Source organism: Gigantopelta aegis, chromosome 14, assembly GCF_016097555.1.
Source record: "Gigantopelta aegis isolate Gae_Host chromosome 14, Gae_host_genome, whole genome shotgun sequence".
Taxonomy (NCBI): Eukaryota; Metazoa; Mollusca; class Gastropoda; order Neomphalida; family Peltospiridae; genus Gigantopelta; species Gigantopelta aegis.
Window position 1 is genome coordinate 49,403,033 of NC_054712.1, and position 72,089 is coordinate 49,475,121.

Below are 72,089 nucleotides of genomic sequence, written 5' to 3' on the forward strand. Positions count from 1 at the left end.
ACACAAAAAACTCCCGACAGAAACAAAATAACCGTGAACGTTTGAGAACTAGAAATGATCCCGACTAGTTTTGAAGCGACATAGTTTACTGTTGTCACTCAAGAGTAATGATTTCCGGGTGTGTTGATCACAGCTGTAACCTCGCAAGTTTTCAGCAATACGGAAGTGGTATACCTCTCTGTGTATGGAAACCATCGACAGGTGGCAGTACTTGACCCGGAATAGGATTCCATGAACTGGCCAAACGGTTTGCTGTTGAGAAACGATTGTTTTGTAAACACCATTATATTACTGTCAAGAGTTTGATACCTACCATCCTTAGAACCCATATTTTATATTCATTGTTGTGCCCTTGTGGCCACCTGTAACGAGAGAATGTTTTAAACGTAATTTCCCTCGTAATAAACGGGTCCCTGTCTAACGCGACCAGCGGTCACTTAAATGGATCCCAACGACACATTATATATTTACTGTTTCTATAAAATGATTATTTTAAATAACAGCGACGAGTTGCAACAAATAAGCGAGCTTCACACCTTCACGAATACTAGCACCCATTCAGTTCCGATATCCTAGTATGCATGTAGCAAATACGATCCTGGAATGCATATAGGCAGTACTAAACCAAATAATTACCGGCTGGGTCAAAGTTCGAGGTGCACTGAACTTTTGATACAAAGATTAACACCACAAGTCCTGTGATTGGTGATAAACGTGAGTGTGTTGGGTGTAAAAAAAACTAGTTTCATCTGGGCTAAAGTGTATGCAATTTTATTTCATCTAGTACCACTGTGTCAAGTAGCCTTGTGCTTGAAACATGTATGGGATACATTTTAAAAAAAAGGTACTCAAATTTTGTGCGAAACTAGGGGTGTTGTAAAAACATCTGGTTACACCGAAAATGAGTCATGAAAGGTACCATTAATACTTTGAGGTAGGGGTTGTAGTACTGATATTTATGGGTCATAGTTTGGTTGATATATTGCATATAGTGTTTTTAAACACAAACGTTAACATGGTCGCCTATGGGATTTTATTTAGTATAGTCATACCTCTAATTGTCTCTGGATAGGCTAAGCTTGACATTTAATTATTTTTGAAAGATTTTTGACTTCAGTTTATATTGACCAAAACGACATTATTCACCAAGCGTTCATAATGAACTAAAGAACAAACATCCATTAATTAGCAGGAAAAAGGAAGGAAGGAAATGGTTTATTTAAGGACGCATCCAACACATTTTATTTACGGTTATATGGCGTCGGACATATGGTTAAGGACCACACAGATACTGAGGAAGGAAACCCGCTGTCGCCACTTCATGGGCTACTCTTTTCGATTAGCAGCAAGGGATCTTTTATATGCACCATCCCATAGACAGGATAGCACATACCACGGCCTTTGATGTACCGGTAGTGGTGCACTGACTGGAGCGAGAAATAGCCCAAATGGGCCCACCGACGGGGACCGATCCCAAACCGACCGCGCACAAAGCGAGCACTTTACTAAAGAGTCAACATTGTAACGACATTGTATATGTGGCAATAATATATAATTATTTACCTTTTATTCGAATGATATATAGAGAATAATACACGGGTAGCCGTTAGATACCATTTATCTTACAAGTTATTTTAAAGTGTATCTAACGAGAGAAAGGGAGTTTGATACGTTTTTAAACAACGAGTTGTAAGATAAATGACATCTAACGGACACGAATGTATTATTCTATTTGTTACAGGTATATCCTAAAAAAACACAGATTTTAAGCAAATTTTAATATTTTTTTCGATTAAACATTATCTACAGTTCTTGCACTTACGCGTCACCGACAAATGATTGTCAGGTTAACTATACGTCACAGTGTAATCTATTTCGATCGTGCTGTGTTTTAATTGGATGTATGACATTGGTGAACTGGACATAACCTATGAGCAGTCAGTCGAATGTCTTGAAATTGTTAATACACGTACATGTGTTAAACAGGTATGTGTTATCAAAAATAACGAATGATGTTCTCACCAACGGGTGTGTAAGAAACAGTGATATACCTTCGTATAAAAATAACTAATTTTCAGTTTTGTTTAAATAACTTTCCTCCTCCGTTTGCAGAAGAGACGAAAACTACCAGTCAGTCATATCATGCGAAAGAAAAACATTTAACTTCAAGGAATATTTCAAATGTGTTCTAGTAGTTTCATTAAACAAAATTAAATATATTAAAATTACAACCTTTTTGTTTTGTTTTATGCACCAGTCCCGTAAAATACCGTGTCGAATGGTGGGGGTGTATATATCGGAGATGGTGGTGGGGGAGAAGTATTAATACAGATTACTGTTGAAAAGATAGTGAAAGGTATGTGTATGTGTGGTTTGGGGGTGGTGAGGGTGGTAGGGGGTCGAAATAAATTACGATAATTATCTAATGTATTTCACATCTTTTGTCTTAATGGTAAAGTACTCGCATGGTGCGCGGTCGGTTTTTGTTTTGGTTTTGATCACCGTTGAGCTATTTTTCGGTCCAGCCAGTGCATCACGACTGGTGTAACAAATACCGTGGTATGTGCTATCCTGTTTGTGGGATGGGACATATAAAATATTCCTTGTTACTAATGGAAAAATGTAATGCGTTTCTCCTCAGAATTACAAAATGTTTGAAATCCAATAGCCGATGATTAATAAATCAATCTGCTTTAGTGGTGTCGTTAAACAAAACAAAATGTTACCTTTTTTTTTTTAATGTGAGGAAGAGGAGGGGCGTAAGCCAATGGTCAAGCGCTCGCCTGATGCGCGGTCGGTCCATGATCGATCCCCGTCGGTGGCGTTAAAGAAAACAAGAAAGGAATAACTGAGAAAACAAATTACTGACGTTCATTCACTGGCAGCAGAGGGGCGGAACGTAGTCCAGTGGTACAGCGTTCGCTCGGTGCGCGGTCGGTGTGGGATCGATCCCCGTCGATGGGCCCATTGGATTATTTCTTGTCACAGCCAGTGCACCACGACTGGTATATCAAAGGCCATGGTATGTACTATCCTGTCTGTGGGATGGTGAATATAAAATATCTCTAGCTGCTAATCGAAGAGTAGCCCATGAAGTGGCGACAGCGGGTTTTCTCTCTCAATATCTGTGTTTCTTAACCATATGTCTGACCGTATAACCATAAATAAAATGTGTTGGTTTGCGTCGTTAAATATAAAATTTCTTTATTTCCCATGCCCTACACCTTAGTGGTATAGGGGCATGTTAAAGGGACATTCCTGAGTTTGCTGCATTGTAAGATGTTTCCGACAAATAAAATATTTCTACGATCAAACTTACATATTAAATATATTTTTCTGTTTAGAATATCAGTGGCTGTATATTCAATGTGTTTCTGGTCGTCTTAATATTAGTAAGAAGCCCAAACTGGATTTTGTCTTCAAATAATTTCGTACGTACGAAAAAAGATATTTTAGGAAATAAAATCAAATTTAACCTAGTACAAATATTAGAACGATCAGTAACACGTTTAACATACAGACACTAATATTTTATGCAGAAAAATATACGTGATGTGTAATTACAATCGCTAAAAAGTCTCTGTTAGTCGATAACATCTTAAAAATTGCAGCACCTTCAGGAATGTCCCTTTAAAGAGGTACTCACTCACTCACTTACTCACTCACTCTCTCACTCTCTCTCTCTCTCTCTCTCTCTCTCTCTCTCTCTCTCTCTCTCTCTCTCTCTCTCTCTCTCTCTCTCTCTCTCTCTCTCTCTCTCTCTCTCTCTTTCTTTCATTGGAAGCATCATCAGCACACGCCGGTGGACGAGAAAACCCCACCGTGAAGTTTCTTATCGTTTTAACGAACGAACAATCAATTCACTTTGTCATAATAAAGCGAGCGTCATAGCCGTGACCCTTGCCGCACACCGCGATAAGAATGAAAAAACAATAACAACAAAAAAAACCTAGTGCCGTCAATATTGACAACACGAGCAAAAGATTCCTCTGGCATTTTGTAAGATTTCCGACTTTCGTTTATATTGACCGAAACGAAATCTCGTCAGGCGTTTCTCCGTGTCCGTTCATTTATTAAAGATCCACTCGAGCATTTATACACCAAAACTACGTCCTTCTTCGAGCTAGTCACGTGCTGGTGCGTAAATAAAACCAGGCAGCACGGCGTGCTGTATTGACTAAAGCTTTTATTAAAGATTTATTTGAACAGGAGGGCATTCGCTTTCTGTGCAAACGGAGCTTTACTTCTTTATTTGACTTGGAGAAACCGAATCGCCAGATAATTAGTAGGACATCTTTGATCCGCCGTCGTATAGCGTTCTACCTATTTTAATTGCCCTCGACATCTGTTTTGATCCAGTGTACACGTCGATGTCGATCCTACAAGTGATGGAGACGACGTGGGACAGAGAGGTGCAAATCGCTTTTTGATTTGTAAAACGAGAACTTAGTCCCCTATAAACTGCGCCGTGTAGTCCGTCTTAGCTGAAATGTTTCTTTCATGTCGCGCGAGGCATTGAAGTCCGACTTGTTCCGGTGGGTTTCGTTTAACGTGTAGGTTTTAGAACAAACAGTCAACACGAATGTCAAAGCATAAAGAACAGCCATGGGCGTAAAATGAATAATGATTTAAAAGCAGACAGTTTTTACTCTGAGACGCGAAATGAACTTAATATAGTGCGAAACGCGAAACAAAAAATCTTACAATTATTTTAATATGTACAGGCGCTTAACGTTGTCTGAACCTGGGTTGGGGGGAGGAGGGGGAGAGGTTCGAATATAAGCCTAACGGATCCCTTTGTCGACATTGTGACTAGACACCTACCCTTCGAATGCTTCCGCCAAGTCTACGTCCTTGGTGTACTAATTTTAAAGCAATAATGAACTAGCTAGTAAACTACGACGTGTGCTATAGAATAGAATATAATGTTTAACGACACCCCAGCACGAAAAATACATCGGCTGTTGGGTGTCAAACTATGGTAAAGGCAAATCATTAAGTGATGATCAACATCAATATAAACATTCAACAGTTAAATTAAAACACAGTGTAAAGAACTGTACAAAAAATACAAATATTACAGATAATTAAAATTTAGAATAAAATTCAGTATCACGAAGAAATTGCAATATACGTTGGGATGGAATGTGTTATAGAGACACCATAGTCTACGATGGTTTTACGAATTCGTAGCACTAGCTTGGAAAATACCCTAGCTGAAGTCCCAAAATTACCAAATGTTTCACGTCCAATAACCGATGGTTGATCAATGTTCTTAACTTGTTACGTTCCACGAAGCTATCTTAGGCACTTTGTGAGAACAGAAAAACCAAACTAAAAAAATAAAATCGCAACAAATTTGTAGTTGTATCCATATTGGCTGGTTCTTTAAATACTAATATCATAATAATGAACCAAAAATAAAATTAAAATAAAACCAAAACTATGCTCAGATCCTGCAGTTTATTTTACAACACAAATATTTACACAGAGTTTTCACGTGTTTCTAACAATAATTAAGAGTGTGGCGAACTTCTCATTCCAAGAAAACACGTTAACATGTTTGAATCCTATAAACGGACACTAAATACTCAAGTCTATATTTCTAAAGTTGTACACTTTGACCTCATTACCAACACAATCTGCTGAAAACTAAAATCCTGTATAGTCAAAATGATAAATCTAGTACTAGATTAAAAGTCGTAAATCTGCACATGCTAGGCATTAAGAAAGCTGACTTTGAACTTGGTCATTCATTTAAAAAATAAATAATAATAATAAATAAAAAATTAAATGACGCTGTCAACTGTCATGCCAAATCGTTAACAAGGTGTGTTTTTTCTGTGTACGTACAAACCATATGTTTAAAATGTGCCAACGTGTCCTTAAGATGTGAGTATATAGTACAGTGCCCTTTTTAGTTACATGTCATTCGCAAACACATCATGGATTGGTCCCTGATGACGTTATTTGTTATAAATGATGTAGCTTTAAAGCCGCACACCCTAGTTCCATCCAGCGAAAATAAATTATAATTTGGTTAATCTACAAACCTGTAACACACTTAGATCACGTTTTTATCAAATGGAGTGAAAAAGCAGGTTTTATATCGATAAATACCATGGGAATCCCCATGTCCCAATTGCTTGAAATAATTTTGAAAGTTAGTATTCTGATGTCACCGGTAGATGTCGCTCGAAGCACAACAATGCCTACGTCACGACAAATTTCACAGACTTGGGGTGCGTTCGTTTCACCTCTCCTGGACATGTTCCAACTGTTCTGCCCTGGTTGTATCCCCTCTCCAGATATCGTAAGACTTAGCAAAATTATTGGTTTTAAGGGTTTGTAACGTTTTGTATTGAGACACTTACTTGCCTGAACTTTATTGTTACTGAAAATGTTCACGAACTGTGAAGAAAAATCTCACAAATGAACAACAACAAATCGGATGTTGATTGGGCGAACCGTGCACGAGAAAACAAACCGAACCAAAATTATAACGGTCACGTGATATACCAACGTCTGTGACATTGAAATGGAAATATCCCCTCTAAAAATAGATTGGACCTCGCTTGCTTAACGGTTTTTTCTCGACAACACGTCTTGTGAAAAAATGCAAAAAATGCATTTCGTGGTTTTACAAACATCAGGATTACAAAAAAGCACTTCAGGTGAATGGAAATGTGTATTCTAAATAATAAAATGTAAGTAAAGTGCAATTTTATTTGTGAAAAATGGGGTTTAATAGCGAAAAACAACGCCGTAATGGTTAACAACTAGCCGTAACTAGGGTGTGTCCCTTTAAAGGGACATACCCCAGTTTTGAAACACTAAGGCATATTCGTTTACTATTAGAGCCGTTTTTGATAACTGAAATCATACTTTACTTTGATTTTATTGTTTAGAGTATCCATTTCCGTACATTTGAAGTGTTTTTGGTCATCTTGGTGTTTTTAATATCACAAAATCCATTTCTCATATTTGAAAAAACGCACGTGCGTCTGAGAAGTAACAGTTATGGAGTCGAGTTTTAGTCTATGTTTAGAGGGTATTTCACCATTTCAATGTCAAAGACTCATATTTCACTCAATTGTAACTTTATCCAAATGTGTTACAGGTTTGTAGATTAACTAAACCTAGCGTTAATTTTCACGGGTTGAAACTAGGGTCTGTCCCTTTAACCTTTAAAAAAAGAAAAACGAGTTGAAACTACAAAAACAATGAGAGAAAAAAAGATGTAGCTGTGTTGCAGTGATGATTTCCATTACAGTCTATCTTGTACATAGATACATTTTTTTATGTGATAAAACTTCGTTCAGAAAGTTATTCAGCCACACCAACGTTACATGTATCAATAAAATATATATACATCAATAACATATACACTGAACATTGATGGTGCCAATTTTCACGTTATTTATCTCAGTTAATTATAGGCATGCTCCGTCGTGTTTTATATTCATTTCTATACAGAGAACACATTTCAGTGTTTTATTAGTTTAAGAAACATGAACTAGATTAATAAAATAATAATGACCGGATACATCAGTTGAGGTAGGTGATATGCAACAAAAGGCACAATTTGGCACAGGAAATTGTTGAACCATATGTGATGTTATGTTATAAATATAAATTTAATATTTAATCAAGAAGAGTTGTCGATAACGAAAATATGAACAGCGATCATTTAAACACAACTATATATATATAGAGAGTTTGGTCGTCATTAATTAATTACTGCATGCGCACACAACTAATAATTAATTTTCACCAGATCAGAATTTTTGAAAAATATAGCTGTCGTTTAAAGATATTTTGTGAATTTCTTTAGTGATTATATGCCTACAAAGGATCTGTTGTAACTACTTCAGTGCCACATTGCAAATTTGTATATATACAGAGTCAGATATACGTAATCTGTAACATATATACAAATATAATATGGAACACAAGAACACTTTTAAACATCATTACATCTGAAAATATTGACATGTCACACCATCTACATGTATCATAGTGTTCAAATTAACAACACGGGTAATGACACATCGAATGTCATGTATTTTCCAATATATGTCAGTAATTTACATATTATTAGCGATCTTACCTTTGATAATGCTAGTAACTTTAATACGTACTGATATCAAAATATATAAATATGTACATACCAAAATATCTAATAAAGAAATGTGTCGCAGAAAACTCTTAGAAACCAAAATATCTAAAGATGACCATGTAGCAATGCATTGTTACTGACTGACTTTTTGCGATGAAATCTTGATATTTTAAATCAATGTTTATGTTTACAGCCAAATCCAATAGCCGATGATTAATAAATCAATGTGCTCTAGTGATGTTGTTAAACAAACTGAACGTTTTCAATCAAGAATGTCAAATGCATGCACACAGCATGCTAGTGTTTGCTACAGTTCGGACAGCAATCAATGTCATTGTTTTAAGGAAGATTAACAGTACAGTTAGATGTCGATGATAAATATAGAAGCTTGAGGTCAAAGCAGATCTAACGTTGAAACCAGACAGTTGAGGTATGTTAGCTAGGTATTTCTTAATGTTAGAGGTAAAGAAAACCTGAATATTTTCTTTGGTTTTGGTGTATTTGGCATAATCGATTACAATCCTGGTTCTTTTCCGTTTCATCATTTGATGAAAAAGCAACATCGAACACTAAAACTTGTCAGATTGTGTTCATCATTTGATGAAACAGCAACATGGAACACTACATCATGTTGTCCGATTCTGTCATGAACATAGAACATAGAACACTACATCATGTCAGATTCTGTCATGAACATAGAACTTAGAACACTATATCATGTTGTCAGATTTTGTCCGTTTCATCATTTGATAAAACAGCAATATAGAACACTAAACCTTCTCACATTTTGTCCGTTTCATCATTTGATGAAAAAGCAACACAAAACACTACATCATTCTGTCCGATTCTGTTCCGTTTCATCATTTGATATGAAACAGCAACATAGACCACTATATCATGCTGTCAGCTGTTGTCAGATTTTGTTCCGTTTCATCTAACAAGAAACAGTTCAAAACAAACACACACAAGGAGGACCACCCACGCTGATGACACTGACGCGGCGAGGGACGAGGATCGGAACTCGCCCGCCCTCAGCGGCAGCGCCTGGCCGCCGTACACGGAGTTAATGTGCATGCCCATGCTGACCGAGTCGCACTTGACGAGCGGCTCCTGGAACGAGGTGGGCCTCTTGTCCCGGAACCTCCTCACCGGCTCGTCCGTGAACCGCTCGCCCACGTACAGATGCAGCTTCCTGTGCACCACCTCCATCTTCAGCACCTCCTGCTCGATGTTCGGCAGCTGGATTCCAAGCGTGACACACCCGTTCGTGAACGTCACGTCCTGCTCCACCCCCAACTTCCACGTCTTCGCCTTGCCGCACTCTCCACCGCTGTAGTAGTTCAGATGATCCGTGACTCTGATGTCCTTGGGAGTGATCTTCAGGCGCGTTACCTTGAAGCTGTAGTCCTTGGCGTTCGGGATCAGCGACGATGCTTTCCCGCCGGCGTAGCTTCCCTTGGCGAAGAGTGTGAAGCTGGACTCGGTGCACAAGGGATCTTGGTAGTAGTCGTAGCGGCCCTGCCACGATTTCTCGTCCGACAGGAAGGACAGCCATCTGGTTAGGAACATCCCGCGCTGTCGAGACTCGCATCGCGTGCTCACCCACTCGCCCTGTAACGTCATGATGCTTCCGTGATGCGTGCGCAGCTCGGGAGGATAATAGTCGTTGGAGTTAGCCACCCTAGAACACACACCACATCCCTCAGTCTGAAAGGAAAAAAAAAAATGAGTACGAAATGTAATTACATACAGGTCAAGGGTGTATTTGGCAACACATCCAGTACAAATAATAAACACACAATAGTAACATTGATTCATTGTAAATATTTGTACTACTACTAATACTACTAGTACTACTACTAGTACTACTACTAGTACTACTACTACCACCACTATTACTACTACTACTTCTACTACTACTACCACTGCTAATACTACTACTACTACTGCTACTACTACTAGTAGTACTACTACTACCACCACCACCACTACTACTATTACTACTGCTGCTGCTGCTACTACTACTACTACTACTACTACTACTACTACTACTACTACTACTACTACTACTACTACTACTACTACTACTACTACTACTACTACTACTACTACTACTACTACTACTACTACCACCACCACCACCACCACCACTACTACTACTACTACTACTACTACCACCACCACTACTACTACTATTACTACTACTATTGCTACTACTACTACTACCACTACTGCTACTACTACTACTACTACTACTACTACTATTGCTACTACTACTACTATTGCTACTACTACTACTACTACCACCACCACCACCACCACTACTACTACTACTACTACTGCTACTACTACTACCATCACTACTACTACTACTACTACTACTACTACTATTACTACCACTACTACCACCACCACTACTACTACTATTACTACTACTACTACTACTACCACTACTACTAACTACTACTACTACTACTACTACTACTACTACTACTACTACTACTACTACTACTACTACTAATAATAATAATAATAAACAAAATCAAACGAACAAAAACAAGCAAACAAACAAATCAAACAAGCAAAGATGCCAAATTAGCTGTTCCTAACTACAGGAATTATACAATTGGGTTAATGGCGTGTTACGTCGTGTCCCTCCCATACCCGTTAGTTACGATATTGCCGTTTATATGTTCATATGTAAATGCCTGCTTAACAAAAACGCCCTAGCCCATCCACAGAACAAATAACCGACATCTTAAAACCCTAGGATCTCCGTATGCAATCACTATGAAATCGGGAGGCAGTGCTTATTTTAAAATGTATCTCCATATGCAACAAAGTCCAAGAGATAGTTAGGAAAACGTGCCTACTCCACTCTGTCCCATCATAGTGGAGATAACCCATAGCTTCACATAACTATGACCTGCGTATGCAGTCCCTGTGATATATATATATATATATATATATATATATATATATATATATATACATACACACACACACACACTCACACAAAACAAAACGTGAGTTTGTTATGTTTAACGACACCACTAGAGGACATTGATTATTAATCATCGACTATCATCATTGTGTTATTTTGACACAGTCTTTAAAAGAAAACCCGCTACATTTTTTCCATTGGTAGCAAGAGATCCTTTATATCCACCATCCCACAGACAAGATAACACATACCACAGCCTTTGATATACCAGTCGTGGTGCACTGGCTGGAACAAGAAATAATAAAAGTAAATCCAAAAGGCCCACTAACGGGGATCGATCTTAGACCGACCGCGCTATACGTCCCTTCCCCTATACAAAACAAAATCAAAGAGATTATATTTAAAATTCGCTCTACCCCACCCACAGGGGAGACAACCGACGTCTTCCCAGAACTCTGCGACCTGTGTTTGCGATCACTATGCAATCAGAGGTAGTGCGTATCGCTTCAGACGGTGAAGTGATTTATCGTTGGAATCCGCTCACCCCGTGATCGATACACTCCACTTGACGGATCAAATTTATGATCTGTAGCGGGTCTGGTGTTTAGTGGTGTTTTCCGTCTTGTCTCGAGTGTATCGTTTACAGGACTTAAGACAAATCGCCGGTTATATCACCCACGATGTCACTGCGAGGAGTTAAATGTGTCGTCTTATAGCACCAAACACAGCGGGTGTTCTGTGGTGTGTGTGTGTGGGAAGAGGTCAAACATCACCATTATTCATTTGTCAAACGTGTGTATGTGGATGGGTTGTGGGGGGTTATAACTAAGTAGTAAGTCGCTCGCAGAAGGTGCGATGGATCGCAAGTCCGATTGCACTCAATGGACTCTGTGGGTGAGACGTAGCCCAGTGGTAAAGCGCTCGCTTGATGCACGGTCGATTTAAGATCGATCCCCGTCGGTGGGCCCGTTGAGCTATTTTTCGTTCCAGCCAGTGCACCACGACTGGTAAATCAAAGGCCGTGGTATGTACTACCCTGTCTATGGGATGGTGAATATAAAAGATCCCTTGCTGCTAATCGAAAAGAGTAGCCCATGAAGTGGCAACAGCGGGTTTCCTCTCTCAATATTTGTGTGGTCCTTAACCATATGTCTGACGCTGTATAACCGTAAATAAAATGTGTCGCCCCCAACAGCAAAATGACTCGATGCTGTGGCTTAAGAGTGTTCAAGTACAAATCTTCGTGGTCAACCTAACCTATATTGACTTTTTTTGCAAGGTAGTTGTCAACGGATAGTACTCCCTACAACTAACAGTCAAGTCTCTCTCTCTCTCTCTCTCTCTCTCTCTCTCTCTCTCTCTCTCTCTCTCTCTCTCTCTCTCTCTCTCTCTCTCTCTCTCTCTCTCTCTCTCTCTCTCTCTCTCTCTCTCGACCAAAATAACTTCATGTATACTATTATTATTTATGTTGCTCTGAGGTTAGACCATTAATTGCGGTTTTACAAGATGATCGGATGCACTAATGAGTGCTCTGCGCGGCCTGTGTGTGTTTTATGCGACACCCTCATCACCGTTCACTTAGACACATCTAGCAAGACTTTTGAGCGCGTTTCGCGTCAAGTGTCCAAGTGTGGAATTGCTCACATTTACATAGGATTTCAACACCTGCTTCACGTTTTCTAATGACGATTCTAATAGCGCTACGGATGTCCGTGTTTTTGTCGCCGGCTTCAGTCCTAGACTCATTACGAACCCGTAACTCACAGTGTGCCGTACACGCAAGACGACCAATAAGCCTTATTGACACACACCGCCATTGTGCCGGGAACGAGGTGACCAATTAGCGAGACCGACACACCTGCACATCCGGCCAAACAAGCACGATGAGATTCATCCAATCTGAAGACTTGTGGCCGCCATATTTGCTTGGACAATATTAGCTCTGTTCCTAAAGCAATGATTTGTACAAATATGTATCCATGGTATCAGCACTTTAGTGGTTGGGTGTCGATACCTTTGAGACTCTTTAGGCTGTTTTTCTTTCTGTGATGAGTGGAAGGCTGGGGTAACACATTGGTACAGACGTACTTACATCATCTGTCTAAATCTCGTAATATAATAGCAAAGGAAAGGAATGTTTGTTTGCCGAAACCATAACACCTTAGCGCACCTTAAACTACGGCTGTTTGATGTCTGACTATTTTGACGACGCACACACACACACACACACACACACACACACACACAGACAGAGACACACGCGCGCGCGCGCACACACACACACAGAGGCAGAGAGAGAAAGACAAAGAGACGGAGAGAAAGAGAGAGACAGAAACAAAGAGACACACACACACACACACAGAGAGAGAGAGAGAGAGAGAGAGAGAGAGAGAGAGGAGAGAGAGAGAGAGAGAGAGAGAGAGAGAGTATTGGTTTAATGACACCTCAACATATTTTAAACTATGATTATTTCGATATTAGGCCGAAAGAGAAGAAGAGCTATAGATGGGGAGGGGGAGCAGAGAGACAGAGAGACAAACAGAGAGAGAAAAGACACACACAGAGAAGAGAGAGCGAGAGAGATAGAGAGAGAGAGAGAGAGAGAGAGAGAGAGAGAGAGAGAGAGAGAGAGAGAGAGAGAGAGAGAGAGAGAGAGAGAGAGCATAATCGTAGGACACTAGAGGATGTGACCATTCAAGCGATCTATCCAAGGACTATTTCATCTTTACTTCCATTACGCCACATATCAGGGTGTACTTGCACATTCAATGTGTATATAACTGTAATTATAATACAATGATTATGTGTAAAACGTATACATTATTCATATTATTTTGTAAGGCAACCAACCAATGTACCTCAACCTTAAGCTTGGCATTGTCAAATGATCAGGAACCAGTTAAAAAAATAAGAAAAAATAAATAAAAGAAAGAAAAGACTATGACATTTCGTATTCACTTTTTCTCATTATCTCCACTCACTCTCTCCCTCTCTAGTTCTTCCCTCCGTCTCTACCCTGTCTCTGTATCTTTCGCTGTCTCTGTGTCTCACGGTCTGCCTGCGTATTTGGTTATGTGTTTGTGTACCTGCCTTTCTAAATCTTCTCCCTTCTGTAATTAATTAACATCTGTCAAAGACAGTTTTGGTTGGTTGGTGTACCCGAATTTTGCTCCATGAATCCCCTTTTATCTGGAAATACCCTTTTTTCATATACTATTCTGGGGAGTAGCCAGAGAGGGAGAAAAAAAAAACGCCGAGAAAAAACCCAGAGCTGTAAAATAAATATCAGTGTCATGGGAAAAATAAAATAAATCTGGAGGAATTCCAAACGAGGCAAGCTCCTCGTCTGCCTCATGCTAGCTACGCCATTGCTATTATGCCAAAGTTTCGAAGTCTGCGTTTGTTCCTTGTTAATTATTCATCAGTTTTCCTCAATCTAGTCTCCAGACAATAAAACACAAATCCTCTATTTTAATTTGTAAGATACAAACAACTTCATACTTAAAAGCTCATCGTTAACCAACTTCTTGGTAGAGACGACAACTCATTTTCAAAAGTGATATTCCTCGTCTTACAACAAGGTTAATCCACTTGTCTGTCGTGTAAGTATATTATACTCTAACTGTCAATCACAGGAGTCCGTTATCAACATCAAACATCAGTCTGGCGGATGAATTTCCCGTTGTGTCGTCTGTCACAAGACGTCTGCCATAATGGTCTGACGTAACGGTTAATCCGCAGACGGGCGCTTTAATCCCGCAATAATCCAGACCAATTCGCCAGGCTCTATCATTATCAATGTCAGACGTTCCAGGTAGTTCATGGTTGGAAACCAAAGTATCTTTAAGTGGACCCCCCCCCCCCCCTTCCGTATATATATATATATCAGGCCCGTAGGAAATGGTGGAGGGGCGGGGGGTGGCTGGGGGGGGGGGGGAGCACGTGCTCCCCCTTGTGAGTCTTTTTATTAGTATTATTTTTTTTTATCACATTACTGTTTGCCATTATAACAAAAATCTGATATAGAATGTGTGCCCGATCTGTCAGTGCCACCCACTCCCAAAGTCGTTCCTACGGGCCTATATATATATATATATATATATATATATAATATACTAAGACACGCATTAGATAAATCGGGGCGTGACGTAGCCCAGTGGTAAAACAATCGTCTGATGCACGGTCAATCTAGGATCGACCCCCGTTGGTGGACCCATTGGGCTATATTTCTCGTTGCAGCCAGTGCACCTCGATAGGTATATCAAACTCCGTGGCATGTGCTATTTTGTTTTCGGGATTACGCAAATTATAATAGATCCCTTGCTACTAATGGAAAAATGTAGCGGATTTCCTCTCTAAGACTATATGTCAAAATTACCAAATATGTAACATCCAATAGCCGATGATTAATAGATCAATGTGTTCTAGAGGTCTTGTTAAACAAAAACAAACTTTAACAATTCCAGCAAGTTGGTAACAACTATTTTTGTTAATATTTGTATTTGTAATCAGACAAAAGGCGGAATTAATGTCGCAAGACGTAACCAAAATGTTATATGACATAAGCAAAATGTCATATGACGTAATCACAATGGGTAATGCAGGTTCCCATTGGCAAATCTACCTTAACACTTTTACTGACATTGAAAGCGTGTGAAAATTGTCTGTATGGCGGAAACTCACAGGGGTATTATGCTGTAATGCTACATGCGCTTTGTATTTCAAGAAGAACAGATTTTAAAATATAAATTTGTGTGTGTATGTCTCTCTCTCTCTCTCTCTCTCTCTCTCTCTCTCTCTCTCTCTCTCTCTCTCTCTCTCTCTCTCTCTCTCTCTCTCTCTCTCTCTCTCTCTCTCTGTGTGTGTGTGTGTGTGTGTAAAAAGGCGTAAATACATATTATAAATGGTAGCCTAAGACACGCTCTTTCAATAAGAGTAAAAGAAAGAAATGTATTTAACGACGCACTCAACAAATTTTATTTACGGTTATATGGAGTCAGACATATGGTTAAGGACCACACAGATTGAGAGAGGAAACCCGCTGTCTCCACTATATGGGCTACTCTTTCCGACTAGCAGCAAGGGATCTTTTAGTTGCGCTTCCCACAGGCAGGATAGCACAAACCATGGCCTTTGTTTACACCTACCCATTAAGCTTTGCGGAGCTCTCACTTAGGGTTTGGAGTCGGTATCTGGATTAAAAATCCCATGCCTCGACTGGGATCCGAACCCAGTACCTACCAGTCTGTAGACCGATGACCTAACCACGACGCTACCGAGGTATGTCAATAACAGTAAATGCTAACTGATCTCAGTGAAATATAAGTTTAATGTAGTCGTAACTGTCTCTGGGCCCGCGGGGTGTATTTGAAAGTTCGATTTTTGGGGGAGAATTGACACACATGTACGTGACAGCCCGAACCTGTTCGGCGGCGGCGTGGGTGGGAGTAGCGGTCGAGGGCATACACTCCCCACGGCCCTGTTCCGCGGCCCTGTGTCTGACATAATTCAACAATATACAACAAACTCCTATTAAATCCGACCATAAAGACACTGGATTAAAGGGAATGTGAGAAACAATGTAATCGAAACCGGCGAGATACCGAGACTCGCAGCACACACACACGTTGCACTACCGGCCTCGGTGGCGCAGTGGTTAAGCCACTGGACTACAGGCTGGTAGGTACAGGGTTCGCAGCCCGGTACTGGCTCCAACCCAGAGCGAGTTCTCAAGGGCTCAATGTGTAGGTGTAAGGCCACTACACCCTCTTCTCTCTCACTAACCACTAACCAACTAACAACTAACCCACTGTCCTGGACAGACAGCCCAGATAGCTGAGGTGTGTGCCCAGGACAGCGTGCTTGAACCTTAATTGGATATACGCACGAAACTAAGTTGAAATGAAATTAATACGTTGCATTTCTACAGAGATTAATTCAATGTGTCGCCCTGAATTAATTACTTCTCTCACGGCGCTCTCACTATCTCACAGTTGCCCTCTGTCTCGAGGCTGAGCGTCTGGCGGGAGATACAAGAGGCCATTTGTTAGTTTGAAGTGCAAGGTGTGTGTTAAGTGAAAAATCACATTAAAGTTATGGACGCGACGTGTTCCACCGGCTCAATAATGTTTAATGTTACAGCTCTATACCCGGACGGAATCAGTTTACAAGTTTATACACACTGGCAACGGCGTGACATATCGGATAAAGATAAGAAAAAACACGATACTGCAACTAAGAGCTTCACATTCATACTTTCATTCATTCATTCATTCATTCATTCATTCATTCATTCATTCATTCATACCTTCATTCATTCATTCATTCATTCATTCATTCATTCACTGCAACCTATTTTCGTGCTTACCCGATATGTCACGCCGTTGCCAGTGTGTATAAACTTGTAAACTGATTCCGTCGACGGGCTTAAGCCTATGTTAGAACATTCCCCCACGCTTTTAGAACAGATACATTCATGTAAACAAAATAACGGTCAATTATAGTAACATATACAGCCTTATATATATATATATATATATATATATATATATATATATATATATATATATATATATATATATATATATATATATATAGATAAATAGATAGATAGATAGATAGACAGCTAGATAGACAGACAGAAAGATAGATATATTGTAACATTTTTAACCACATCTGGGGCTGGATGCAGCCCAGTGGTAAGGAGCTTGCCTGATGCGCGGTCGGTCTAGCATCGGTCCGTATTTATCATTGGGCTATGTTTCGTTCCAGCCAGTGCTCTACGACTGGTATATCAAAGGCTGTGGTATGTGCTATAAAATATCCATTGCTACTAATGAACAAATGTAGCGGGTTTCCTCTCTTAGACAATATGTCAAATTACCAAAAGTTTGACATCCAATAGTCGATGATTAATGTGCTCTAGTGGTGTCGCTAAACTAAACAAACTTTAACTTTGTAATCGCAGCAAGCTATAGTTTCTTCTCTAGCAACAACGTTTCCGCTGCCTAGGCAACCTAACGTCTTGGGTTTGAAGAATATCAATCTCAGTTTTTCAAATACATTTCTATAAACCGATTAATGGTCAATTTCACAAAGTAACTAAAAACTGTCGCATTCTCATTTATCAGCACAAAAGAAGACAAACAGAAAATCATTATCACAGAAAATCACAAAAATATGACAATCATTGTCCCAAGGGCTCCGTGATGATCGTAAATCAGTTACTTGCAATCACCTCCGCAAGCTTATTCATTTTGTCATATCTGGCCGCCTCTCGTTTCGCTATATCTTAGCCGAACAGTGATTGTACATTACACACATCAATCAGTTTTCATCGCCAATAACCGACCAGAAAATGACTGCGTGTCTCGAAATACCGTAATATATTTTACTCGACAAGAAATCGCACTTACGTCTCCTGACCTCCCCAAAATAGTAGTCTATTAGGCTAATTGAAACAGAAGAGCGTAGTCAAGGGAGACAATTCTATATAGAGACGACGCTACTCGTTCACCCAGAGGCTCGAGAATATGACAGCTAATCAACTGTTATAAATTATAAATTAAAGGCATATTCACAGATTTAAAGTCCGAATTTCGCCTCATCATAATTCAGAACACAAAAACTTTTTCAGTCTTAAAGCCCTAATTTTGTCTCTCTGTCATTTAACAAATACTGGAAACTGAATCATCTACGACGCACTCAACACATTTTATTTACGGTTATATGGCGTCAGACATATGGTTAAGGATCATACAGATATTGAGAGAGGAAATCCGCTGTCGCCACTTTATGGGCTACTCTTTTCGATTAGCAGCAAGGGATCTTTTATATGCACCATCCCATAGACAGGATAGCACATACCACGGCATTTGATGTCGTGGTGTACTGGCTGGAGCGGGAAATAGCGCAATGGGCCCACTGACGGGGATCGATCCCAAACCGACCGCGCATCAATCGAGCATTGTACCACTGGGCTACGCCTCGTCCCCCTACAACTGTAATAAACTGTATGCCTTTAAATATAGCTCACCGTAGTTAAAAATGTGTTGAGGTCAAACACATATTCCTTTAATTAATAGTTATTTGACTAGCTGTCATGCTCTCAGGATACCGGATGAACCGGACCCAACAATTTTTCGTATCTCCTAAGTTCAAGGGCAATAACTCTGTCAGAAATGGATGCATTGCCTTGATAGTTAACCTTGATCTGTAACAGTACATGACAAAGTTAAACACAAAATTTCAGCTTAATATGTTGAGACACTGCAAAAGAAAAGTATTTTTTTTTAAATCGTATTTCCTAACTTCAAGGACCATAACTTAGTCGACAAAAGGTAATTCGCCATGCAAGTCAAACGTGATCTGTAACTGTACATGATAAAGCTATAGTCAAACTTTCAGCTCAATATATTGATGCACTGTGAAAAAAAATGTCCGGAAAACTATATTTTAGACAGACGGACAGGCAGACAGACACACAGACAGTCAGAGAGACAGAAAGACGGACGGAGACAAAACTTAGAATCACCTCCGTAAGGACCGGTAGGGGACTAAAAATACATCTACGTCATATTTCATGAAATTCGGCCACTAAAACTCTAAATAAAAATAAATAAGACATCTGGTTTGTTTCAGCTTCTTATATTAGCCACCGTATCCCTATTCGTGCAATCACATTGGTGATAATGGCGTAGTTCCCACCTGTTCGGTTCACCTGAATGTAGCGGTGAACAGTTAACGAGTGATATATTCCTATCACATTTCGACAAGCAGATATTTAACACAGACCGCTAAGTATATTAGTGTGAAAATCTGGGTGGTCTAGCAAAACAGTAAATATTTAGCATAGCGCTTCTGAGTAATTAAAGGTCAGGTCTTGCCTTCGAGTTTGATCATTTAAAATAATATTTTACTAATTCAGAATATAGATATACAGTCTAAAAGCCCAATATTACCACACCATTATTTGACATATTTTACTAATGCAGGACATAGATCTAATCCTGAAGCTCAAAAATCGCCACACCTTCATTTAACATATTTTACTAATAATTAAATGCAGAACATAGATCTACAGTCTTAAGTTCCAATATCGCCACACCATTATTTAACATATTTTACTCATTTAGAACATAGATCTACAGTCTTAAGTTCCAATATCGCCACACCATTATTTAACATATTTTACTCATTTAGAACATAGATCTTCAGTCTTAAAGCCCGAATATCGCCACACCATTATTTAACATATTTTACTCATTTAGAACATAGATCTACAGTCTTAAGTTCCAATATCGCCACACCATTATTTAACATGTTTTACTCATTTAGAACATAGATCTTCAGTCTTAAAGCCCGAATATCGCCACACCATTATTTAACATGTGTTATTAATTCAGAACCGAGAAAATCTACAATCTTGAAGCCGTAGTCTCACTTCTCTATCATTTAGCATACTTTACTGATTCAGAGCATAGAAACATGTGCAACAACCGATCAACTATCGACTATACAAACGGTTAGAATTATATTTACACACGAACTTCAGTTATTAGGTTCTACAAATAGCTAAATTTATCTTTAATGCCTGTTCAATATTTGTTTTCTTTACGTACACATGGATACAAACCAAAACGACAGCAAATTTACACCAACTCCATCATTTAAAGGGACATTCCTGAGTTTGCTGCACTTTTTAAGATGTTATCGACTAATGGAGTCTTTTTAACGATTGTAATTACATATCAAACATATTTTTCTGCATAAAATATTAGTGGCTGTATATTAAACATGTTTCTGATCGTTCTAATATTTGTATTAGGTTACATTTCATGTTATTTCCTAAAATATACTTTTTTCGTACGTACGAAATTATTTGAAGACAAAATCCAGTTTGGGCTTCTTACACATATTAAGACGACCAGAAACGCATTGAATATACAGACACTGATATTCAAAACAAGAAAATATATTTAATATGCAAGTTTAATCGTAGAAATATTTTATTAGTAGCAACATCTTACAATGCAGCAAACTCGGGAATGTCCCTTTAAGAACGTAGGAATCCACTGGGTAACACAAGTCAAATACATTTTACTTCCAATTCATATACATATGTATGGATTCTAGAAATTGCCAACACGATAACAATATCCACCGATAACCATCACCAAACGCTAGCGTGCTGATTAAAAAGAGTTTGGCTTATCATTTGATTCCATTTCAACTTATTTTCGTGCTTATATCCAATTAAGGTTCAAACACGCTGTCCTGGGAACACACCTCAGCTATCTGGGCTGTCTGTCCAGGACAGGGATTTAGTTGTTAGTTGGTTAGTGGTTAGTGAAAGAGACAAGAGGGTGTAGTCGCCTTACACCTACCCATTGAGCCCTTAAGAGCTTGCTCTGGATTGCGGCCAGTACCGAGCTGCGAACCCCTGTATCTACCAGCCTGTAGTCCGATGGCTGAAACCACTGCGCCACCGAGGCCAGTTTTTAGCTTATCAATAAAACTGCATTACTTGCTCGTGGCCGCTCAATCCCCGCTACCTGTTGACAAGCTTGATGCATGACAACACTTGTAAAGTTTAAGGGTCGAGTGAACTCTGCCAATTGAACGTGACTCTGATTGAGGTGTTTGAGGAGGGAGATACCAGTCGATATCAGGCCGGTCGAGCTGTCACTCCCCTCTGATCAAGGGCTAAGATCCGGCGTGGTGGGGAGGCACTTAGCGAAATGAGCGACCCCGGTCGCTGAAAACGCGTCTCTCGATGCTGCTAATGGCAGTATCGTAGATCAAAGATATCACGGGAGATGACACGGAGATGCGTGTTTTATGGAGTGGCTAGATAGCAGGCGATGACATGGCGATGGACATTTGTGAACTACACAGATAGTAGACGTAGTTAAATTTTTTTTTTTTAGAAACACTGATGATCCGAGGCGTTGTTAAATGGAGGTTTTAGAAACACTGATGATCCCGGGGTTGATATTCTGAAGACCTAGCTAAATGGTGATCCCGAGTTCATATTCAGGAGACGTAGTTAAATGGACGTTTTAGAAACACTTATTATCCCGGGTTCATATTCAGGAGACGTAGTTATATGGACGTTTGAGAAACACTTATGATCCCGGGCTGTTGATGGTGATGGTTATTGTTATTGGTATTCAAAATACCACAGTCAATGTTTTTTGTGTGTGTCGTTAACTGGAAGTGCCACCATGATTTTGTTTTTTGAATAGAGGGCGTGCATGTATATGTATACAATGTTGTTGGTATTTAAAGTGCCATCATCATCATTCTTTATACAAATTTTCATTCAAATATAGTTCACTTTTATATTTACAGTCACTGAACCTTGGGATGTATGTACGGAGATATTTTATTTACAGTTACTGACTTTGAGTGATAGCCATTTATCACGCCAACGTAAAAAAAAAGAAGTGTCTGTATACTTTGTACTTGAAAACTTCTTACGACTTGCTTCACGCACGATGTGTCCCCGGGTCATCTGTACTTCACTTATTGTTGTAACAACTATTCTACCATCAGTATCATCAAATACCATGGTGTGTACTGTTTTATTTGAGGAAAAGGTATACGAAAGGTCCCTTGTAGCTGCTGAATTCAGAAGTGGCGTAGGTGAAAGAATGAAGGACTATTTTATTTAACTCACAATCGTTTAATTACGGCTATATTTTATGGCATTGGATATATTGTTATGGACCACACAGATAATAAGAGAGGAAACCCTCTGCTGCCACGCAATGCGCTTATATTTCCCATTGGCAGCAAGTGTTGTGTGAAGGAAGTAGATTTCTTTTCTGAAATTCGAGGTGACACTGTTACAGTGTTTCAACACATAATGGGTTATAAACAATGCACCGACTTGTCGTTAGGGCGGTTCTATAATTGATACCATGGGGAGGCGAAAGGGAACATAACCATTATTGTATATCTTTTGAAAAAGGTGCACCCCGAACTTTAGTTTAGTACTACCTTATATCTTATGTCATTTTTTGTCACCAGAAAGGCTTCGTTAGTCTGAAACGTCTTTCATTGGGAGCAAATTTAGGACAGTTCCTTTAACTATGTTAAAACACCCCCAATAATACTAAAATGTAGACCTAAATACAAACCTCGGCCATCTTTAACGGCGTCTGATAAGCTGACGGCCGATGCCGCTGTCGCTGTCGTCTGCTGGTGTGAACATTGCCTAGCAGCAACTCCTTAACGACTTTGATATGTTTGTTTTTCTTCGGTTGATTGTATTGTGAAACATGATGGTGTTTATAGTGCCGTCTGATCTCCGTCCTCACCAACTGAAGCTCAGACAGAGAGAAATTCAGCATCATTGAGCAATCGATATCGTCCACAAATGGAAGTTCCTTCTTCGCATCATCATCATCATCTTCCTCGTTCGAATCGTCTGGAGGAATACTCATAAACAACTGTTTCCGAAACGGTTTCAAGTCTTCAAAACTCAAATCGACGCAACCCGTTTTGAAATGAGAGTTCAACATGGCTGCCATTTCCTGTGTGTACGGAATAACATGCGCTTTGATCACCTGGTACTGGGCTTCCGTTCCGCCGGGGACGTACCACGATTCTCGGAGAAGCTGGTAGGACCCGTATGCGGAAACGGCGTACTTGGGCCTGCTGCAGTCGGGATCTTCGTAGAAGTACTGGTGCGCGTGGAACGTCGAGTTTCTGAAGACGTACTTTCTCAACAGGTACTCCGGACCTGCCCGGATCTCACACCTGCAGCAGAAACAAAACACATTTTAAATATCTTTAGCTGGTTATTTGCTAAAGTTTAAACAAGAAAAGAAAAACGAAAAACGATTTAAATGTGTTACAAAAATTATTAAAATTGAAACCCCCTCCACCTGGGCCTCGTTCCACAAAGCGATCTTAGCGCTAAAATCATCTTAAGTTCATAACTACCTTATGGATTTAAGGTGATCTTAGCGCTAACATCGCTTCGTGGAACGAGGCTCTGTTCTAAGCGATGGTTTATCTCGTCTTTTTTTTTCCCAGCACAATTTTGTGAAAAACATGACCCGATCCTCTTAAAAACTTCATTCGCCAGTCCCCTCCCTCCTTCGCACAATTACCTGAACACGTGCCTGCTGGGGGGGGGGGGGGGGGGGGGGAAGAGAACCACAAACAACAAAAACACAAAACCCCACTTATATTAAGGGTCGTGTTTATGAGCGCTGTTTTTGGTGCTTTGGATTTAACAAAAATTAAGCCGCACAAATTGTAACACACATAATAATGTATATTTCAAGTCACGTATTTCGTGCCACTCGCCGTTTAAAAATCTCTATCTAATTCTAGCAATGTCCATCAAGTAACATAACTAGTTTCGATCAATATTGATCGCGTTCTACTATCAATCACTATGTAGTATCGATCACTATCTAGCATCGATTAATATCTAGTATTAATCAATATTTAGTATCGATTCATATCTAATAACCTAAGATCATTGACAATGCAAAAAAAAAAAAAAAAAAAAAAAAAAAAAAATCAACGTTGCAAACTATTCACAGTAATTAATTTTCGTATCTTTTGAAACATTTATTTTCAATGTTAAGAATTATACTGTCAGCCGAGGCCAAAGAGCATGTATAATTGATATGAAAGAGAAAGGAGAGATGGGTAAGCCTTGACGACTCTACCAGACAGATTCTCTTTTCATTTGCAATTAAAACTATTTGCTCTGGGCTTTAGATTGGCGCATACCGCTGCAGTTCCTAGCAACGACCGAAGTTTGACATGGCGTCGGTAATATGTGTGCACATGACCAGTAACACAGAGACGACATGACGTGAATGTTATCTCAGCAAAACCCCAAAATGACAAATGTACAATTGTAGTCGAGGTAATACAAATAAACTAAGTGTGCTTGACTTCAGCCAGAGCGAGAAAACTTCCCAACAGAAACACCATACACAGACACACAGACACACACAGACACACAGAAACACCATACACAGACACACAGACACACACAGAAACACCATACACAGACACACAGACACACACAGACACACACACAGACACACACAGAAACACCATACACAGACACACAGACACACACAGACACACACGCAGACACACAGACACACACAGAAACACACATACAGACACACAGACACACATCGATGATCGCAAACGATTTCAAATAATTGTCGATATGAACGTGTACAGTTATTGCCTATTGAAAAGTGTGAGACCTTCCATTTAATTTAAAGACAAAACAAGAGAAAAGATGATGTTAATAATGACTTTTGTTACCAACTCTCAACTCGCAATTTCATGGATGTTTTTTTTATTGTACCGTTATTGTACATTTAAAGAAGAATGCCGAAAAAATATACTGGCCCTTTATTAATTAATTGTCTTCATACACCGTACAACTATGTCACCACGTTTACTTTATAATACAAAAACAAGGGCGGACCCATGAAATATTTTAGGGATGGGACCAATGACAGAAGGACACATGGATCAACGCTTGAAAAAGGAAATGAAGAAATGTTTTATTTAACGACGCACTCAACACATTTTATTTACGGTTATATGGCGACGGTTAAATGGTATTGAGAGATGAAACCCGCCGTCGCCACTTCATGGGCTACTGTTTTGGATTAGCAGCAGTTGTGGAGCACTGGCTGGAACGAGAAATATCCCAATGGGTCCATCGACGGGGATCGATCCTAGACCGACCGCGCATCAAGCGAACGCTTTACCACTGGGCTACGTCCCGCCCCTTGAAAAGGGCACTTCTGTAAAAGTCCAACATTCGTGAAATGAAAATTGTAAACACATTGTTAAAAAAGGAGACGCTTAAAATGTTGTGGGGGACAGCTCCCCCCCCCCCCCCCCCGTACCCTCCATTGGATCCGCCCTTGAAAAGTGTTAAAAATGGAGAGTGATACATTTTGGGTGACTTAGATTAGCGAGTATAGGTAAAGGATATGAAGGAATGGCGCCCGACTGTATGAAAATTAATGTGCATCGTCTGTTCCAAACAGTTAGATAATACAAATGTACCAGACACTGAAAGTGACAGATCCTAGTTTTTGAACACTATGACGTATGTTTCACTTACAGAATCATTTAAAAAAAATATAATTAAACACAGATATTACTTAGATTTTATTGTTTAGATTATTCATTTTCGTACATTTGAAGTGTTTTTGGTCGTCATGCCTCACGATGTGATTGTTTACCGTGAATCATACAAACCAGTCTAGCGGACGCTTTTTTTTCTGCTCCGTCTGGCTGAACACCACCGTAATTACCGCGAAATATATTTTCCGTAATTCTAAAAACGCACGTACGTCTGAGAAGTAATGGTTATGAAGACGAGCTCTAATCTATTTTTTAAAAGAATATTTCCCCGTGTAAACTTTACAGACTCTTTGTTTCACACTGTTGTAACCTTATCCAAATGTGTTACAGGGGCCAATTCCGCAAAACATCGTAAGTTTAAGTCTGCCACTAGCAGTTATACTGGGCATACGTTTAAGTGTGTTTGGCATCTATTTCCCGTGTCGGTGGACCCATTGGGCTATTTCTCGTTCCAGCCAGTGCACCACGACTGGTATAACAAGACCGTGGTATGTAACTATCCTGTCTATGGGATGGTGCATATAAACGATCTCTTGAAGTGGCGACAGCGGGTTTCCTCTCTCAATATCTGTGTAGTCCTTAACCATATGTCAGACGCCATATAACCGTATATAAAATGTGTTGAGTGCGTCGTTAAATAAAACATTTCCTTCTTCTCAATATCTGTGTAGTCCTTAACCATATGTCAGACGCCATATAACAGTATATAAAATGTGTTGAGTGCGTCGTTAAATAAAACATTTCCTTCTTCTCAATATCTATGTGGTCCTTAACCATATGTCAGACGCCATATAACCGTATATAAAATGTGTTGAGTGCGTCGTTAAATAAAACATTTCCTTCTTCTCAATATCTGTGTGGTCCTTAACCATATGTCAGACGCCATATAACAGTATATAAAATGTGTTGAGTGCGTCGTTAAATAAAACATTTCCTTCTTCTCAATATCTATGTGGTCCTTAACCATATGTCAGACGCCATATAACCGTATATAAAATGTGTTGAGTGCGTCGTTAAATAAAACATTTCCTTCTTCTCAATATCTGTGTAGTCCTTAACCATATGTCAGACGCCATATAACAGTATATAAAATGTGTTGAGTGCGTCGTTAAATAAAACATTTCCTTCTTCTCAATATCTATGTGGTCCTTAACCATATGTCAGACGCCATATAAACGTATATAAAATGTGTTGAGTGCGTCGTTAAATAAAACATTTCCTTCTTCTCAATATCTGTGTAGTCCTTAACCATATGTCAGACGCCATATAACAGTATATAAAATGTGTTGAGTGCGTCGTTAAATAAAACATTTCCTTCCTTCCTATTTCACGTAGGGGTGGGACGTAGCCCAGTGGTATAAATGGTTCAACAAAGGCCATGGTTTATGCTATCCTGCCTGTGGGAAGCGCAAATAAAAGATCCCTAGCTGCTAATCGGAAAGAGTAGCCCATGTAGTGGCGACAGCGGGTTTCCTCTCAAAATCTGTGTGGTCCTTAACCATATGTCTGACGCCATATAACCGTAAATAAAATGTGTTGAGTGCGTCGTTAAATAAAACATTTCTTTCTTTCTTTAGCCCAGTGGTAAAGCGCTCGCTTGATGCGCGGTCGGTCTGGGATCGATCCCCGTCGGTGGACCCATCGGGCTATTTCTCATTCCAGCCACTGCACCACGACTGGTATATCAACGGCCGTGGTATGTGTTATCCTGTCTGTGGGATGGTGCATATAAAAGATCCCCTGCTACCAATGGAAAAATACGTAGCGGGTTTCGTCTCTAAAAACTATATGTCAAAATTACCAAATGTTTGACATCCAATAGCCGATGATTAATAAATCAATTTGCTCTTGTGGTGTCGTTAAACAAAACAAACTTTAATTATTTCACGTAGAAAATTACATCCTTTCAGAAGATGGAGTATTTTAAGGAAGAAAGAAAATGAAATATGTGTACTTCAAACTATATTTGTTGTACTATAATACGTGCACAATTTGGCTTACGATGTTTTATGAAATAGGGCACAGGGTCCCGTTCCACGAAGCGATCTTAGCGCCAAGATCACCTTAAGTACGTACGGTAGTTATACACCTACGGTGATCTTAACGCTAAGATCGCTTCGTGGAATGGGGTCCTGGTTGGTAGATTAGCCATATTTGAGGAGCAAAATTCCAAAACGTGTTCAGTCACATTTTGCATATTTTTTTTATTATCTCCCTTATTTTATATGTATTATAGAGTCGCACCTTCTGATGAAATAATATTTTCCAAAACGTGTTCTGTCCCATTGTAATCGATGGTACAAAAAGTTGCATTTTTCCAAAACGTAGCCAGTCCAAAATATTAGATTTTCCGAAACGCATTCAGTCCACGGCGCCTGCGCAGTTCGGTCTCTTTAGTATGTGTAGCAGTGATTTTGCTGTAAACGAGTATTCTGTCGGTGTTTCCGAGAGTTTGCGAGGAAGTAAACGTACACGAAACGTTGAAACATGGGCCAAAACGATTGTGTTGTTGATCAATATGATGAGCAGGAGTCTTTTCTGTGACATGATCAAAGTATGGTACAATAGTCTAGTACTGAATAAATGAAGCAATATTCTGGATAAATGAAGCAATATTCATTATATTGGTTTTAATTGCTGTAAATAAAGGTACAGTAACAATACAGTAGTTATACTGCAACAGAATAGTACAGATTGAAAGAACCACTACCAAGATGTTAGATTAAGCTACCGGCTGTCCAACAGTGACCATCAGTGGACCATACACTTGGTCAAGTGGTCTGCAATAACAGGTTAATATACCAGTAAATACAAGACAACTGTTGCTTTTTAAATCAGATATTATTTTAATACAGATAGACTCTTACAGAGATAACAATATGCAACATGTTAACTTTACCTATAATATTCCATTCGTGACTGAGTACGTTTAGGAAAAACGCCAACTTATATGTTGCTGTTTTAGGGTCAAATTTGAGGAGTGGTGTAAATAAATGATGTTGCATAAAATACAAGAGTTATGTTTGTAGGTATGCCAAAAATAAAAAATAAAAAAACGTATATGATGTATGTTACAGTTTTTCATCATTTTCTCTTTTTTTTTTTAAATGTGACTGAGTATGTTTCGGAACTTTGCTCCTCATTTAGTGTTCAGTTTCATGGGTTGCATCTCAGGTCTATGAGTTGGAGGTTTAAGAGTATTCTGGGTAATTTAAATCATTTTAAAATAGGGTGGGGCAGAGACAGTTACAAGACTTCAGTGTTACTCTGACAGTCGATGTAACACGAGATCGCTGCCACAGTAACACTGGATGTCATTAGTTAACCCGGACACTCGTACGGAAATCTCGATTTTGGAGTGTCATCATTGACGTTTCGTGACAGACACGCAGGGTCGAAGCTAGCGGAGTGCACTGGCGTAACCAGAAGGGGGTGGGTACCTTTTTTTACCCCCAGTACAATTTATATGTTCTATATTGCCCCAATAACAAAACCCATAGAGTGTAGTTGTCCCCACCAACCCCGTCAATGTAAATGGCTGCACCAATATAAAATCAGGTGGGTGCAAGAGGCAGTTTCGCCCGCAGTTGCTTCCCTTAAAAATATATGAAATGATGCCCTGAATAGCTAGATAATCTCTTTTTCGACTATTTGAAAAATACTGAATGTAAGTTGTGCTCCAGTTCTTTTCGTACTGGCCCCTCCAAGTTATATATAAAAAATTGTCCCAGATTAAAAATCATAGCATTGTTAGGTACCCTCTCCTAGTTCGGATGGGATGTAGCCCAGTAGTAAAGCACTCGACTGATGCGCAGTCAGTCTGGGATCGATCCCCGTCGATGGACTATTTCTCGCCCCAGCCAGTACACCACGACTGGTATATCAAAATTCGTAGTATGTGCTATCCTGTCTGTGGAATGATACATATAAAGTACTAATAGAAAATGTAGAGGGTTTCCTCTCTAAGACTACATATCAAAATTAACAAATGTTTGACATCCAATAGCCGATGATTATTGAATCAAAGTGCTCTAGTAGTGTCGCTAAACACCCCCCCCCCCCAAAAAAAAAAAAAAAAACCCACAAAAAAACAACAACAACAAAAAAACAAAAAAACAAAACAACGTTAGCCCACCTAGTTATTGGCGGCTAGGTACGGCCCAGGAAGGTGCAGGTTACATCTTGATATTAGAGACTGGTTACAAATCTCCTGTCAATGCGCGGATCAGTGAGGGTCACACACAAGCTACTGGAATTGTGCAAGATGATATCGCCCGATCGCGACCCGCTGTCTTCAATACGTTATTTGTCACGCATTATTCGGGGCGGGATGACATGGCAAAGCTGTTCGTGGGGAAACTGTACTCAAACCAAAATGCGCAGTAAATTTATTAAGCAAAATTAAACTTTATGTGCCTTAAAGTTTAGTCTTTCAGTAACCGGTCGATTTCGATTCTATCGTCAGCCGTAACATAATGCGTTCTCTCATTACGTTTTGTCACGAACGCTCTCTGAAGATTTCTTTGCTTCTTGCACTGTCACAATCATTTTATTTAACATTCAATGCAAAAAAAATTAATCAAAAAGCCTGACTGAGTTCAGTAAAGAGATCTTGTCGCGGACGCTCGCTAACGATTCGGCTAATTCTTGCAAAACAATCTTTATTGCGTTCAGTACACAGATAATGTCGCAGACGCTCGCTAACCACTGGACTGATTCCTGAATCATTCCCTGGGTTAAGCGACAGCAAGCGACTCAAATTCTCGTGAATGATTTGTTTGGTTCCCTATCATATGCAGTCATTTGGTTTAACGTGAAGAGCATAAACCAGTGCATGGAAAGTGGTTTTTGTTTTTATTTGTTTGTGGGTTTGTTTTGGGGTTTGTGGGTTGATTTTTTAATTTATTTTATTATTATTTCTTTTTTGGTTCACGCTCTGTCTGGCTAAACTCATATATTATTTTCATTTAAGGTTAAGGGCAGACATCGAGCGGACATATGAACTGACAAATGTGCGTGTTTGCCTGTATGTTCCGCACTATTGTATATATTAATGTTTGTTCATTGTTATAATGCTGATAAGTTGAACAACTTAAAGCAATAAAAGAACTTGAACTTGATTGTGATGAGCGAAGGTTTGGGGAGGGGGTCGGGTCATATAACACCGAAAAATACATTAAACGAGGAACATCTATTTGAAGTAGAGGGGGGTCGACCACCCCACCGCAATCCTTCTCATGCGCCTGGGCTTTATGTATGTATTTAGGTGCATCTTGGAAATGGAAAAATTTAGCGGGTTTCCTCTCTAAGACTATATGTCAAAATTACCAAATGTTTGTCATCCATTAGCCAATGATTAATAAATCAACTAGATCTAGTGTTGTCGTTAAACAAAACAAAGTAACTAACTATCCGTACGTCGGACAATACAAAATATGCGGTGGGGGGGGGGGGGGGGGCGAAGTACAAAGTGTACATTTCAATACAAAACATACATATAAACATGCATTATATAAATCTAAAATACGAAACTGTGATCAAGTCTTAATTGCGTAATTTTGGACCACCTCGTGAATTAATTAACCCGGAATGCCGTCATCAAGTACCAACACACGAGACAATGGTCTTCCCGTAGGCGGGAGTCAGTGCGTACCTTTTGGATTCCGAGACGTGGATTTATCCCCGTAATTGCCAATTAGCGAGTACTTTGTGTCGGGTTTCAACACAGTTATAGGGGCTCGTATAGTTTGGGGTTTCATTTTATTAGCCTTGTTAGAGATATCTTGCATAACGTCAAATTAGGAGAGCATGAAAGTTGACGCAGTAACCAGTGTTGTAAAAGATGTTGAGTAACAGATAACAGAGAAAGCGTAATTAAAATGGAATAAACATGAATAGGCGTTTAACATGCTAGACGTTATAATCTCGATTACTCAGAGTACACAATTGTGTCTTAAGTCCTTAAATCCAGAGATATTTCTTGTTGTTTTTTTGTTATTGCCCAGGTTGAGGTTTAGGCCCGTAGCGAGGAGTGGGCAGGGGAGCGACCCCCCCCCCCTCCCCCCGCAACTCCCTTTGAATCAACTGATATCTGATATTGTGTGCATGCCAATCGACTTAGTATGCCTCCCTTAAAAAACGAATCCCCCATCCCACAAGCGACACCGGCTGGTTACGGACCTGTTGAGGTTTATGTAATAATGTTTTATGAGTGACACGACTGCGGGTAGACATACAGACAAACATACAGACATACAGACAAACAGACAGACATACAGACTCACCGTATGTACACAGTAATAAAATATAATATAAAATACAATCAAAGGTAGGCCTACACAGTCCATTCCTTACAGTTATTATGAGAGATTATCAGTAATAATATGAATGTGAACGTACATATTATATACAGAACACACATACAACAGATACATGAACATTAAAACACATATCTACGTTAAGAGTATCATAATGCGCGACGACGGGTTAACATTAAAACACACATATCTACGTTAAGAGTATCATAATGCGCGACGACGGGTTAACATTAAAACCAGGAGTTTGGCAGTATTGAAAGCTAGATTATTACCAGAGATTAAAAAACAAAAAAATTTGAACATTATTTCAGACCTCATTATTCCTTGTTTAAACAATTGAAGTATGAGGCCCCGAACCTCCGCGGCCCCTGTTGTTCCGCGGCCCCTGTTGTTCCGCGGCCCCTGTTGTTCCGCCGCCCCTGAGGTAACTACATATTGGGGTCGTAAACCATCCACAGCTTTCAATAAACGAAAACCCCCCCAAAAACCTGCGTTTAGAAAGGAAATTGTTTATTTAACGACGCACTCCACACATTTTTATTTACAGTTATATGGCGTCGGACATATGGTTAAGGACCACACAGATATTGAGGGAGGACACCCGCTGTCGCCACTTCATGGGCTACTCTTTTCGATTAGCAGCAAGGGATCTTTTATATGCATCATCCCATAGACATGACAGCACATACTACGGCCTTTGATATACCAGTCGTGCTGTGTTTAGATATCAACAGACAAACAAACAAACAAACAGGCAGGCAGGCAAATATACCCGTTCGCCCGCCCGACCGACGAACCAACAGTCTAACAGACAGGCAGAGTAAAGTTAATGTGTGGTGTTTAACGACACCACTGGAACACATTTATTTATTAAAGGGACATACCCTAGTTTCAACCTGTAAATATTAACAATAAGTTTAGTTAATCTACAAACCTGTAACACATTTGGATAACGTTACAATTGAGTAAAACACGAATCTGTGACTTTAAAATGGTGAAATACCCTCTAAAAATAGACTAACACTCGACTCCATAACTGTTACTTCTTAGACGCACGTGCGTTTTTAAAAATATGAGAAATGCATTTTACGATATTAAAACACCAGGATGACCAAAAACACTTCGAATGTACGGAAATTGATAATCTAAGCAATACAATCTAAGTACAGTATTATTTCAGTTGTCAAAAAGGGATACAATAGTTAAAAATATGTCTTAGTGTTTAAAATCTAAGGGTATGTCCCTTTAATCATGGGCTATTACATGTCAAATATTTGGTAATTCTGACACTTGGTCACATTCCATAGTGATTCGTATTGCGTGTGTTTCTGTCATTTACTACAGCAGGACATGTTCACTTGTACCGAGTCAGTACCGAGTCAGTACGGAACTTTTGTTATTCATGAGTGTTCAAGTAGCACGATGGAAACATTTATCGTATAGAATGGTCCGGATCAAAGTCGAACCGGAAGTGTAGAACATATGTTGTCAATAGGTTCGCATGCGTTACTCCCGCCATGTTGTTACTTGTTTGAAGTTTCATTTCAATATGGCAGCCATCAAACTTCACATTTATGCCGATTGTGTGTGAGTGTGAGCATTTTGGTTTCGTTACTTTGAGCTCAGTATCTTGGAGTGTGATAATATCACGCACGTTACTTCTTAACCGGCCAAAGAAGTGCATCGAATAATATTATGGCAATACTAAGTAAATAAGTTCACACAAGTTTGAAATTAATATGACAATTGCGTTATGACAATGTATATCCTGATACTTTAGTCACGTTAAAAAGTGGTGTAATATTCATATTTGTTTTAATTTTTAAGGCCTAAACAAAATGAAAATTGTGTTTCCCGAAAGCCAACCCTACCTAAAAAAAACGGCCGAACGTTTTTCTATTTTTTCGAAGCTTTTTTCCTTTCGATTACAAAATAATAATATGCAAATAAAAAGAATACACACATAACATATTTTCTGGATCCGATGGGGTGAATGTAGAAATATTCACAATAAAGTCAACCCACCCTACCTAATTTGCTTCGGAACTTCCCCAGAAACAAATGTTTTAGGCCTAAGTATGAAGATGCTGTAAAGCTATACGATTGTGAAGGTCATGCCGGTTTTGTAGGATATAACACTCGTAAATGTGAGACAACCATTAAATGGAAAGAGATCTGTCCTGACATGTTTTAAGGTTCCATGATTCTAGCTAAACCACTGTACGCACTATAATGAACATAAATGTCAGGGAAAAACACGAAAGAAAAAAGCAACAAAAAACCCAACAACAATAACAAAAACCTGTTAACACTGGAGTAATGCCCACTTACACCACCTCTTGTAATAACCCCACCTCAACAAATAATACAACATATCAGATAGATCTATTCTAAAACATCCAGTTTTTGCTCTGAAAAAATGCTAAATTTCATAATTTCGGGGGTCAGTAGCCCTGCTCATAACCACCTCTCATATTATGCGTGTTATGCTTATTAGGAGTGGAACGTAGCCCAGAGGTAATGAGCTTGCCTAATGCGCGGTCGGTTTGGGATCGACCCCCGTCGGTGGGCCTATTGGGCTATTTCTCGTTCCAGTGCACCACGAGTGGTATATCAAAGGCCTTGGTATGTGCTGTCTTGTCTGTGGGATGGTGCATATAAAAGATCCCTCGCTACTAATGGGAAAATGCAGCGGGTTTCCTCTCTACGACTATATGTCGAAAATACGAAATGTATGACATCCAATAGCCGACCGGTCTCGGTGGCGTAGTGGTTAGGCCATCGGTCTACAGGCTGGTCGGCACTGGGTTTGGATCCCAGTCGAGGCATGGGATTTTTAATCCAGATACCAACTCCAAACCCTGAGTGAGTGCTCCGCAAGGCTCAATGGGTAGGTGTAAACCACTTGCACCGACCAGTGATCCATAACTGGTTCAACAAAGGCCATGGTTTGTGCTATCCTGCCTGTGGGAAACGCAAATAAAAGATCCCTTGCTGCTAATCGGAAAGAGTAGCCCATGTAGTGGCGACAGCGAGTTTCCTCTCAAAATCTGTGTGGTCCTTAACCATATGTCTGACGTCATATAACCGTAGATAAAATGTGTTGAGTGCGTCGTTAAATAAAATATATAATTTTTTTTCAAATAGCCGATGACAAATAAATCAATCAATGTGTTCTAGTGGTGTCGTTAAACAAAAACATTTGTTGTTTTTTTGCATAAATATTATTTATATGTTCCCTTAATGCTTTCCATCAGTATTGCATTATATATATATCTAAATATATCTGTACTATACTGGGACTGCTTTTTATAACAGCATTTAGTCGACAATAACAGGAACATCAGGGGTACACAACGAGGGGGTGAGACGGGGGCCGGGGAGAGCAGTGGACCACATAAATATATGAAAATATGCATATTTTTTTTAGGTGGACAAGACTTGGTGCCTCTGTTACTGTTACCCGATTATCTTTTACTGCCCCCACCCCCACTCAACCCCCACCCCACCCCCAGTTAACTTAGGCTAGTTATGGCCCAGCAGGAGCATTATTATGGTGGCTCATACGAAACGTGTATGAATGTGTAGCGGAATAAAACGCGTTGTTTATATATGCACTCCTTTGGCCTCTATTACTTATGTGGGTAAACACGAACCACGGCGTTACACATATCAAAGGGATAACCTCGGCAATTCGCGGGATATGCTCTCGTGTTCCGTGTTTCGTTAGAGCCCTTTGAAGCGGCTAAACCCGATAACATCACAGGGCGCGTGTGTCGGGGATGGGAGTGATAAATGACCGTGCATTTCGCGTAAAACACAAACACACACAGGAAGAGCGACATTGAATTCTTCTTATTATTTACACAGTCAAATGAACAAGATTGTTCTGAGATCGCCCCCCCCCCCCCCCCCCAAACACACACGGGTGGTGGTGGTGGTGGTGGTGGTGATCGATAGAGTTAATGTTCGTTTTGTTTAATGAGCATTGTAATAACCATTCTTGTAATCCAACTATTCTTGTCACACGAAGGGGGTGGTGGTGTTTTATTCAACGACGCACGCAACATATTTTAATTACAGTTGTATGACTTCAGACATGTGGCGAAGGACCTCACAGATAATGTTAAAGTTTGCTTTTGTTAAACGACACCACTAAAGCAAACTGATTTATTAATCATCGGCTATTGGTTATCAACAATTTGGTAATATTGACATATATAGTCTTAGAGCGGAATCTCTCTACACTTTTCACATTAGTAGCTTGGGATCTTTTATATGCACCATCTCGCAGACAGGATAACACATACCACGGCCTTTGATATACCAGTCGTGGTATATTGGATGGAACGATAAATAGCCCAATGGGACCTCAGACTGGGATCGATCCTGGACCGACCGCGCATCAAGCCCTCGTGCTTAGGAGTAATACACGATAATTTCAATTTCAACTTATTTTCGTGCTAATATCCAATTAAGGTTCAATCACGCTGTCCTGGGCACACATCTCCGCTATCTGGGCTTTAGTTGTAAGTTGTTAGTGGTTAGCGAGAGAGAAGAGGGTGTAGTGGTCTTACACCTACCCATTGAGTCATTAAAACTCGCTCTGGGTGGGAGAGGGTACCGGGCTACGAACTCGGTACCTACCAGCCTTACGTCCGATGACATCACCGAGGCCGGTCAAACGCCACTCAGAGTGGTGGTGGTGGTGGTGATCGCTTGTTTAAAGTCACAACTAGAGCACAACAAGGACCATTCTTGTACATTATGTAACCCTAACTATTCTTGTCACCCGAAGGAAGGATTGTTTATTTAACGACGCACGCAATACATCGAATTACGGCTTCAGCCATGTGGTCAAAGACCACACATATTGAAAGAGGAAACCCGCTGCCGCCAGCAATGGACTACTCTTTTCGATTAGCAGCAATGCATATTTTATATGCAGCATCCCACAGATAGGATTGTGCATACAACGCTGTTACGTCAGTTTGTGGAGCACTGGCTGGAGCGAGAAATAGCCCAAAGAGCCAACCGATAGGGATCGATCAGGCTAGCGCTCTATCACTGGACTACGTTTTGCATTAGTTACAGGTGTTATATGATGGTGGGGGCGGGATGTAACCCAGTGGTCAAGCACTCGCTTGATGAGCGGTCGGTCTGGGATCGATCCCCATCGGTGGGCCTATTGGGCTATTTATTGCTCCAGTCAGTGCGCCACGACTGGTATATCAATGGTCGTGGTATGTGCTATGGGATGGTGCATATAAAAGATCTAGCCGAGCGGTAAAGCGCTCGCTTGATGCGTGGTCGGTCTAGGATCGATCCCCATCGGTGGGCCCATTTGGCTATTTCTCGCTCCAGTGCACCACGACTGGTATATAAAATGTCGTGGTATGTGCTGTGGGATTGTGCATATAAAAGATCCCTCACTACTAATAGAAAAATGTAGCGGGTTTCTTAGACTATATGTAAAATGTACCAAATATTTGACATCCAATCGCCGATGATTAATAAATCAATGTGCTCTAGTTGTGTCGTTAAACTGAACACGCGTTTTACATTTAATTCAAGATGGTTTAAAATGCAGAGGCTCTATTTTGGATATACAAAACCTATGGTTGTGTTTGTATTTTGCATTAGTGAATTATTTTATAGTATGTCACTATAGGAAGTAGAAAATGCGGCTTTACATGGTTTCACTTCATCATGATCAATCGCAATTTCAACCGCTAACTTTACATCTAGTCTTGGCAACACTCAAGTTTAGAAACAAGAAAAAAGACCTTTGTGAGACCTATGATCTTCAGACCGGAACAAGGGCAGCATGCTTGTCACGTGATATCTTTGACATCATCGCGTTGACTTGCCACTAGGCATGCGAGCGGAATGCTTCCAGGTTTGATAGGGTATCACGGAGTATTGAATGGTCGTGTGAGCCAGATGCTATCAGCTCTATCTAATGCAGTGTTCACTCTTTGAAGCCAGTGATTAATATGTACGACAGGGTGGATGATAATATTGATGACGACGATGATGGTGATGGTGAAGACGAAGGGTCTGAATAACCCAGAGCCTCGTTTTCATTTTCAATTTACAGGGCCGTACCTAGCCTAAAATAACTGTAGGAAAGATTGGGGGGGGGGGGGGGCAGGGGTGTAGGGACTTCTCTAGTTAAACAAAAGGGATTTTTTTTTAAAGTTGGTTTTCTGGGGAGGCATTATATATATATATTTATACAAGACTAGGTTATTGGTTAACTGTAAGATTGATAAATAAATGAAGTAAATATTGGTGTTAAGAACGGGAAAGATGATAACGAGAGAAAATAATAAAATCAAGTCTTGAAAAAAAGTTACATTATTTCTAAACATAAACCTGCCATAATTTACGAATTTCGAATGCATAATATTACGTAGAAGAAAACATTTCCGATTTTAAAATAGTTTTGTACAAAGAAAAGTGTATGCTTTCGGTCAGTGTCTGCATCTGTAAACTTCCTTCGACGTTTCTTTATTTGTTTTGGCTATAATGTTTATAATAATCCATCCACTTGCATTGTTTTAAAATATGTAGGTTGGAATAAAACCGTGTTCAGTGTCTCAGACTATCAATTGCCACGACTGAGTTGGCCAACTCGACAGTTGCGTAATAATTTCTTTAGCTTAACCAGTGATCGCTCGTAGTAGAATAGAGGAATAGGGGTAACTTCGGACTTTGGTAACTTCGGCCTGGTAACTTCGGACCCGAGTAATCTCGGCCCCAGGTAATCTCGGCCCCCATTGGCTTAGTTAAGAACAGGGGAGATAATAAAACAGGTGGCGCGTCACTCGTCAGGGTCCAACAAACTCGGACAATAGCTGTATTTTTTCATTGCTTTGTCATTCTTTGTTATACCACGATCATAAGGGGCCAAAACCTTATCGGCTCTGTACAGGACGTTCCTATACAGCACGGTTCTGCACAGGACGGTTTATAGTATACGCTGCATGTAACGGTTACCAGTCATTACCAGTTGACGTTTGTCTTTACGTGTACTGAGATATATGGTGTTTGGGGGGGGGGGGGGGGGGGGGGGGGGGGGGGGGGGGGGGGGGGTGGGGGGGGGGGGGGGGGGGGGGGGGGGGGGGGGGGGGGTGATTGATAATAAAGAAAATATATGTATATTGTGGATAATAGTATTAAAAAATATATATAGTGATGACGGCTCTGTACAGGACGTTCCTACACAGGGCGGTCTAGTATTTTACATACTTAGATATGGTGGAAAACACATTAACAGTAAAGGGAATAAATATATATTTTGTATATAAAGAAAAATATGTATATTTTGGATAATACTCGGGGAAAAAAAGAACATATATTTAACGTGTGCGTGTGCCAGTATTAGAAATATATATATAGTGATGACGGCTCTGTACAGGATGTTCCTTAATTAACATTCAATGCGTGTCACATGACCTCACACGTGCCAGATCAACAAGGCCAAAGAATTAAATTTTTATGATTTTTAGGACCCCTGTTAGAATTTGTTTTCAATTATTATATTCGATCTGCAAAAAGTATGCTACATTTTTGTGCCTCTATTGTAGTGAATAGTATTCATAATCCATTCATAACAGTTGTAAATAATTCTGAGTATATAAATTTTGTTAATTTAGAATCAATTCATTAACAAAATTATATTTTACAAACTATGCGCAGGTATGGACGTAATACCTATCAGTATTGACATCAAGTGTGAGCGATGTGTGTTGGTAAAACGCGGACCGAACCAGAACGCTTGACAAATTGAATTTTTCCTTTAAAAAATTTGAATAAATTAAGTTTTCGGCAACTGTGCATAATTAAGAAACATATATTTTTTCATGTAGTTTTCTTAAAAATGGAAAATAATGAACTGCACATACGCATTACGTTACTTTTTGCAAACGCATGCGCCTGAACGCAGTTAGAAACGTCGCACTTTTTCCTGTTTACTGTAGGGTGTTTTACTTTTGTTTACTAGAATGGATTTGTTTTACATCCAAATTGTTGATTTTTTTACGTTAAATGATTAAAATCTATTTTGTTTCACGTATCGTAGCTGAAAAATGTAGAATAATATTTCCGTAAATATCGTATTCGTGTTTTTGTTGTTAGGTGAACGCAGTTTGGGACTTCGATGGTATAACGTGTAGGTGTGTAGTATTAAAAAATATATATATATATATGTATATAGTGATGACGGCTCTATACAGGACGTTCCTACACAGAGCGGTCTAGTATTTTATATACTTAGATATGGTGGAAAAGACATTAACAGTAAAGGTAATAAATATATATTTTGTATAATACGCAATGCGTTCGTGTTGACACTGTATAAAAACGTGTGCATGGGTACACTTTGCCGCATAAAAACTCAATTTTTTTTTATGTCCTTTTCCCAGTTAGATAGTCATTAAGAAAAATGCAACAAAACACATTCTGATATTTAAAATATTACTTTACTGTTAAAACAAACTGATACGTAATTTCAAGTCACTCAGTTGATCGCTTATAACCTGAAGCCAGTCAGACAAACCAGGTTTCTGGGACCCTGTCGATCGTCGCGCCATCTGGAATAGAGTTATCTCCACCTGTTTCAGCTAAGACGCCCATTCCGATGACATTTTTCTACCGGTCTCGACGGCGCAGTGCCTAAGCAAACGTCGGTCTTACAAGGATGACAGGTACAGGGTTCGCATCCCGGTACCGGCTACAGCTCAGAGTGAGTTCTTAAGGGCACAACGGGTAGATGTAAGGCCACTACAGCCCAGAGTGAGTTCTTAAGGGCATAACGGGTAGATGTAAGGCCACTACACCCTCCTTTTTTCTCATTAACACTCTCAATAACATATATATCTACTAACAATTAACCACTGAGGTGTGTGCCATAACAAGTGTGCTTGAACCTTAATTGAATATAAGCACAAAAATAATTGAAATGAAATAAGTTTTTTCATTTTATGGCATATGCAGTTCAAACGTTCATTTCAATACGCATATTTCTCCAAAAGTATGGGACATATACCCAGTTGTACATATATTTTATTTCTAGTAAAGAAGTTTCAATTTCATATATATCTTTATTTTCTAAACATTTAAAAATATTTTGTTAAGAGAGTTTTTACTAGTTGTGTTTAAAATCCAGTTTAATAATACATTATCATCATACTTTACGCGTCGTGAATATAAAATATATACTAAACAACTATATATATACTGTATATATATATATATATATATATATATATATATATATATATATATATATATATATATATATGTGTGTGTGTGTGTGTGTGTGTGTGTATATATTCCAAACGTAAAAGTAAAATCCTGAATAAATGTTGCGTTTTTAAAAATGTATATGCTTACATCAATAAACTAAAACTATTTGTGATAACATCAAATATTATATAAACGATTAAGCACTATTTTTATTAATCAGTAATCTAGGCATTCAGTTTCTAAAATTAAACTGAAAGTTCACAGTTGTCAGAGAATTGTAGACCACATATCTCATTCTATTCGATGAACGTCCAGATTACAGTTCACATACACTCAATGCATTATTCACCAATGGCTAAATTCCGATTGTTTGATAGGTATTAAAATGCTTGTATGCCGAGGATTCAAACATGCTTAATGTGGGCATAGCATCAGATCTGGAACACCTACCAAACACTGGGCCCACCGATGAGAATCGATCCTAGATCGAGACGCGCATACGGCGAACAAAAATGTAAAGCTACTTGCCTGTACGAGGTCCACTCTCCGGTCAGGTCCGGAGGGAGGGAGGTCTCCACCGGCTCGTGCTGCACGCGACTGAGGATCCGCCAACATTCTCTCTCGTGCCAGTCTTCCTGGTACACGTTGTAGGAAAACTCTCCACCCACGCCCCCACACAGCCCTGCAGAAAAGTAAAACATGAGTTACTCAAACGATGATTTTACGTGCTACTTTACGATCGAATTTTCTTTCATGGTAATGTCTGTCCCCCCCCCCCCCCTCCCTCCCTCCTCCCCCCCCCTCTCTCTCTCTCTCTCTCTCTCTCTCTCTCTCTCTCTCTCTCTCTCTCTCTCTCTCTCTCTCTCTCTCGCATTTGTCGAAATAACAACGTTAGACTAAATTACTAACATTGTTAATTTAAAATTTGCTGACTTTCCTGATCCAGCAAACCCTTCTAGATCCTCCAAACCTAAATGTTGATGACCCCGCAATTAGTGGTACCAATGCGTTGTTTTAGTGGCACCATCTACTTGATGAAAAACGTGACTGAACTTATAAAAGGTAGCGGGAGTGAGGAAAACGCCCTGCATCCAGTGTAAAAGAGAAATCAATAGAGTCAGGGTCATCGACCTAATGAGAAAATAAGTGTTTGGACTTGGTATTAGTGCAGTGTTTGAGAAACTATCAAGTCACTGGTAGTTATACGAATTTCATTACTGTTGAAACTCTTTCCAGAAGTGGAAACAAGAACTGTTTCGTATTGAATACATAGAGGTGTATGTGTGTGTGTGTGTGTGTGGGGGGGGGGGGGGGGGGGGGGGGTTATACACACTAATTACAACTAACATTTTATTTAGAAAAGCAAATAATTACAGTAGGCCCGCAAGAAATAAAATACTTTTTTTATATTACGGTGGCATCCCTCCGCCACTACCCCTAATATTTTCTTGTGATGGGGGGTCTGGTAGGTGAATGGGGAGGGCAAAAGTAATTATAGTTGATGACTGGCAATTAACATATACATGTATCAACATAAGGTCATTATCATTATGGTAATACTAGGCTGTGTGTGTTTGTGTTTGTGTGTGTGTGTGTGTGTGTGTGTGTGTGTGTGTGTGTGTGTGTGTGTGTGTGTGGTATTGTAGCTAAGGATTGGGGCTACATGTTGCACGATTGGTCACCGACGACGGATTCGGGTTTTTCCCGTTATAACCAATACCCCCACAGCCGGTACATCAAAAACCGTGTTATCAGTGGTCATGTCTTTGGGAAGGGCATGCAAAATACCACTAGATGCTTTTCAGGTAAGAGCACCAAGTTTTCTCTCTTCATCTTCATTTTGACGAAATGTCGTTATAAGCAAATGTTATACACCAAATAGCCGTATTTGTCCATTCGATAAACATGTTTGTTTACTAGGCCGTTTGTTTGTTTATTCTTATTTTCGAGCTTATATCCAATTAAGTTTCAAGCACACACCTCAGCAATCTGGGCTGTCTGTCCAGGAAAAGTGGTTAGGTTAGTTGCCAGTGAGAGAGAAATCGGTGTAGTGTCCTTTCACGTACATCAAGTCGTTATACTCGCTATGGGTGGGATTCAGTATCGGGATGCGAACCCACTACACCACTGAATCAGTATTAGGGCACTTCCAGTCCGCGAGAGGTGCGCCCATATTCTCTCCCCCCCCCCACCCCTCACTCTCCCAATTTTATTTATTTGGATCCGCACCTAGGCTACAAAAATACAGACCACAACTGAAGTAAAATGCCAACCCTTTCATTCCCAGTATTCCTTTCAACTTATTTTCTTGCTTATATCCAATTAAGCTTTAAGCACGCTGTCCTGGGCACACACCTCAGCTATCTGGGCTGTCTGTCCAGGACAGTGGGTTTAGTTGTTAGTTGTTAGTGAGATAGAAGAGGGTGTAGTGGCCTTACACCTACCCATTGATCCCTTAAGAACTCACTCAGGGTGAGAGCCGGTACCGGGCTGCGAACGCTGTACCTACCAGCCCATAGTCTGATGACTTAACCACTGCGCCACCGAAGCTGGTATTCCCAGAAAATACCATTGCCCAACAGCAAAACGCTTGATGCTGACACGCGAGTAACAAAGGCCAGGACTTGTTTTTGATCGCGGAACACGACTCCCTTTCAAGGCGGTGATTAAGGTATCGTCTGCTATACGCCTGGGCGTGTCCGCAACGCCGATTTCATCGTAACAGACCCATCAAAGACAAACGATTGAACCGAGAGCGTCCGTTCAAACGCCGAAACCATCATTACGACCTTTCTAGGTGTCAGGAGTGACTGGCTATCTGGAAATCGAGACTACAGAGTCACCCTGTATGTCTCGATAAATAGGGAGGATTATTCGTACGAATCTTTGATGCGCGCGAAAATATCACCTCGTGAGCGAATGGGTCATTTTCTCATTATTCAGTTATATTTGCAGTAGACTTTATCAGGGCAGATCCAATCTTGATAGACAGGCGGTGTCGGTTTACGCAGGGCGCCGATATTGACAGTCTTTAATTTTAGAGAAGGAGAGAGGTACAGATTAAACGGGTGTCGGTTTACACAGTTTAAACATTTTGGTGAATCAAAGAAAACATTTTACGTTCGGGTACTTTAACATTATAGTATAAATTTAATAAATAATAAACCAGCCTCCACTAATGGGTTTCGAACTACTATACTAATTCATAATGTATGGCAAAAGTCGATTGTCTTTACTCTTGAATGAATTAAAAGAAGAAGAAGTAGGAGGAGAACTTTACGGAGGACGGGAATGAAGGAGAAGAAGAAGGATGAAGAAGAGAAAAAGAAGAAGAAAAAAAGAAGTGACAAAATTAAAACGAGAAAAAGACAGCAAAAAAAGACGTAGCCAAACCACAACTTTACAGACACTTTAATTCCTCGTTTCTATAAGTATACATGTCTTCCTTGGACTAGATAGTAAATAGTATTTAGCCAATAATTAATTTTATTTTAATATTTTAAATTAGGATGTTCCTTTTTCTTTGCCCTTCCTCCCTTGAATATATATCATTCTTCTAGAAACAGTCGGAGAACTATCTCAACTATCTCGATGCTTGTTATTACGAAACGTGACTCTTCGGCTGTGAAGAATCCTTACGACATCTAGCTGATGATAATTACAAATGAGAACTGAGATCTCGGTTCACATAATGTAGACATGCGTTAATGAAGAAGCCCAGTAATTTCGACGCAGAGGCAAACATAAAAACTAACACAAAGGTTATACGGTTTTCTTCTGTGGTTTCATTTTTTTTTTTTTTTATCTGACACAGTTTAGTAAGCCACATGGAGGGTGACCAATGACGGTAATGACTGTCTAAGAAGAAGAGAATAACGAATGGTAGTAGTTGTGGGATTGCACTCCAGGGAAATTACGTATGTGCCCACTATGGCGTGCTTGAGCATCATATGACTACCAACTGAAGTACATCAGTAGTCGAGTCTAAACTCAATACTCAAACAGAGTTTGAGATTCTAACGCCATTGGTAACGCCATACATACATATATATATATATATATATATATATATATATATACGTATGACGTCAAGGGAGATTTGAGTCTAGACTCTAAAGTTTTATAAGCACGAGCCATGACGTCATGTTGTCTTCAAGTCGCCGTAGATTGCACGTCTATATTAAAATTGTTTTGTTTAACGACACCACTAGAGCACACTGATTTATTCATTGGATGTCAAACATTTGGTAATTCTGACACGTAGTCTTCAACTTAGGAGGAGGGGCGGGACGTAGCCCAGTGGTAAAGCGTTCGCTTGATGCGCGGTCGGTCTGGGATCGATCCCCGTCGGTGGGCTCATTGGGCTCATTCCTTCAACTTAGGAAACCCGCTACGTTTTTTCCATTAACAGCACAGAATCCTTTAAAAGCACCTTTCCACAGACCGGTGAGGACAGCATCTTCCATAACATTTACCACTCGTGTGGCATTGTTCGGGGCACCGGCCTCGGTGGCGTCGTGGCAGGCCATCGGTCTACAGGCTTGTAGGTACTGGGTTCGGATCCCAGTCGAGGCATGGGATTTTTAATCCAGATACCGACTCCAAACCCTGAGTGAGTGCTCCGCAAGGCTCAATGGGTAGGTGTAAACCACTTGCACCGACCAGTGATCCATAACTGGTTCAACAAAGGCCATGGTTTGTGCTATCCTGCCTGTGGGAAGCGCAAATAAAAGATCCCTTGCTGCCAATCGGAAGAGTAGCCCATGTAGTGGCGACAGCGGGTTTCTTCTCAAAATCTGTGTGGTCCTTAACCATATGTCTGACGCCATATAACCGTAAATAAAATGTGTTGAGTGCGTCGTTGAATAAAACATTTCTTTCTTTTTTTTGTTCGGGGCAAGGGGGAAACATCGGAGAATGGTTCCAAAGAGGGTGGGGGGGGGGGGGGGGGGTCATATTCTTCGACCCAAGCACTCCAGCCGAGCGCTCTACACATCTGGTGCCTAATTCATTAAACTCTCGCAACTTTGCGATATCGCAGTGCAATGCTAAAAGACTTGTAAAGAGGATGCTTTGTTGTCTAGCAGAGCCTAAGAGACCTATGTGAATTAGGCCTCTGAGCTGCATCCCGCCCTTCGCAAGTCTGGAATAACTTACATACATGTACACGTGTTTTTCCTAGCCGACACATTAGTTGAATGCCGTATAGAATCCCATTCATAATTCCTAACGAGAAATGTCCTGGATTGAGTGTGAATACATTAATTTCATGTTATCTGCTTGTCGAGCAGACGAGAGAACGGCGCGTGCTGGACACGTTTTATTTATTACCCAACACGTCCCGCGTAGTCCCCCAACCCACCTTACTTTATATAAATAAAGATATAAATGTAGTATATGCTCCCCCCCCCCCCCAATCATATCTCGTTTTCCCCACCACCTTGTATTTGTTGCCCTATAGCACGACTCATAAGAAGAGTAGTTGCCAACCCCCCCCTCTCCCCCCCCCCCCCCTCCCATGTGGGTGGCCGCCAAAATAAAATTTTGACCATGCCAGTGTTCCCCCCTATCTAGAGATTGTGCCTTCCACTTGAGATATCATTCCGACGGGCCAGCAACAGACCGGCTAACAACAGATTAAGTAAAGTTTGACATTCTCGGTGCCTTTTAACGAGACGGGTCCAATATCGTTTCGGGGAAGGACGTATCCCAGTGGCAAAGCGCTCGCCTGATGCGCGGTCGGTTTAAGATCGATCCCTGTCGGTGGTGGGCCCATTGAGCTATTTCACGTTCCAGCCAGTGCTTCATAACTGATGTAAGAAAGGCTATGGTATGTACTATCCTGTCTGTGGGATGGTAAATATTACAGATCCCTAGCTGCTAATCAGAAAGAGTAGCTCATTACGTGGCGGAAGCAGGTTTCCTCTCGCATTATCTGTTTGGTCTTTAACCATTAGTCCGACGCCGTATAACCGTAGTTATAATGTGCTTCAAGTGCGTCATTAAATGAAACATTCTTTCCTTCCTTAGTATCACTCCATTTGAACTGAAACAATTCCTATTATTGATCTGAACACATACCGATACACGGTAAAGACTTCTTTTCGGTAGATGGTAAAACGCGTTTTGTCTGTAGAATAAGTACTGATAATAATGAACACAAGTTGAACTACACTATCCTAAATCATCTTATTCTCCTATTCTCACGCAGGTTACCATACATGTTAGTTTCATTGGAAAAACAGACCAACTCAAGTCAGACTGACGTCCGGCGAGGAAACTACTTACCGTTTTCTACCCCGACCTTACGTTCCAGATTTACCCAACATAGCGTGCTTGAACCGTATTCAGAAAGATGTATGAAGGAAGAACACATTTGTTTGATGACACATGAGCACATTTTTAAACTATGGCTATTTTAACCCTAGTCGTACAGTGACGGATAACTTTATGTTGCCAAGATAAGACGGCTATTATTCAAAAGCTTGGCAGGGTTATCCACCTAATTCCACGTATCGCTTGCGACCTTCTGTTTGCAACATTAATTATTATTCGAAAGAAATCATCCCATACAGGAAGTGTGTGTGTGTGTGTGTGTGAGAGAGAGAGAGAGAGAGAGAGAGAGAGAGAGAGAGAGAGAGAGAGAGAGAGAGAGAGAGAGAGAGAGAGGGGAGGGAGAGAGATAGACAGACAGGCAGAGGGAGAGAGAAAGACATAGACAGTAGGGGGAGAGACACAGAGAGAGGGAGAGAGAGAGAGAAAAAAAAGAGAGAGACCTAGACAGAAAGAGAGAGACAGAGAGGGAAAGAGAGACATAGAGAGAGAGAAGAGAAGAGAAACCGAGAGAGAGATAACCAGAAGGATAAATATATATATATATATATATATATATATATATATATATAGTAATAAGAGAGAGAGAGAGAGACAGGAGATCCTCGAGAGAGAGAGAGAGAGAGAGAGAGAGAGTAGAGAGAGAGAGGACAGACAGACGCAGACAGAGAGAGAGAGAGAGAGAGAGAGAGAGAGAGAAGAGAGAGAGAGAGAGACAGAGAGAGAGAGACAGACAGACAGACAGACAGACAGACATAGAGAGAGAGAGACAGACAGACATAGAGAGAGAGACAGACAGACAGACAGACAGACAGACAGAGAGAGAGAGAGAGAGAGAGAGAGAGAGAGAGAGACAGAGGGAGAGAGAGAGAGAGAGAGAGAGAGAGAGAGAGAGAGAGAGAGAGAGAGAGAGAGAGAGAGAGAGAGAGAGAGAGAGAGAGAGAGAGACAGACAGACAGACAGAGACAGACATAGAGAGAGAGAGACAGACAGACAGACAGAGAGAGAGAGAGACAGAGAGAGAGAGAGAGAGAGAGAGAGAGAGAGAGAGAGAGAGAGAGAGAGAGAGAGAGAGAGAGAGACAAAGACAGAGAGAGACTGAGCGAGAGAATATTTCCAACGAACTATCATTTTTCTATCTTACCCTAGATCCCCGCTCCTCTCTCTTGAAAATTGAAAATAAGGTTTCACTCCTGACCCCGAATTCCGTCCCTGCTGTCTTAGTTATTTATCAATTTACTTGACCCGTTAACAGAAGTACAATATAACGGTTTGCCTGCCTGTCCGTTCGCTCTACCAGCTGTAATATCATCTGAACCATCAAACCTGACAATTATACAGTGAGAGAGATACTTTATGGGCGATCATATTTGGGATACCAAGATATATGTAACGGTATTCAAATGGTAAAAAACCGTTTTAACACAATTATACATAGATAATTCATGGTTGATTATCTTTAAGACATTATAACGCAAATGTTACTGATATAAAACATTTCCTTTTTACGACTCGAAGATGTCAGCAGTAAACTATATATACTCTTCAAAAAAAGAAACGCAAAAGGGTACAAATGGGTTATAACTCCGATTTTATGTTTCCTACCGGTTCATGCTTTGTGAATATAAGGTCATTGCATGTCCCAAACACATTCCCACGGTTACATTCGATAAAACGCAGCTACTGTACAATAAAGTTCCAAAATGTGAATATTCGCAAAAACGCAGCCACGTGCAAACCATGTCACCACTGCACGTGCGTTGTCTGCACGTGCAACATGAACACCGACAGTATAAAAGTGCAGGGTGTTCGCTTGCCTGGCCTCTGTATCTGGCCGACAGTTGACAATCCAGGACATGCCACGTCTCAGTGAACCGCAGAGAAACAATGCCATCGGCCGACTAGACGCAGGCGAATCCAGAACGGCCGTTGCCAGGGCATTCCATGCGTCCCCAAGCACCATCTCCAGACTGTGGGACCGTTACCAGCAACATGGATCAACACGTGACCTCCCTAGATCCGGTCGACCACGGGTCACTACCCCCGGGCAGGACCGCTACATCGGGTACGCCACCTTCGGGAACGATTGAACTACTACTGCCACCTCCACAGCCGCAGCAATACCAGGTTTGCGCAGGATATCCGACCAGACTGTACGGAACCGCCTACGTGAGGTAGGAATTTGTGCCAGACGTCCAGTTCGAGGTGTCATCTTAACACCACAACACCGTCGACTCCGACTGCAGTGGTGCCAGATTCATCGACAATGGCCTCAACTGCGATGGAGACAGGTGTGGTTCAGTGACGAGTCCCGATTTTCTGCTCCGACGTCATGATGGAAGATGTCGCGTGTATAGGCGTCGTGGTGAACGTTATGCGGCAAACTGCGTGCAGGAAGTGGACAGATTCGGCGGGGGTAGTGTCATGGTGTGGGCAGCCATCTCACACACTGGCAGAACTGACCTGATCCACGTGCAGGGCAACCTGAATGCACAGGGCTACATCGACCAGATCCTCCGGCCACACCATCGTTCCAGTTATGGCCAACGCCAACGCAGTGTTCCAACATGACAACGCCAGGCCTCACACAGCACGTCTCACAACGGCTTTCCTACAGAACAACAACATTAATGTCCTTTCTTGGCCATCGATATCACCGGATTTGAACCCAAATGAGAATCTATGGGACGAGTTGGACCGACGCCTCCGACAGCGACAACCACAGCCCCAGACCCTGCCCGAGCTGGCAGCAGCCTTGCAGGCCGAGTGGGCCAGCATCCCCCGGGACGTCATCCGTACTCTGGTTGCTTCAATGGGCAGGCGGTGCCAGGCAGTTGTCAACACACGCGGAGGCCACACCCGGTATTGACTCCAGATGACCTTGACCTTGGTGGTGTGTCCTATCACTTACTCACAATGGACTAGAGTGAATTGTGAACAATCCTGCAACATTTGGTAATTATCGGACTCACCATTCAATAATTAAATCAATTCTCCAAATGTTACGACAATGTGGTTTTGCGTTTCTTCTTTTGAAGAGTATATAACCAGTGCAGTATAAAATTGTTAACTTCAAAGATTTTCGATTGGGCCGTTAAGATTGGGTTTTTTGATAAGAAATACATAAATTTCAGAATATCTTCATCATGAAAAGCTCTTAGAAGATTGCCAATTTACTCGTAAGCAGACCTCAAAGAAATGCATTTAAAAAGAAAAAAATAAACACGTTTTTTTTTCAGGAAAGAAACAGATATATCGACGATCGTTTAAATATTATATATATTGAATGTAAAGTACTCTTATAACGAATCAAAAGGGACCATGATAGGTAGTTCGTTATAGCAGTAGTTCGTTATACACATTTGCATAAGTTGGTTATTAATGTATAGGGAGATAAAACGGGACTTTACGATAAGTTCGTTCTATGCAGTACTTCGTTCTAAACATGTTCGTTATAAGTGAACTTGTTTTGTTAAACATCGATTTAGATTATCGAGCCGCTCCTAGTCTAAAATAACCAAGAAGTGGAAAGGTGGATCCAGAACACAATAATATAGAGTAGGCTCAAAAATGAAGGAATGTTTCACTTAACGACGCACTATCAACACATTTTAATTAGGCGCATATGGGTGTATATTACCAAATCAAATCCCACAGACGACAATAGTAACATATGTGGCTAAAACTCCTACCTGCCGCGTTTCAATCGACATAAACGCCACGGATATAAATACTACCACCCCTCACCCTTAAAGTGAATAAAAAATATTGGGGTCAAGCTGCTAATTTTTTAGATAACGGGTAGCGTCTATGACTACTCTAGTTCCGCACAAATTTCGAGTACGTTTTTTTACAGGAACCCAATACATGTTTCAAGCACAAAACTACTTGACACAGTGATACTAGATGAAATAAGACTGCATACATTTTTTGCCCAGAGCAACACACTCACATTTATCACCAACCACAGGACTTGTGGTGTTCACTTCTCTATCAAAAGTTGGGTGCACCTCGAATTTTAACCCAGCCGGAAGTTATTTGGTTTAGCACTACCTCAACACATTTTAATTAGGCTCATATGGCGTCAGGCTTGTAGTTAAGGACCACATTATGAGAGAGGAACCCCGTTGTTGCCACACAACGGGCTAGTCTTTCCGATGAGCAACAAGGAATCTTTTATATGCAGCATCCAACAGACATGATAGTACATACCACGGCCTTCATTATACCAGTTCACAAGCACTGGCTGTGATGATAAATAGCCCAATGGACCCACCTTCGGGCATCGATCCTATACCGAACGCGCATTAAGCAAACGCTAAATATCACTAGGCTATGTCCCGCCCAATTTCCAGAAGGAAATGTTTTATTTAACGACGCACTCAACACATTTTATTTACAGTTATCAATCTCCAGAAAGACTTTTATACTATAAAACGTCGCTGTTTTGTTTCTTACGGAAGGTTGACAACTATGTGCCCCCCCCCCCCCCCCCCCCCCCCCCCCCCCCCACACACACACACACATATCGCCTTCAGTAAGTCCGACCATGGGTTTCTGCCAATACATAATAAGGAGAATCTTTCACGAGTGGCTGTTGGAGACAAAGCCAAGACATGAAGCTGTTTTATCTGAAACGAAAACAGTTGTATGTCGAGAGTTGGAGTTTACCCGAATGATTGATTATAATTATTTACTGGCCTCAGTGTTATCGTGCTTAAGCCATCGGACATAAGGCTGATAGGTACAGGGTTCGCAGCCCGGTACCGGCTCCCACCCAGAGCGAGTTTTTACAACTCAGTGGTTAGGTGTAAGGCCACTACACCCTCTTCTCTGTCACTAACCATTAACAACTAACTAACTAACCCTCTGTCCTGGACAGACAGCCCAGATAGCTGAGGTGTGTGCCCAGGACAGCGTGCTTGAACCTTAATTGGATATAAGCACGAAAATACGTTGCAATGAAATGAAATGAAAGATTATTTATCTAACTAGCTTATAATATCCCACATATACCCTCACAACCCCCTCCCCCGCCCCACACCAAACACAAATATCAAATAAAAACCAAAAGCAAATTAAAGCAAAACAAAACACCAACCAACCCCCCCCCCAAAAAAAAAAAAAATAAAAAAAAAATAATATACCAAAAAAATATTTAGACATAATTTATTAAGAGAATTTAAATTCTGTAACATTCCTTCCTTTCTTTTATTATTATTAGACAAACAGACTATTTTATACATTTTTATCACCATGTTCGTATCGTGTTAGTATTACACATCGTTGTAGACAATATATGGATGATTCTTTTGTATGAAAATCAGACATGGTTTAGCAAACTTCTCTCCCGACAAATATTTCTTTACAAAATGGATCATATTCTCTGGCTGAGCCATTTACTTGGTTGTTTCTGCTAAAAGTGCGCCATTTATTTGGTTTGAGAAAATCGATCAAACATTCACTCAAGTTATTTTCTTCGTTTCAGATTGAATGATTCCGAATTGGAGATCCTAAACATAAAATTGTAGGATGTCAATAAATAAGTTTCAAGACGCCGCAAATGCTGTAAACTGTGTTTGAGATGAAACAGCTCAGTTACTGGGCCCGTGCTTATAAAACTTTACAATCTAGAACCAAATCTCGTTAAACGCATCCAATTTGTATGGCGTTACCATAGCGTTATAGTATCAGAATCGAACAGTCTTGAGTCTAACTGGAAACGTTTTATAACAACAGAGTCTGATGTTTAATATTTTGTACACATACTGCTATATTTCATTCGTTGTATGTCACTGTATGTGTTAATTTATTACATCATTAGTACATAATCCTGAAAAGAATTCTTTTTTAACAACAGATTTTAACAGATTCCCGTGAATCGATTTCATACCCATATTTTGTTTCATCTTATCCGCTTATCCGATATCCTTGATAGATCAATACGGTATTTAATAAGTAAAAGCACACACACCTATATGATATATATATATATATATATATATATATATATATAGATATATATATATATATATAATATATATATATATATATATATATAAACGCCGCCCACCCCCCTCCAAATAAAAAAAGAAAAAAAAGAAAGAAAAAGAAGACAAAAAAAAAAAAACTAGCAAGAACAAAATTTTAAAATTAAACATTCCCTATCGAAAATTGTTTATTTTACTTATACAACACACTCATTCCAACGTGAAAATATGACACCCAAAAGAAAACAAATGAGACAAAAGAAAATATCTTGGTCTAAAGACTTTAATACAAAAACAAACACTTGATTTGTGACCGAATTTGTAGATCTGCGAGTGAAAACGCCTGTCACAGCTAGGCAATTCAGTGAAACAACGGCGGAACCTAAACACTCCTACCTGATGGTGTATCCGTCCGCCCAGCCGTGATAAATCATTACGCGGTGTATTGTCCGGTACTACAGGCCATTGTGATATTACCACCTCGCGAAATCAGAGCAATGCTTTATAATGTGACACGGCGGGGTCGAGGGGTTTATTTACGATGTGTGCACGGGTGTTTAGTCGCACCATTTACCATCGTAAAGTGATTAAAACTCGCTCTATTTCATATCGGCAGCGTACCAATGTCACGATGAGATAAAGTTCGAATTATCCCGAGAGAAATTGTAAGTCGCGGTGAAAAAAAGAAAGAAAACAGACGCGCATTAAGACGAATAAGGAACTACAAAAGACAGATTAACGTAACAGAAATATCTGGGCTAAGTTGGCAAGACATTAGTTAGCTTTTAAAAATATAATCGGTCATAGTTTTGGCGCTAAATGAACTGGCAGTGATATGGAATATTATCCAGTTCAATAATGATAAAACAGTCTAAAATATTTTTGTTTTGATAATAATAAATTTCTAAAATTAATTACGCGATATCTGAAAAGGAAAGATGCATGTTTTGATTATATATCATATTAGCAGACGAAAAGTTAGATACATGTCAGTTATGTAGCAATTAAATGTCTTTAATTTGCCGTCGACCGCCATCGGTGTCGTAAAATATATCTCTCTATGTATATCTCTTTCGCTCTCTCTCTCTCTCGCTCTCTCTCTCTCTCTCTCTCTCTCTCTCTCTCTCTCTCTCTCTCTCTCTCTCTCTCTCTCTCTCTCTCTCTCTCTCTCTGTGTCTCTCTCTGTTTCTGTCTCAATCTCTGTCTTTCTATCTCTCTGTATGTGTCTCTTTCGCTCCACACACACACTCTCTCACCCCCCCCTCTCTCTCTCTCTCGTTCGCCTATATCTGTCTCTCTTACTCTCTGTCTTTTCTCTGTCTTTTTCTCTCTTCCCTCTCTCCCTCGACCACACCACACCACACACACACACACACATACACACGTAATTACACACATACGCTTTTAAGAAGCATCACCAACTTTTCACATCTGTGAGAAATATCACACAGAGATCCTTGTCTTTTAAATCGTGGTATCAGTTTCCCATTTCGAGTGACAATGCACCCTATTTCCCCCACTGAACTGGCGGCAAACTCTTTGATTTGCATTTCTCTTGTTCCGCGAAGACACAGGGTGTTCACACGTCCTAGGTGTTCCCTTGTTGTTATATTAGGAAATACATCACAAACGGACTCGAACAATAACACTAACTTGGCAATTTAACTTTACACCAGGTAACTGATTTAAGACGTTTATGGCCCAAACAAATTGGCTGATGATATATTTTCATAAAGGTTCATTGATTTCAAAGATCCTTATTAAGATTAGTCTCTATCTGTCTGTCTGTCTGTCTCTGTCTGTCTGTCTCTCTCTCTCTCTCTCTCTCTCTCTCTCTCTCTCTCTCTCTCTCTCTCTCTCCTCTCTCTCTCTCTCTCTCTCTCTCTCTCACCATTTGTCTCTTCCTGTTTCTCCCTTTCTCGCCCTGTGTCTCTCCCTCTTCCTCCCTCTCCCCCCCCCCCCAACACTATCTCTCTCTCTGTCTCTGTATGTACGTCTCTGTCTCACTGTGCCTGTCTGTCTCTGTCTCGCCGTGCCTGTCTGTCTTTGGGGTTTTTCTCCCCCTTACCCGTGTGTGTTGTCTTTCTCCCTCGCTCCCTTCCTCCCTCCGTCCCTTCCTCCCTCCCATACCCGCTCTACAGTGTATTCTGAGACACTACATTAGCTATCGTGTTGCAGTGGATCTCCAACCGTCCTATGTCATACAACAACGTAGCGCGTCTAATGACTTACTATAGGGTTTTTTTTCACTCACCAGCGACAACTCGTACAGCTTGTGAATGAAAGCAAAACGTTTTATTCCTTTCTTTGAAAAAGTTCATTCACAGTCGAGACTCGACCCTTTTCCTTTCCGTCACAATGATCGCTATTTCCGCGGGACCGGCGATTCTCACACGGAGAGCGAATGGTCGAATTTCGAGCGCTGTCTTTAATTGTCGACTACTTAGTTCAGAGTACAATCAGGTGTCGTAAAATTGCCACAAACGTTTAGGGCTTTGTTACGAGTATTTATTTATTACAGTGCAAATACGAATTCTAACAAAAGTCCTTAAATGTTACTCTTTGTTTGGCGACGTGAATAGAAGCAATAAATAACATGTTTAGTTCGTTTTATGGATGCGCTTCAGTGTTTAGGAATTATTATTTTTCTACACTGAGCTGGGCGGTCTAGATTTTCTGTACTTGATAACTCCTAGCGTTAATGCGCAGGGATGGTGCAAGTTCGATTGTGGGTTTTTTTAAGTCATGCTCATGTAAAAATGCGTCCACTAAACATGAATATCATATTTGTGAGAAATGATTGATGAAACTTCAAACAAAAATATAGTCAAGCTGTAAAATTAAGCACAAAGTACATACAGTAGTTTGTTTATATTCATATTGTATATTCGATTGGTATAAATAAATGCGCTGGTGTTGCACTATCTACTATTATTGTTATTTATTATAGGCTATTATAATTATGATTGCCTTTACATTTATAATTATTGCTATTACAATAATTATTAATGTTATTTCCCAAATGTACTATAATTTTATTATTATTATTGTTGTTATTGTCGTTGTTGTTGATCGTGGTGTTATTGTTATTATTATTTTTTAAAAAGAAGGAATTTTTTTAATTTAATGACGCACTCAACACATTTTATTTACGCTTATATGACGTCGAACATATGGTTAAGGGCCATACAAATATTGAGAGAAAAAACCCGCTGTCGAAACCGGACGTTTTCATGGACTACTCTTTTTGGATTAGCAGCAAGGAATCTTTTATATGCACCATCCCACAGACAGAATAGCACAAACCAAGGCCTTTTGTATACCAGTCGTGGTGCACTGGCTGGAACGAGAAATGGCCCAGTGGGCCCACCGACGGGGATCGATCCCAGACCGACCGCGCATCAAGTGAGCGCTTTACCACTTTATTTGGACGGTAGTTCTCCGTTTAATCATCAAAGACTTTAGCTTATGTCTGTTATAACTTTATCCAAACGTGTTGCAGATTTGTAGATTAACTAAACTTAGTGTCCGTTTTCACGGGCTGAAACTAGAGCCTGCGCCTTTAATAAATGAAAAATGTTGGCGCTCTTCCTGAAATTGGAGATTGGAATTTGTTACACATTCGCAAACCGTTTCATGATATACTTTATCATAACACTCTATACAATCTCTGATATAATCAACATCTTACAACACGGTCGTTCATAAAAAGTAATATTCTTACAGTAAAATAATACAGATTTAAAATAGAATTTATGGCCAAAAAACGTTCAATTAACAAATTAATTAAAATATTTCACTTAGAACATAAACGTGACAATAAATACAGCTTAAATCTTAAAAAGAACAAGTTTAAATGTACTCGAATCCTACCTATTACTTGTACTACCTAACTAATTTCTGATGTTCTAAGACAAGGATACAACATATATTCTGCTCAAACTCCATGAAAACGCAGCTGATGTAAAAAGGATACGAGAAAAGTTATATTTTGTTATGTTTAACGACACCAGAAGAGTATATTGATTTATTGGCTATTGGATGTCAAACATTTGGTAATTTTGACTCGCTACATTTTTCCATTAGCAAAAAGTAAAAGAAACAGAACAAGAAAAAGGAAGATAAGAACAAAAAGTGCATGATGTGTATGATAAAGACGACGACGACGACGACGACGATGATGATGTTGATGATGATACTACTAACGTACGTCATTAGGAAATTTTTTAAAGGATTTATTTTTATGATAAATTAGTAAGAGTTATATCTAATATTTAATTTGTTCAAATGGGAAAAAGAAAGATAGGGAGAGAGAGAGAGGAGAAGAAAGGTGGAGAGAGAGAGAGAGAGAGAGAGAGAGAGAGAGAGAGAGAGAGAGAGAGAGAGAGAGAGAGAGAGAGAGAGAGAGAGAGAGAGATCGTTGGAACGTGCCTGGAATGTACGTGTATGTAGAAAAATCTTCAAAGAGTGAAACTAAAGAGTGTTGGATGTTGGGAGCAAATCACTAACACACCTGTTAAATGCAGACCATGCGACACAGTGAGTCGTTAGTCCGTCCACTGTTTACCCCTCTTGTTTACCCGGCTTGTTTACACGCATGCACAGCTTTACGGAAACCCGTTCCACCGACTGAAGCGGGCCCGAATCGTGTTAGGAGTTCGTACACTTAAACTCAACACACAATACGTGACGGGTGAAAAACGCAGAACAAACGTCAAAATCTCACAGCAATATTACAGGGTAAATAAGTCTCTCTATTAACATGAGCTATTTTTTTCTTTTTAACTGAATAACCAGGTGTACGTAACCCATATGAGATTTCTTTAAAACATTTGCGTTTTACTCAAATAAAATTAAATACAATCATTTTTTTATTTTTTTTATAGTTTTTTTTATGTTGTTTTATTATTTCACTTTTAATTATTTTATATTTATTTATTTATTTAGCAAGGGATCTTTTATATGTAGCATCCCACAAACAGGATAACACATACCACGTCCTTTGATATACCAGTCGTGGTGCACTAAAACAAAGGCAGTATATCCGAAGAAGAAAAAAAAATCGAATACTTTATTTGTTATTTATTTTTTTCAGTAAAAATACGGTGTTCGTTTATTTATTTTATTTTATTTTATTATTTATTATTTTTATTTTTTAAAAACACAAAAAGGTGGGAATATTTATTTCTTACGTTCTCATCTATGAATATCTCTTCTCATTATCCATGATGTCTCCTCATTTTCCTTTTGGCACCCTAAATATTTTATGACTTCGACTTTACATCACAATATTATTATTTGATTCGACACAGTATAGTGCGAGTGCGAATAATTTTTACATGTTCATATACCACTACAGTTTCGAGAATGTCCGTCCCGGGGCTAGTCTCTGGATAGCCAGGGGCTTGTCCCGGGACAGACAAAAAATTAAGCGGACAATTTTGAAATTTACATCCACAACTTAAATAGTGGGCCTTTAAAATTGTTATGCGCATCTCTAGTATAATTAATAAAGAAAATTCTACTCATTAAATTTGGTCGCTAGATTAGATGACACAGTATAGCTGGAACTTACGAAGTTATCGCGGGAAATTTCAAAAAAAAAAAATGTTGACGTGCTAAACAGACACTTTTTTTGGTGGGGTTGGGGTGAGGGTGACCTTACACGTAGGTATGACTGACTCTGTAATAGATTTTAGATTTCACGGTAGATTTTAGATTTCTCTCTCACGGCTCAAGCATTTGTATTGCTTCACCACCTACAGACTCAATATTACAAAATGAATTTTTTATTTTAATTTTTGTTGTAAGAGTTGATATGTACATTAAAAACAAGAACTATAAACAGGCACGCCGGAGCAGGAGGGCTTGGGGTGTGCTAGCCCTTCCCCCACCAATAATTCTGAATCAAAAATATTATTGATAATAAATCGTAAGGCTGAGGTGAATTTTACTTGTAGAATACAGGAATTTGCATTTCAGGACATCTATTTTTTATTTTACGGGGAGCATATCCCCGAACCCCCTAGAAACTTTGCTTTGCGCCCTCGATCTCAGTCACCCCACCTCTCCCAATGTCTACTTGCTTCCGCCGTGCCTGGCAAACACACATATTATTCTTAAGATTTACAAATAACCCATGACGGGCTTGGTCTGCATCTTCGGTGGGAATGGCAAAATCCCAATAGTGTCATGTAGTGAGAAAACGTCGCTACATTATAATTCGTGCATTAGACGAAGAACATATCTGAAACCTGGGGTAAATGCATGAGAAGTTTAAACGGTTGCTAGCAAGAGTAATGCGACACTGCATAAAAAAAAAAAAAACCTAAGAAAAAAAAGAAGAAAAAAAAGAAAAAGAAACCAAAAACAACAAACAAAACAACAAACAAAACAACAACAAGAACAACAAAAGAGTTGGGCAGTTGATATTCAGTGAACCGAGTGAAATATTTAGGAAGCCGCACATTTTGCTATTATTATCCAGGTGACTGCATGACTCAGATCGTTACATGAAGTAAATAAATCGTTATCTTATATCGGGTTGGTGTTGACTGAGCCTACATTGAAGTTGTTGCCAGTGTTGTGAATAAATTATGATTCATAATTCTCCATTCTTGTGTGCTATGTTCACAACCGTAAACCTTCATAGCTTGGCCCGAGCCACACGTTTTCCAACGCGACAACCAATTCGAAACACTATTCGTACTGTCAAAAGGCCGTGGTAAAAAATCCATTTATTGCTTATCGGTAGGACCAGCTTTACGCAGCAACAGTGGGTTTGCTCTCTCCCCCATCTCTCTCTCTCTCTCTCTCTCTCTCTCTCTCTCTCTCTCTCTCTCTCTCTCTCTCTCTCTCTCTCTCTCTAACCCATTCTGTCTACGCCTCCCGCTCTGCTACTCTCTTTCCACCTCTCTATCTCTTTCTTTCTTTCTCTCTGCTACTATCTCTCTCTCTCTCTCTGTTACTATCTCTCTATATCTCTCGCCCAGTTTCTCTTTCCCTGTACTCTCTCTTTTTTCTCCCTCCCTCCTTCCCCCTCCCCCCTCTCTCTCTCTCTCTGTCTGTATGTCTGTCTGTCTCTCTCTCTCTCTGTCTGTCTGTCTGTCTGTCTGTCTGTCTCTCTCTCTGTCTGTCTGTCTGTCTCTCTCTCTCTCTCTCTCTCTCTCTCTCTCTCTCTCTCTCTCTCTCTCTCTCTCTCTCTCTCTCTCTCTCTCTCTCTCTCTCTCTCTCTCTCTCTCTCTCTCTCTCTCTCTCTCTCATCCTATTTGCAGCTCAAGTTTCCAGATCCACCCCTGGTATTGACATAAAACAAAGCAATTACCTGCTAGGACGAGAACGCAGTATTCGATCCAAGAAATCGAACCCATCATCTCTGTACAAAATCCGATCACCAATCAACCATGTTGCTCTTTCTTCCTTAGAATATCACTTTAGTCCGGCGTTTAGTATCCACAAAAGAAATCGATTTTTTATTCACATCTTCGCACACGCTTATTAAGAATATCAGAAAAAGAAGGGAAAAAAATACGTTTGGCTACATCACACGATCATAAGTCAGTTCATTATTTGAGGTGCACGTAAGAATTAATAAATAATATTTATAAAATTGTAGAATCGTAGACGAAAAAACCCCATCACATTGCTTCAGTCCGGCTATGAGACCACACCGATGTGAAAAAAAAAGAACTGCGCTCAACCGCAAAACTCAATAGAGATTCATCTCGCTGCGAGTCAAATACCTCCCATTTTTCACCGCGGTCATAACACGGGCCCTTGAATCGCCCACAGGTGTTACAACGAAACGTAAAACCTACCTCCCTCACAGAAGAGCGCGAACGAAGGGCTGGGTGGATCGACGAAGCGCTGTCTTGACCAATGAGCGGCGCGGATTCGTGATTTACTTTCTTTGATTGGCAGATGCGGCAGACGTGTGAAAGAAACTCTGCCGTGATATATATTCGTAGCTTCGGTAAATATTAGTGAAGCGAGAATCTGACGTGTATGTCAAGTTTATTTCATTTAGCACTGAGTTATGCGATAGTTGTTTAAGTTGTAAAGCAAACTGTTTTCGGGGTTTTGGGTTTTTTTTGTGTGTGTGTGTGTGTGTTTGAATGTAGATTATTTGCCATTCAATGGCAACACACGCATAGACATACGGGCTTCCATTTTTGCCCGAATTAAACGGAAATGCTCGAAGCTGGATACCTACATTTATTCATATTAGCATTACTGCCAAAAAAGCTATATAGGGTTAAACAAATAGCTACGCATTTTTACATGGAAGAAATGTTTTATTTAACGACGCACTCAGCACATTTTATTTACGGTTATATGGCATCAAACATATAGTTAAGGACCACACAGATAATGAGAGAGGAAACCCGCTGTCGCCACTTCACGGGCTACGCTTTTCGATTAGCTGCAAGGAATTTTTTATACGCACCATCCCACAGACAGGGTAGTACATACCACGGCCTTTGATATACCGGTCGTGGTGCACTGGCTGGAAAAAAAAATAGCCTAATGGGCCCACCGACGGGGATTGATCCAAGACCGACCGCTTTACCACTGGGCTACGTCCCGTCCCCATATTTTTACATGGATTAAAATTAATTTTGCGGGTAGAATGATGGAAATGCATGGTAAAAATGTATCAGATTAGTACATTTTGCCCCAATATCTCTATAGTGTTTGATAATTGGATCCAGCACTAGTGGGGCAGTTGCCCATCCACCGCCCCCTGTCTCGTACGCTTATGAAAATACGGTAACTCGATTTATAATTGTATTATCTGGGGCGTAGCCAGAGGGGAAAAAACGCCGAGGAAAAAACCCAGACCAGTAAAATAAATATCAGTGTCATGGGAAAAATAAAATAAATCTGGAGGAATTCCAGACGAGGCAAACGCCTCATCTGCCTCATGCTGGCTACGCCATTGATTTTATTTTTTACCTCATCTACCATGTATATGGTCTGAGCGAATAAAGAATTTTAATTTTTAATCATATTAATGACTGGTTAATTACAATAACAAGATCACTGCTTAAAAACTATTTGCCTGTTCAATCATTTGAAGCCTAAGGTTTTTGCTAATATTTATAATTAAATTCCTTTTTAGTATTGTTTTTCTTTACATACTCATGAGAACAAACACAAACCCTAACACATTTCATATATAATATTTCATCTAAAAAGCACTTAGTTTAATTATTTCTATTAAAAACAAATCTCTGTATGTTCGGAATGGAAGTTCTTTCTACTATCAAGTGTCAATACATAGAGGATAGTTCATGCTTTTTGTCAAATATGATTTATATCTCATCGAGTGAAGTTTGCAATTATATCTTGCGCGATGAGTGTGATATGATTGCAAACATCACGAGATGACATATAAATCATATTTGACAAAAAACCATGAAATTTTCTATTTATTATATAACTTTTGGCAATTTACCTTTATTTTTAAAATGCCAGCAGCAAAATCGGTCCGGCTTTTTGACAGTGAAGATAACACTTTCTACAGTGACGATAATACATTTTAGAGTGAAATAGTAAAATTTTCACTCTAAAGTGTGTTATCGTCACTGAGTTACTGATAACACTTTTATTTCACTGATATTTTAAGATATTTCACTAAATGTAAAATAATAAATAAAGCTATTTGGACAACAAAGAAAAGAAAAACACGCATCACTCTACAGTGTTTTTAAACATAATGTTCTGTTTGATATTCTTATCGTCAGACATAATATTTAACAATTTAAAACATATGTCATGAGAAATAGCTGTGGTATTTTTTTTTTTTTTTTTTTTTTTTTTTTTGGTTGTTTGTTTTTTGTTTGTTTTTGTTTTGGGGGTGGAGGTAGTGGTACATTTTTGTATTTTAAAAAAAGACGTTCAGGCGTTATTGTAGGTTAAAACGTGACTAAAAGTTAGGTATATAAGGCGGTGTGGTGATAATGAGGTGCAGCATGAATTATGTGGTGCTCATTGTGACGTATTCCACCCCACCACACGACACTTATTATTTACATAGGGCGGGACGTAGTCCAGTGGTAAAGCGTTCGCTTGATGCGCGGTCGGTTTGGGATCGATCCCTGCCGGTTGGGCTATTTCTCGTTCCAGCCAGTGCACCCCGACTGATATATCAAAGACCGTGGTATGTACTATCCTGTCTGTGGGCTGGTGCATATTAAAGATCCCTTACTGCTAATTGGGGGGTGGGGGGTGGGGGGGGGTGAGTTAATCATTTGGTGCCGTAAATATATACGGTAATTATACTCTTGTCCATATTTTCTCCATGATTTAAATAATGCTTCAATACCACGAGCAAACATAACTTGTCTTTTTTTTATCTAATGAAAAAACAGATATACATGTATATACAAGCAAAGAGCCGAACCTAGATGACTGTCAAGTGGTCCAGATATAGAAACGCTATGGAGAGAGGCTTTCTGCTTTACCAAAGTCCCCCTTTACCATAAAATACGCTACACTGGATCAAAAGTATTCCGTCCCTATTAAAACAAACTATGTGAAGTTGAAGTCCCGTCGGACATTTTACTGCGGATTCTGTTACATCCAGATTTTGTGTGACCTTGGGTTTCTTTTTTTGCTATCACCCTACTTGTATTAGCGTAGGTACAGATTCCTTAAATTATATAAATACTCAAATAAAATTTAAATAAATAAATTATTTTCAAAAATATATATACATGTATATAATATATGTAATGTACATGGCGTTATATTATTACTTATTTTGATTAAATGTTAAAATAAAATATTACACATACAAAACGTACAAAGCCTTGATGAGCTATAATGACCTCCACACAGCCCCAGCACATTATATTTGATATGCAGATAACCGTTTGTCTTCATAGTCAAAAGAACATAAATTCAAAATATACAGAGATTTGTTTTAAATTCAAATAATTAAACTTTGTGCCTTTTTGATGAAGAATTTGGTTGTCTGATCACAGCATTATCTTAAAGGGACAGACCCTAGTTTTTAAACACTAAGGCATATTTTTCACTATTAGAACCGTTTATGATCACTGAAATCAAACATTACTTATATTGTATTGTTTACATTATCCATTTCCGTACAACCGAAGTGTTTCTGGTCATCCTCTTATTTCTAATATCACAAAATGCATTTTTCATATTTTTAAAAACGCACGTGCGTCTGAGAAGTAGCGGTTATTGATTCGAGTTCTAGTCTATTTTTTTAAAGGATATTTTCCGGTTTTAACATTACAGACTCTTGTTTCACTCTGTTGTATCCACGTGTGTTATAGGTTTGTAGATTAACTAAAATTAGTGTCCATTTTTACGAGTTGAAACTATGGTCTGCGCCTTCAATAAAGATGTTCGCGTTTCTTTTATTATTCAGTGTACCTGATGAGCACACGTAATATACTCACAGTTATTTTCATACCTGTTACAGACCGCCCGCCCCGTGTTATCACACGTAACACACATACAGTTATTTTCATACCTGTTACAGACCGCCCGCCTCGTGTTATCACGCTTACCTGTAATAAACTAACGAAAACCAGGCTCGGTAATACCTGTCGTCTGACAAACAACGAAATGTCGTCTGACAACCTTTAGGAAAATGTAACTGACATGAAGTGATAATTCATAAATCTGTTCGCCATGCTGATTACAATCTAAGGTAACTGTCTAGAGACAGAAGGTGTACCCATGACGGGCGTGCTTTATAGTGGTTTTCATGTCCGTTGTAACAGACAGATATTGATTAAAAAAATTTTTTTTTAACAATAACAAAGAACACTAAAGTTAAAAGCCATTTTTATTTATTTTAACTATTGTTATTCGAACCCAATAGTGAACTGCGTCGTTAAATAAAACATTTCCTTCGAAACCAATACTGAACATTCCACTCCACATTCAATAAATTAGAATAGTGACTAGTATAAAAGCAACAAGCATTCAATCAATCAAGCAAAACAAATAAAATGATAGAGCTGATAGGTATTGGATAAAAAGCAATAACATAAAATACAATAGAATGATAGGGCTGATAGGTATTGGATAAAAAGCAATAACATAAAATACAATAGAATGATAGGGCTGATAGGTATTGGATAAAAAGCAATAACATAAAATACAATAGAATGATAGGGCTGATAGGTATTGGGTAAAAAGCAATAACATAAAATACAATAGAATGATAGGGCTGATAGGTATTGGATAAAAAGCAATAACATAAAATACAGTAGAATGATAGGGCTGATAGGTATTGGGTAAAAAGCAATAACATAAAATACAATAGAATGATAGAGCTGATAGGTATTGGGTAAAAAGCAATAACATAAAATACAATAGAATGATAGGGCTGATAGGTATTGGGTAAAAAGCAATAACATAAAATACAATAGAATGATAGGGCTGATAGGTATTGGATAAAAAGCAATAACATAAAATACAATAGAATGATAGGGCTGATAGGTATTGGATAAAAAGCAATAACATAAAATACAATAGAATGATAGGGCTGACAGGTATTGGATAAAAAGCAATAACATAAAATACAATAAAAACAAAACAAAACAAAAAGAAACAATAAAAATAAAATAAATAAAAAATAATGGAAAATATTACAAATAAACAAATGTAAACAATAACAACAATAATAAAAAAAACCCCAACAAAAAACCCAACCCAAAAAAAAAAAAAACAAGCAAGCAAGCACACAAACATCAAAGAAACAAAGGCACCAACTAAACACAAGAAGATGTAATGAAATGCTGGCCAGTATTAACACGGACATCAACACGGCCTTGCAATGGCGTAAACTTCTTTACCAAATTCATTCACCATTTAAAAGTAACACAACTCGTTTCATACAGTATCAACACCGACATAAAATAACATGAGTGGTTTATGCCCGGCAATTTGCAGCCAATTAATGTTTTTAGAACCCTGCTGGGGTAGGTCTCCTTAGATCTGCCCCATTATCGCCTCGTTTGCCCTTCCCTGGCAGTAAACGCTGTACATAACACTGCGCGGCCAAGAAACATTTTACTGTGGCTTTGAAAACTGTTGGAATTATGGGTGATTTGCGACTCGCCGTCTCTCGTAAAGGAGTGTTGTGGGAGTGTTGTAGGAGTGTGGTGGGGGAGTGTTGGTTCTGTGTGGTAGATTGTTATCTTAACCCGATAGCTCAGAAGATAGCTTGATGTGTATCATTTTCTAATTGGTTTATATTTATAGTCATGACCGACGTGTAAAGGGGCGGGGGGGGGGGGGGGGAGAGAGAGAGAGAGGCTAAATTCTTTAAACTTCACATTTCTCCGAATTATATCCCACGTATAGGCCAAGGTTTATCTCATTATCTCGTCAAAAGATTACGTCATAGAGGTATTACATCATAAGTTGATAAATCTGTATCGTATTATAGGGCTGCAGGTTTTGTGTTGAAAAGTCTCTGTGATAGATCGAAATTGTCACCCATTATCACACCGATGATTAATGGGAAGAAATGAATCGCGGATTACGTCATAATCGTTGTCCTGACGTCAGTCACGGGATCATTACCACAATAAACCCTGTTACCTGCGCGCAGTGACGGATTGAGACGTAAATCTGTCAACTGGTGGATGTTAACTGAATAAAAGTTAATTAATTCCTCCCTGTGCATTCTTCGAGAGATTTTATGAATCAAGCATCATTATTACTTGTTAATTCTCCTACTAAAACCTAGTCATAAAGATCTATGTAGCGTTTTCGATAGGTCCCTAAATTGTTAGGCATGTATATCATGGGCGTCAGTCCGGCTTTAAAAGTGGGGCGGGGGGGGGGGGGGGGGACGTGTGTGTGTGTGTGTGTGTGTGTGTGTAGAGATAAAGGAATGTCAATGAAAATCATAAAGCTACACATTAGTGGTTAAACTTTTTATTTTTGTTTGTTTTTTGTTGTGTTTGTTGGTGGTGTTCTTGTTGCTTTTGCTAAACGAAAAAGTGTGTGTGTGTGGGGGGGGGGGGGGGGGGGGGACACGTATATAGATTGTCCCCCAGCGTTGAAAAGTGAGGGGGACGCGTCCCCCCTGTCCCCCACCGATCGACGCCCATGATGTATATTGCCTTATGGATGCGAAGTATGAGGTTTTGAAATAGAAACTTAACAAAAAGAAAGAAAAGAAATAAAGTTTTGTAAACTAGGGGTAAACCAAAACCTTGACTGCGGTGAGAAATATTTGACAAATAATGAGAGAAAAAGATAGATACAGTTAGAAATTATGTTCTAAACCTTAGGATTTTGATGTAAGTGTCTGACCTAAACATAATTATAACATTGCTTGAATTTATGACTTAAAAAAAAAGAGGAGACTTTTCAGAAGTTGGGGGCGGGTACTGCCCCCGTCGTCCCTCCATAATTGTAAAATATTAGGGTAAGGAGAGGCATGTCGTGTGCAGAACTGTCTGGCGGAGTTAGATGTTGTGTCCACTACAGGCGTGCTTGAACAGTTTTCAGATGGAAGTACGCCAAAAATTACCCCACCCCAACCCACATACAGATGTGACTGGAGTACATGACCTCATCCTTCTCGTCCCCCCCCCCCCCCCCCCCCCCCCCCCGGGTTACGTCAGTGTAAACACTGGGAGTGAAGTAAGATACTGGAAGAAAAAACTGATATGCTGGTAGAACATTGAAATACTCGGACAACACACGTCTTAACTGTGATTGGAGAACAACGTGTGTACTCGGTAAGCGCTCGGCGATTTACCAGTGTAGACGGAGTTACCTCGCGGATTCCGAGTGGGGTCTTTATTTCAGCTAATTGGCTCCGCTTCGACAGGACGCATCACGCAGGAAGTGTACGACGCTCCTAACGCGCTGTAAATTAGTCCGCGACCAGATAGCGGCGTTACTTATGTGACGTGGTGATAATAAACGCCAGGAAGCGATCCCCCTGTGTGGTATTACGTGTATACTACCGCCAGTAGTTCACACACAAACATACAGCGCAGCCTACCAGAGTACTCTTATAGGTATGACTATACCAAATAAAATCCCATAGGCGACCATGTTAACGTTTGTGTTTAAAAACACTATATACAATAGATCAACCAAACTATGACCCATACATATCAGTACTACAACCCCTACCTCAAAGTATTAACTGAAGAAAACGGTACCTTTCATGGCTCATTTTCAATATAACCAGATGTTTTTACAACACCCCTAGTTTCGCACAAAATTTTAGTACCTTTTGTTTTACAGGTACCCATACATGTTCCAAGCACAAGGCTACTTGACACGGTGGTACTAGATGAAATAAAATTGCATACAGTGAAACTATTTTTTTTTACAACTAACACACTCACATTTATAACCAATCACAGGACATGTGGTGTTAACTTCTCTATTAAGTTCGGTGCACCACGAATTTGACCCAGTCGGAAATTATTTGGTTTAGTGCTACCTATACTAATAAGATACATTTTTCAAAAGGTGGCGAATCATGTGTTTTTATGATAACCAGGATCTGGTGTCTTCTGACATAAACTGACAACCTCACTGAAACTGTTGTTTCTACAATGCCACCTAATATAATGCACACCTCACAAGGCATACGTATTGTATACAGTTTTTGTACAAATGCAATACTAGTATGTCATATTTGAAAAAAAACACTCCTAAAGATATTTACTGTCAGATGTGTGTGTGTGTGGGGGGGGGGGGGGGGGGGGGGCTCAGCTATATATGTAGATACAACATGGATATTCAGAGTACCTCAACTCCTTATACGTATTCCATTGAAACATATGTACTTGACTGACCCCTAGATTACGAAGACCTTAACTGGCACATCAAAGAAATATCAGTATTATAACATAATCAATGTCTGAGTAAGGAAAAATCAACATAACTGCACCTACATGAAGTAATGACTTAATGTCCTGCACATCACTGTTGAGGGGAAATCCTGTATGCTGAGTGTGGGGGTCTTCAAGTTACCAGGTGCGGGAATTTCAAATCCATCAGCTATGCTGATTTTCAAAATGGACCATCAAAACTATTGGCAGCCACTAATATTCCTGACTATATTTTATGTATACCCTACTGTAGTTGGAGGTTTTAAATATTTGTGATATCTGGAATTATAATGCAACTTTCACATATTTATTTTTGATTCATTACTAAAAAAAACCCCATGCTTTTAAATGACATAATTACCAGAACATCTATTTTATTTCATTATTTTGTAATCCAGATCAATACAGTATGTATATTGGATGTATTCCTACAATCTGTAATCCAGCATATTGGGTGACGAATATGATATGATTGCAAACTTCACGAGATGAGATATAAATCCCCAAAAAAGAAGAAAAACATGAAATTTTCTATTTATTATATAACTTTTTGCAATTTATTTTTATTTTTAAAATGCCAGCAGTAAAATAGTTCCGGCTTTCTTACAGTGAAGATAACACTTTTTATAGTGAAATAGTGAAATTTTCACTCCAAAATGTGTTATCGTCACTGAGTGACTGATAACACTTTTAATTCACTGATGTTTTAAGATATTTCACTAAATGTTATACAATAAAATAAATTATCAGCTTACACCAAGGTAGATAATCAAATCTGGAAAAATTGGTTCTGAATCTAGCATACACTTAAAATGCACTTCATGAGAGCAAACTAAGTGATTATTTAAAAAACAAAATTTGATCTTGAGACCTAAAGATATGTTTAACAAGCTTATTGTTATGTATAAATGAGAACAGAAGGCACAATAGTGACAAAACATTTAATTATGGCTTTGGTAAAGTTCTTCTTCAAATTAATTTTTTTGTATAAAATATGTCAAAAGGACAACAAAAATCAAGGTCTTTAAAAAGTTAAGCTTTTGGAATTACATACAAGAAACATTAACTATGTTTATGGAAATTAAAGACATTACCCAATATTGGCACAGTTATTTTTTAATATACATAAATAAATGCTATTAAAATCTAAGTCATGTGCCCAGATATATTTACCCATACAAAGAGCAGTTGTATATAGCAAGTCAAACACATGTAAATAAAATGCCACTTATATCTCAAATCTTATAGTAGAATTAGTGATTAGGCCAAAACCTATAACATTTTCCTCAGTGCTAACGTCGTTTATTCAAACTCACATTTCAGAGCATATGGGTCAGCGTTGAACTTGCCCTCCTCTGCATGGCCGGAGTGATCGCTTATTAATCAAATAGTATAGTTTAATTTAATGTAATGACATAAATCATAATCTTTTTATTATGCACTGAATATATGCTATAGGTTGTACTATACCAAATAAAATCCCATAGGCGACCATGTTAACGTTTGTGTTTAAAACACTATATGCAATATATCAACCAAACTATGACCCATAAATATCAGTACTACAACCCCTACCTCAAAGTATTAACTGAAGACAATGGTACCTTTCATGGCTCATTTTCGGTATAACCAGATGTTTTTATAACACCCCTAGTTTCTGTTAATCTCGAACACTGTCAACTCTCACCAGAGTGAAACCTATCAAGACCGGACCCTCTGTAAGCAGGAATTCACTCAAAACCGGACGTTTTCATGGGTACTCTTTTTCGATTAGTAGCAAGGGATCTTTCATATGCACCATCCCACAGACAGGATAACACATACCACGGCCTTTGATACACCAGTCATGGTGCACTGGCTGGAGCGAGAAATAGCTCAATGAGCCCACTGACGGGAATCGATCCCAGACCGACCGCGCATCAAGCGAACGCTTTACCACTGGGCTACGTCCCTACTTTTCGTGAAAAAACCATTACAGTGACACCGATTCCACATATGAGACTGTAACAATGTCGTCAGTATCGACTTCGCTGAGATAGCATAGGGCAAAATACATGCAGTTTTTTGCCGTCTGCCATTTTTTTTTAATGGAATACTCTTCAAGAGGGGTGATAGCCTCCAAAGTGTGTG

The 72,089-nt window shown here is 39.5% G+C and overlaps 1 protein-coding gene across 1 annotated transcript; it reads right to left on the minus strand.

Annotated features, from left to right (window-relative positions):
• Positions 1–7,402: 7,402 nt before the first annotated feature.
• Positions 7,403–41,170, minus strand: LOC121389322 (protein APCDD1-like). Its single transcript, XM_041520918.1, has 3 exons — positions 41,094–41,170; positions 23,207–23,828; positions 7,403–9,826 (listed from the first exon to the last, which is right to left on the minus strand). The coding sequence occupies exons 1-3, from the start codon at positions 41,168–41,170 to the stop codon at positions 9,050–9,052; spliced, it is 1,476 nt and encodes a 491-aa protein (XP_041376852.1). The 3' UTR covers positions 7,403–9,049.
• Positions 41,171–72,089: the final 30,919 nt, after the last annotated feature.

What these genes read in the sequence shown, in the direction of transcription:
- LOC121389322 (XM_041520918.1), bottom strand. Translation starts at nt 41,170, where the DNA reads ATGGGCGTCTTAGCTGAAACAGGTGGAGATAACTCTATTCCAGATGGC. An exon ending in GACAGGGTCCCAGAAACCTG is followed by an intron (nt 23,829 to 41,093) that starts GTTTGTCTGACT and finishes TTTCTGCTGCAG; the next exon opens with GTGTGAGATCCGGGCAGGTC. An exon ending in CGCCGTTAAAGATGGCCGAG is followed by an intron (nt 9,827 to 23,206) that starts GTTTGTATTTAG and finishes TTTTCCTTTCAG; the next exon opens with ACTGAGGGATGTGGTGTGTG.